Source organism: Manis pentadactyla, chromosome 19 (assembly GCF_030020395.1).
Source record: "Manis pentadactyla isolate mManPen7 chromosome 19, mManPen7.hap1, whole genome shotgun sequence".
Taxonomy (NCBI): Eukaryota; Metazoa; Chordata; class Mammalia; order Pholidota; family Manidae; genus Manis; species Manis pentadactyla.
This window is the reverse complement of record NC_080037.1, coordinates 9976303-10043364: the sequence shown is the minus strand read 5'-3', so window position 1 is coordinate 10043364 and position 67062 is coordinate 9976303. Positions and strand designations below refer to the sequence as shown.

At 54.1% G+C, this 67062-nt stretch overlaps 1 protein-coding gene and 1 long non-coding RNA gene across 6 annotated transcripts; one reads left to right on the top strand and one right to left on the bottom strand.

Moving 5' to 3' along the window:
- Positions 1-11686: 11686 nt before the first annotated feature.
- Positions 11687-22524, top strand: RHBG (Rh family B glycoprotein). Of its 3 annotated transcripts, XM_036922534.2 has the most exons (11): positions 11822-11932; positions 12087-12180; positions 17080-17266; positions 17753-17903; positions 18017-18164; positions 19640-19806; positions 20087-20224; positions 20343-20476; positions 21019-21140; positions 22116-22189; positions 22359-22524. In XM_036922534.2, the coding sequence occupies exons 3-11, from the start codon at positions 17100-17102 to the stop codon at positions 22425-22427; spliced, it is 1170 nt and encodes a 389-aa protein (XP_036778429.2). In that variant the 5' UTR covers positions 11822-11932; positions 12087-12180; positions 17080-17099; the 3' UTR covers positions 22428-22524. The 3 variants fall into 3 exon arrangements, with proteins under 3 accessions (XP_036778427.2, XP_036778428.2, XP_036778429.2); XM_036922532.2 differs by lacking the exon at positions 12087-12180 and having other exon boundaries at positions 11687-11932; XM_036922533.2 differs by lacking the exons at positions 12087-12180; positions 21019-21140 and having other exon boundaries at positions 11687-11932.
- A 14825-nt stretch (positions 22525-37349) lies between these two features.
- Positions 37350-61069, bottom strand: LOC118930708 (uncharacterized). 3 transcript variants are annotated; one of them, XR_005032152.2, is made up of 5 exons: positions 60665-61069; positions 60220-60386; positions 57650-57723; positions 39620-39758; positions 37350-37669 (listed from the first exon to the last, which is right to left on the bottom strand). It is a non-coding gene; the product is annotated as an uncharacterized LOC118930708 (long non-coding RNA). The 3 variants fall into 3 exon arrangements; XR_005032151.2 differs by having other exon boundaries at positions 39620-39737; positions 60665-61065; XR_008994940.1 differs by lacking the exons at positions 57650-57723; positions 60220-60386; positions 60665-61069 and adding an exon at positions 52649-52873 and having other exon boundaries at positions 39620-39737.
- Positions 61070-67062: the final 5993 nt, after the last annotated feature.

Genomic DNA, 67062 nt, shown 5'->3' with positions numbered 1-67062 from the left:
ACAGATTACCACAGTCTTCTTAAACTGCTTTATAGTATTTCATTGCAGAACATCACAGAATCTAAGTAGTTCCCTATTACTGGACATTTATATTGTCTCCAGTTTTTCACTATTATAGAAAAATGCCACAAGAAGCATCCTTGATTTGTAGGTAGGGGTGCTTGTGACTAGGGGTCAATGCAGTAATGGAACGTTTATTTTGGAAATGAGATGTTTTACAGCAACACCGGGTTCTCTATGATGAGATAATCCTTAAAATGAGAATGTTTGTTGCTCTTTTTTCTTCTGTCACTCATTTACTGGGCACCTCTCATGTGCCAGGCACTAATCTTGGAACTGGGGATAAAACAAGGAACAAAACAGACAGAATCTCTGCCTGTGGAGTTTTCATTTTGGTGCAGAAGACTGACTATATAAAAACAGCATGTCGGATGGCATTAAGAACCATTTAAGAAAAATAGCATAGTCTTAAAATGGGGCCAGAGACTCCTGAAGGTCCCTAAAACCCTTTTAAGGGATCCATGAGGAAAGAACAATTTTCCTAATAATACTAAGACATAATTTGCCTTCACTGTCATTCTCTCATGAGCATACGATGGATTTTTCCAGAGGCTTCATGGAATGCAGTATCACAACTAACTGGATCAGATGCAGGTATGAGGATCCAGGTATTTTCTGTTAAACCAGATGTAAACAAGATCTGTGCAAATATAAAATAATGCTCTAATTTTGTTTGGGATAATACAGTTATTTTTTATTAAAAAATATTAACATGTCATGGATTGCTATTGTTTTAAGTGAATATGTTAATCTTTTTAAATGTTCTAATTTCTAATAGGGTAAATATGGGGAAATATAACCCACACAAGCAAAAGCTGAAGTTTTAAGAGTGTAAAGGGGTCCTGAGACCAAAAAGTATGAAAACCGTTGGTGTAGTCTAGTTGGAGGACGGGAAAGACTAAGGCAGGCAGGGGAATCCTTACTGACCAGGTAGCATTTGAATACAGACCTGAAGGTAGAAAGGGCATGAGCCATGTGGGAGTAGAACATTTTAGGCCAAGGGAACAGAAAGTGCAAAGTCTATTGGGTGGGGGGGGTGCCTGGAGTTCTGGAAGAACAAAGGGGTCAAGATAGTTGCAATGGTCTGACTGCCAGGATGAGTGGAAGGAGATGAGATCAGGGGCGGTGAGGATCCCAGAGGTGCAGAGCAGTGCGGGATATTTTAAAGACTCAGGCTTTGAAATGGGAAACCATTGGAGCATTGAAGGGTTGTGCGGAAGAGTGATGTGATCAGGAATACTTTTGGGCAGGATGATTCTAAATGCTATGTTGAGAATAGGTTGCACAGAGGCCAAGGAAGGCAGAGGAGGAGGCTCTTTTAATAATCTAGGCAAGAGGTGGTGGTGGCTTGGACCAGGGGGTAGCCATGGAGGTAGTGAGAAATGTTTGAAGTCTGAATATATTTTGAAGGTAGAGTGCTCAGGATTTGGTGATGGATGGATATGATGTGTGAGAGAAAGAGAAGTCAAGAGTGACTCTAGATTTTTGACCTGAACACCTGGAATGATAGAGTTTTCATTTAGGAGATGGGGAAGCTGGGGGGAGGAGTCACGGTGGGAGGTACACAGCTGCTAGGGCATGACTGTGTTAGGTTTGTGACGCCTGGTAGACATTTAAGTGGAAATGACCATCAGGCAGTTAGATAACATGGCCTGAATTCAGTGGGGAGCTCTGGGGAGGAGATAAAAATTTGGTAGACACGAGTATATTGATGACACTGAAAGCCACAAAGCTGGAGCTCCCCTAGGGAATGAGGCGATGGAGGAGAATGGACTGAGCTCTGGGCACCGCGATGCTGAGTTCCGCGGAGAAAGAGCCCTCGCAGACCCTCCTCTCCCAGCTTTCATTGGAAAGTGCCCAACAAAAGCATGTTCAAGAATAAAAGAGCCAGTTCACCTTCCCTTCACTGTTAGGGATATAATTTGATCACTGAAGAAAAAAGGTAATTATTTTCTCAACATTTCCACCATTAATTTCTTTCCCATAACTTCTTTGTCTGGTTTTCCAATCTTTCTTCTTCCAGGCCCCTGGCCAGCCAGCCAAGCCCTATGCCACTCCTGTCTGAACTCCGTGCAGATTCCTCCCTCGGGCCACGTCTGCCACGCAAAGGGAGCAACTGGGTGTGATGCTCAAGGCTCTGCCCCCAGGAGGATTTCCCTTCACTGTTGTCCTTTAGGGCGAATAGCACTAGCAGGTGCAAGAGGCACAGCACAGAGGATTTACAGATTAGGTGCCTGGTACAACATGCTCCAATGCCTTTGGGACACCCTCGTAGCATAACATAAGGCCAGAACACCTCTCGGAGGGAATGGCAAAGAGGGGTGTGGAAGAGGAAGATGGTCAGTGTACCTGGGCTGAGATTTCATCAATTACTGTTCTTCCTTCTTACCTGAATGTGGATCTTAGAGGTTTTAGATTTTGCCATCCCTTCCTCTCCAAGCCTCTCTAACTGCTCTGAGGCTGAGAAAAAGGCCTGGAGAAAAATGTCTGAGAGGAGCCTGGGCCCCTCCTCTGCTACACCGCAGTGGTGCGGTGGGGCTCAGCGGATGGAAACCTTGGGGTCCCTACAGCCTTCTCACCTCAGCCAGAGCCTCCAGCAGGGCTAGGTTCCAAACTAACCTCCCCCCCCACTGCCAACACCAAATAAGCCTTCTCCTTTGGACTTTCGCTGATAGATGGGTTTGGTTTTCCCATCCCATTATGGCTTTTTGAATGAAACACTGAATGAAACAGTAGCCCAGGGCCTGGTGCCTTCTGCTCAAGCCCGCGTTGCCACTGCTGTCTTCCCTGGCAGAACCAGGCCAACTCTAGCCTAGGGCAGGTTCCTCCCTCTGTGCACTGAAGCCCAACTCCTGGTGGTGGGACGCAAACAAAAGGGGATAGCAAGGTCCCACCGGTGCGACCTCATAAAGCAGACAGTAGGGCCCCAAACACCCAGGTGGTAGATTTCCCGAGACCGGCAGGTGACCGATTCGCCAGATTCAGGAACCACTGTTTCCTGCCCAACTGAACACTTGCTGAAAAAGTCTGAAGATGGGAAGTCTTTGGTTTGGGTCATTCATGAGGTGAGCACTGTAACGGAGTGAAGTCATTCTGTGATCTGAGGTTTGACTGGCTTGTCGTCTATGCAGGGTAAGCCATAAACACAGATCCTGGTAAAGAGGGTCATGATTATGGCCCTTTGTTTCCCTGAGGTTCTGATTCTCTTAGAGCAAGAGAAGCCCTTAACTAACGTTCCTCAAATATTGGCGTGCATCAGAATCTTCCAGAAGGCTTGTTACAGTGCAGACCGCTGGGCCACACTCCCAGAGTCTCTGATTCAGCAGGTCTGGGCAGCGCCTGAGAACTCTTCTAACAAGCTCCCAGGTAGGGGAGCTGATGTTGTTGGTCTAGATCGCTCATCTTCAGCTCTGGCTACCATTGAAGTTGTCTGAGAAGCTTAAAAAAAAAACAAAAAATGGTGCTGGGGCTCCACCTAAACCCAGTAAATCAAAATCTCTGGGGATGGGGTCAAGCACTGGTATTTTTGCAAAGTTCTTTGCCCAACCCAGGTGGTTCCAATGGACAGTCAGGGTTGAGGACACCGATCTAGAGTCCCGGCCAGGCCAGCACAATTCATTTGGTGGAGTGGGTGATGCCATGTGGGCTCTGTCAGAATCATCTGCTGAACCTTCTCAACACTGCCATCATGGTTCTGGTGAGTGTGCCTTAGCCCCCTACCCCTCTGGGTCCGTGCTCCTCCTGCAGGAGTCACCCGGCCTCTAGCCCAGCCTCAGGGAAGGCCAGTCCCCTCCCAGGACAGCAGGTCTAGGTGCTAGAAGGCTGTTCTTGTACCTAACCCCGGGTCTGCCTCCCACAGCTTTCTCCAAGCCCACACTAAGCCAATTCCATGGTGAGACAGATTCCAGTTGTGCCCCAACCCCCCCATCTAAGACCTCCATTCTCCAGATAAAGCAGTTCCAGTCCTCTTGACACCCTCCTGTGGTCTACATCTGAACCTCTCCCTGTGTTTATTTTATTGCCCATCTGCAATGTGGCACTTTTAATAAAATCTGGAGCTTTGCCTGTGTCCAGAGCTTGGAAAAATGGACTTTGGAAGGAGAGACTCAGAAGCCTGGGGGGTTCCCTGGGCACACCCCAGGGGGCATCATCCCCGAGCCACTCTGTCCCCAGCCCATCTTCCCCCTCCCAGAACACAGGAGCTGGGTTTTTTTTTCACCTTCTGACATTTGCAAATCTCTTGGCAGGACTCAGTGCGCAGTGGAATGAATTTAAAATTAATATGTTTCACATTAATAAAAAACCAGGGTTGTTTTTTACCCTGTCCTAACAGTTTTTTCCATTGCCATATAACCAATGCATAAAGAATAGTGCCTGGCACGTAGGTGGCTCTCAATAGATATTTGCTGCATAGTTAAATGGCTAATAAAATGAAATACTGAGATAAATATTTTCTGAATGAATTAAATGGGGAGTATAATATTGTAATATTGTATGCATCTTGATCTGGCTGAGCAGAAATGGAGGTGAAGAACATACTGACAGCCAGCCAGGGAGCACAGCCTCCCAAGGGTGCAAGGTGCACCCTTTCCCCTCTGTCGTCCATGGGGGTGATGTGGGGCAGGCCCCCTCCCGCCGCAAGCCCAGGTGAAGGAGTTGGCATTGGGGCAGGGAGGGGACAAGCGCACTAACTTCTGTCTGCCACCAGGTGGCTGATGCCTCCGGGCCGGAGGGCCCAGCCAGCCAGCGGCTGAATGAAGCCCGGAGGGAGGGGCAGGTGGTGGGGTGGGGAGGAGATCTGGATAGGACTCCCAGCAACGCTGGGGACCAATACCTGGGTGAAGTCCAAGTTCTGTCCCCTTTCAGGTAAGTATTTAATTTAGGAATTGGGAGTGGGGACCATGCCAGGCCCAGCAGAGCACCTTCAGTGCTCTAGTCCAGAGAAGCGGGCGGAGGTATAAATCCCAAGAGGGCATCGCCCTCTGATTTGGGGAGAAAGCAGCAAGGGGCCCAAGGGCAGGGACTCAAAACTGAGGGCTTTGAAGGCAGAGTCCTGTTTTACTAGGAGAAAGGGCATGCAGGCCACAGCTCGAACTTGAGTCTGGGAAGCACATCCCTCAGCCTGCTGGGAGAAACAGGCTGCGTTTGGAAGGTTCTTCTCAGTTCCCTGTGGCAGACGGACCTGCTGCGGTCTTGGGGCAGAAGAGGCTTGGCAGCTAGAGATGCGAGTGGTGGGAAGGGGTGTGTGTCTGAGCAGTGAAGAAGGGGGAGAAGGCGGCCCTGCTCTCTGCCCTGTGCCTGGACTGTGTGGGCTCCTCATTATCTGGAGGAGTGAGAGGTCAAAGGGACGTTCCAGGCTGATCATGGAAGGACAGGAAACCTGGTTTGCATTCTTCAAACTGCTTCATTCATTCATTCCATGGCATTCACTGAGCATCTACTGTTATCTGGCATTGTGCTAGGCAATAGATGAAGGTAAATTAGACAGGGCCCCTGTCCTTGAGTGGCTCACAGTCTACCCAGAAAGACATATAAACAGTTCATTGCAATAATAAATAATAATAAAGTAGTAATAGCTCTGTTTATTGATTATTCCATGCCAGGTAATTCATACACGGCATCTTAGACTCACAGCTACCTGGTCAACCCAGTATCCCCTTTCTCACAAGTAGAGAAATTGAGGTTTAGAGAGATTAAACAGTTCAAGGTCATTCAGGGTGTTGGGGCAGAGCTAGGATTCAAATCCAGATCTGTCCAGCTCCCAAACCATGCTCTGTGCACTCTCCCATAAGGCAGCCTCAGCCTGGGTTGGGGTAGAAGGAGTGGGCTTCAGGAAGATCCGGGGGGTGGAGGGAACTTGGGGAAGTCCTGGGCGGGGGCACGGAGGCAGCGCAGGCCAGGTGCCCTGTGTTCCAGGACAGCGATCCGCTTCACTTGTATAGGGACAGTCTGGACCCTCAGCCCCGGGGCCCTGGGTCTCCCTGGCAATGGGTTCACCCACATCTTTGGAAGTCTTTCCCCTGGAACGGGCACAGCCGGGACCGTGCCCCTCCTTTCTCTCTCAGAGGTGAACCAGCTGCTTCCTAGGCTTTCTCTCCTCCCAGAGCCAAGAGGGGCTCATCGGTCCTCAAAATGTCTTTCTATTTAGGGGTCACTTTCCTCTTTAGCTGCTTGTGCATGTGCTTCAAGGAATAGACTATTTGCTGAGGATTTTCAATTGCCCTACATCTTCCTACACGGTGTAAGCATCCTTTAGGATGTTTGGGGAAGCTGTGGGAGATTAAGGCCACGGCTACCTTATTCCCAAATTCACCACTAGATTTAAAGATTTTAGGCCCTTAGCTCACGCTGCCATATGTAAACTGCTCAGAATGTTTTCCTGTAACACGTCTGCTGACGAGTCTTCATTACTCTCATCTATATGTAGGTTCATGAACAATGGTTTTGAAGAATTCTAGCATTTCACCAGCTCAAAAGAATTTCTGGGCTATTCTGTGCGTGACAGCAAAGAACACGGCCACCAATACACTGCACTGTCCTTTTTGTTTGAATTCCTTTTTGTTTTTCGTTTAATTTTTTCTGAAGGATTTCAGGACCAGTTGTATTAGCCTGTGAACTAGTTGCTAAAACATCTCCTGTTATGAAAAAGGGACCGAAATCCCTTTGCCCCCACCCGCCTCCATCTAGTGTCCCATTTCGCTGTTACTGTTACCCGAGGCAGGCGCCTCACATGCTTTTGTTCAGTTTCTCCTTCTGTCCTCCCATTCTCTCTGAACCCCCTTGCCTGAGGCTTTGGTCACCAACAGCCCACTCTGACCTCGTGTGTCAGGGTCTCCAGACCCCCCACCTTGTCAAATCCAGTGGGCAGGTCCCAACTCCTTATGCTCTAAGGGACTGGTCACCCCTTCTTGAAATACTTGTTTCCCATGCGCCACCCCTCCTGCTGTCTTGCTGTCTTGCTGTCCTGCTGTCCTGCTGTCTCACAGGCTTCTCCTCTCTTCCTGATCTCCAATGTCAGGGTGCCCCCTTTCCTCTTCTCTATCTCTCCTCTCTCTGTCTCATCACTAAATGACAGGTCTGCACTGACGACTGCCCCATTTCTGTCCCCAGCCCAGATCTCTCTCCTGAACTCAGTGCTCCTGTGTCCGACTGCGTATCTGACATCTCTATGTGAGCATCTGCTGGACATTGCAAACTGTGCATCTCGAAGTGGAGCTCCGGTGAGCCCCGGGCCCCTCCTCTCTCGGTGCTCCCCAGCTTGGCGGTTGGCATCACCATTCCACCAGTGGCTCAGGTGGGCACCGTCCTTGACTCCCGTCTTAGCTTGGGCTTCTGTAACAAAACACCACAGACTGGGGAGCCTAAATAGAGAAGTCTGGAAGCTGAAAGTGTGAGATCAAAGTACCAGCATGGTCTGGTTCTGGTGAGGACTCTCTTCCTGGCCCGCAGACAGCCGCCTTCTTTGATTTGAGATCACTGACTTCTAACAACCCTTTTTTTCAATGTCCTATCATTTTTATTTCATAGATGCAGAAAGCTCAACAAACTAAAGTCGTCTGATTCTGACAATCTTTTATGTGGACACTAACATGGTGAAGCCCTGGAGAGAAAAGGCCATTGTTGGGTTTTGCCATGCCATGTATGTAATACAGCAATATTTTGCACAGGGCTGCAGCAGCTGTGGTTTCCAGGAGAAATTGAGGTCTGGGATTTCTCCAGGGCATGGATGGGCTCTGTAGTTAGTATAGCCTCTTTTCTATTTTCATACCAGAGTGGTAAGACAAAAAGGAATCCCCTTCCTCCATCCCAGGTGTGAAATTAGGCCAGATCTCAGCGTAAACATCACTTCCTCTGGGAAGCCTTCCTTGGGTAAGGGCCCAAAGGACCTGTCCGCATTGCGGCTCTCTGCAGTATGATCGCCTGCCTACTCATTTACATCCCCCCAGATGGAGCCCCTCCACTGTCCCCCACCCAGGGCAGGGGCTGTATCTTGTTCCCTTGGATCTTTAGCACCTAGCACAGTGCCTGACTCACAGGAGGTGCTCAATATATGTTTATTGGAGGAAGGAAGGCTCAGTATTTTCCCCAGTACCCTCTATTCAAGAGTTGTTATGTCACTGGGGTTGCTGGTCTGGTGGCCCTTCCGGAAGTGCTTGTCCTAGGTCCCTGGCCCTTGTTTGTCACCCCCTCCAGCTGATGAAAGGAGAATGCATGGAGACTGTGTCTGCCTCCTCCATCTGTTTCTGTCCTCAGAGACGTCACGTGCTCCTTAATGTGTTGGAGTCATTGACCCATTTGTCCTCTCTGATCGGCCAATCAGAACAATATAATCACCACATGGGCTGAATGCATACAAGGATCTCAGCACTCTACATCAGTTATTTGGAATCCTCATTACAATTCCAAAGGGAAGGTTGGGACTCCTACAGATGAGGAAACTGAGACTCAAAGAGGGCTCAGCAACTTGCCCGAGGTCACCAGCACAGATGTGGCGAAGGAACAAAGAAGGATCCTAATGACTCTGGGGCTTTGCTACTTTTCTTTTGTGTTCCCCTCAACACTGGGATAACTCTGTGGAATTAAAGGGGCCAAGTGGCTTTGGGGATTCCTGAATCAACAGAGCAGGGAGGAGGGAAGAGGTGACCCCAGTGGAAGGCAGCTCCGAGCAACCCCGAGTTATTCAGTAACCCGAGTCCTGGTCCCCATGGACAGCCTGACCAGGCTGGGCCAGAGCAGGCAGCAGACACCAGTTCCCCCCAGCCACCCTTCAGGCACCCAGCTGGTCACAGCTGGAAACTGAAGATGGGTGGTCAAAGATCAGGCATAACCCAGGCCAGGCGAGACAGGAGCTGGTGACAAGGTCAGGGCACTTCAGAGGAAGTCTGGGGTACAGGGAGGAGTGAGAGATGAAGCCCCCCATTCCATCAGAGGTTCCAGGGCCAGAGGAGGCAGGAGGGAGGGCCGAGGGCCCTGATATCACTTGGTGGTGGAAGAAAACATAGACTGAGCCTCTCCATAATGGGTGGTGGACCAGGGAGTACTCATAGGCAGAGAGCTGCCGGGAGAGCCCGCCCTCAGGAGGGGAGGACTCTCAGCATCTTGCTCTCTGCTGGACTGGGGGTGATACCAGCTGGTACCCACTAGTTGTTAAAATATCAAGATCCTCCCATACAAGTTGAGAAATAGCTGCTCCCCAAGGTCTCTCCAGAGGCTGGCCCAGCTGTCCTGGCCCTTCCAGAGGGCCCTCTCTAGATCTCTCCACAATCCAGCAAACAAAGGTTTAACACCTGCCAGGGCTGGGGGCCTCTGACCAAACCCTGGTACACACGTTGACTTGAACCTCAGGGCATAGCTCCAGAACCTGGCACTAAATGACTAGTTGTTGAATGAATGAATGAGCAACAGAGGAGAGGAAAATCCAAGATCCAGAGGAATTCGAGAGACAAGAGGTGAGACGGAAATGGAGGAGGCTGGAATTGGTGAGGTGCAAGGGGGCTCCCAGAATATGCTGGGAAGACCCAGCCACTCTCCCTTGCTCTCCCTGATTTGCTGCCTTTGAAGGTTCTTCCCCTCAGAGGGCCTGTCCAGACCCTTCCTGGACAACTCAGAGAAACCCCCACTCCCAAACAGGGCTCAGGAAGAGGGCTGTGTCTCTGGGGCGGAAGGCTGGACCTGCGAGGATACCCCAGATGCTGCTGATCCAAGAATCATTATCCAAAGGCTGCTGACCAGACATATTCCCCTCCCCACGCCAACCCCCCACAGAAGAAGCCAGAAAACAGCCTTCCTGCTGACCAAGTAGTGACAGACAGCCTCTGGGCCAGGAGCCAGGGGCCACCGAGGGCCAGAGAGCCTGCCTGGCCCGCTGGAAGCCGTGCTACCCAGGGCTGGCCCCCACCCTCGTGCACCTGCCTGACTGGGCACTTGGGTCTGGAGGCTGGATACCTAGAATCCAACTGTCCCAGAGCCCCTGCTGGGCTGGAGGCCCAAGCCCATGAAGGGAGGTGAGGAGGAGGTGAACTGGAGGAAGGGCAGAAAAGGAAGCAAGGAGGAGGGTCAGGGACTCCACTGCCACCCCTGCCCTTGCCCGTTCCTAGGAGGAGCCCACCCTGCATCTGCTCTGAGCAGTGGCTGGCCCCTGTGAGCCTAGGCCACATACCCTAGGAGTGGCAGCTTTTCCTCCAGGCAGAGGTCTCAGACGTCTTTGCAAATGCCCATAATCCCCTCCCACACAACAGTTCCTCAGACAAGTGGGACTAGTCTGGGCAGCAGTGTAGACAAAGGGCCTCCCCTCCCACCGGCCCCGCTGAGACTGGACTCCAGCTTTTCTTCTTTGAAGCCCCTGCATCAGAATGAATAGTGAGGTTCCTGCACCTGTTCAGAGGCCTCCGGTGGCCCAGGGTCCACTGGGGAGAGGCCATGGGCCTCAGCACAGCCTTCAAGGCCTCTCTAGACTACCTCCACCCCCAGCCTCAGTTCCTGAGCACAATGGACACTCACACAGCCAGCCTTCTGTTTATGCTGGTCCTCTTCTTGAAACGACCCCTCTTCATTCTTCACTTGCCCAATTCCTAGGTTGTCCTTCTAGACTGCCTGCAGACGTTACCTCCCAGGAAGCGATTCTCCATCACCGTCCCTCCCTGACTCCACTCCTGGGGGCTCTGCAGCCTCTCCTCCTGGTCCCCCACAGGTTCTGTACTTTCCAGGGTCACACATTTATTCCGGTGGTAATTAATTTCCCTCTAAGTGTCTCCCAACTGGACAGTGGCTCCTGGAGGGAAGAGTCACGTGGTTCATCTCCCAGGTCCGCTCACAGTAAGTGCTCAGTAAACACCTCCTCTCTGTTGGGTCTACCAGGCCCTCAGTGGACGTAAATCTTGCTGGTGTAACAGGCGCCCCTTGACTAAGAAGACCCTCCTTGCATCTAGCTTCCTTCCATCTGCTGGGGCGGCCCAGGCGCTCTCGGAGCCACGCCGGCCATGGCAGCGTTGCCCGCCCCGCCTGCGTTCTGTGGAGGGGTACAGATGGCCGGCTAGGAGGCTGGGGAGGCCTGCAGCGGGGTTAGGAGCTCTGCTGCTGAGGCTCAGGTGTCCCCAGCCGGGTTAATCATCAATGCCTCAAGAGCCGTCTCTTTATCTCGGTTCTCCATCTCGCTTTTTCAGTTGGGAAAAGATCGAGTAACCCCTCGGCTCTCTCTCGTTATTGACCCCGGAGGGGTCAGGCCAGGGCCTCGAAGGGCCGCAGATCACCTGGGGACCCTGTTTGAGGGGGCGGGAGCCCTCCTTTCTCCCCCACTGCGTCCCGGAGGTGTGGCCCAGCGGAGCAGAGCACAGGGAGCCCTTCCAGAGTCGCTTCCAAGCGCCTGTCCCCACCGGACGGCGCCAAGGTCAGCTGGGCCAAGGCAGAAGGAGCTGGGAGGCCCCCGCGCCCCCAGTCCGTGCCCCCCCAGGCTCTGGCCCAGTCCTCTCGGCCCCTCCTCCCACCTCCCCGGACTCGGGCCCGGAGCTGCAGGGGGCTCCGCCCAGGTGGGCGGGGACTTCCCGGGAGGTGGGGCCTGGCTCCGGTGGGCGGGCCTGGCTCCGGTGAAACCGGCCCGGCCCGCCCCGGGAGTGTCTACCCCGCGCGGCGCGCCCGGAGCCGGAGCTGGAGCCGGAGCTGGAGCCGGAGCCTCGCGGCCTCTGTCCCATGGCCGAGTCCGCCCGCCGCGCCGTGGGCAGGCGGCTTCAGCTGCCCTTGCTGTGCCTCCTCCTCCAGGGCGCCACCGCAATCCTCTTTGCGGTCTTTGTTCGCTACAACCATGAAACCGACGCTGCCCTCTGGCACTGGGGCAACCGCAGTAACTCGGACAATGAATTTTACTTTCGCTACCCAAGTGAGTGTGGGTGAGGGTGCGCGGGGAGCATAGATCCCAGGCTCCTCGGTGTCTTGGGAGGGGGCACGTGGATGCCCAGATCTACCCCTACCTAGGCGGGCACCCCTCTTGCTCTGAGGTGAGCCCCAGATTTATAATAACATCCTTTCACTAGTGTCCACCATGAACCAGCTATGCTGAAGGCTGCACATGCATTATCTCCTTTAGTCTATGAAGCAGGCAAAGATGGGGAAACAGGCTCAGAGAGGGTAAGCGGCTGGTTCATGGTCACACTGTCAGCACTTAGGGAGCTGGGGTTGGAGCCCCGATCTGAAGCTCCAGATTCAACTTGTCCCTTGTCTCCCCTCCCAGTTGGCCTAATTGGGCTTTGCTGGGCTGTTTGAACAGAGACTTTGTCTTTCCTACGGCCTCTGCCCTGACCACAGGAAAGAGGATCCTTCTGGCAGGGCAGGTAGGAAGTGGGGTGCAGGAGATGGTAATGGCAGGTATTGAAGGCATCCTGGGACTTCTTCCCCAGTCCCCCAAAGCTGGCACTTCCAGAGCCAGAGAGAGAATGATGCCTTTACCTATCTGCCCACCGCAGAACAGCAGCCACCAGCCAGAGGAGGAGGCACGACAAGATCATTAGCCCATTTCACAGGGGAGGAAGCTGAGGCTCTGAGGTGCTGTGACTTGCTGCTGATCACCCATCGTGTGAGTGGCAGAACTAGTAGCTGGAACTAGGTCACAGGTACACTAAGCACCACAGCTCACCTGCCTGCTGAGAAGGGCCAGGAAGGGGGAGGTTAACCCATTGGCCCTGCTGTGGATGAGGCCCCTCTCACAAGGGTGGAGTCCTTAGTGATTCACCATCCTTGGTGACGAATCTCCTAGAATTCATCACAAAGCTTTGCAGGGCTTCTCCAAGCCTCAGTTTTCCGTATCTGGGCAATGGGGAGAAGGATGCCTCAGCTTGAAGGACTGTGGTTCAGAGAGTGAGAGTCTCCATAAAAACAAGTCCCAGGCTGCTATTACCCTACTTCCTGTATGCAGAGCCTGTGGCTGGCCCCACCAGACCCTCTCCCAGCCCACCCCAACAAAACGAAGCTCACAATGCTGAGGATAGAGAGGGCGAGGTGGAGGCTTGGAACTGGGCATGAAGCACAAGACCCCCAGTCATCCTAGGCCTCCCCATATTTCACCCTTGCCCTGACTGGACAAGGTGAGCCATGGAAGCTGGGGTCAAAGCCAGAGCACCGTGCTGGGATGGCCGATGCTTAGGGTCATGCGTTTGTCCAGAGAGCTTGGGATCTGGGAGGGAGTATTCACAGACTGAAAGGAGTAGGCTCTTGTTCAGGGGTCTGGCCTGGCTGCTTGCTACGCACCCCCATTTGTTTCTCTCACAAACCTCACTCAAGGTCTCCGAGCTCTGCTTATTTCAAAGTCCTCCCTGAAACCTCCCAGCCTCTTGTCCCCTGATGCAATGGCGGGCTCTCCTGGACACACAGGTTTCTGCCCCTGGCTTGCAGTAAGAGAAGTAAAAGCGGGAACCCTCCTGCTTTGTCTGCTCTAGGCTTCTATTCCTGCGGACTTGGGACCCTGGTATGGGGAAGGTTGGGGAGGAGGGAGCTATTAAGTCCCTGGTGCCCGGGGCTTTGATGAGCCGGCACCACCTGTACCTGTGTCTGGGGGAAAGGGGGCAGAGCCAGAGGGGCGTGCAGCCCTTTGATTCGGGAGATGAAAGAAAGTTCTGCACCTGTTGAGCTATGGGACTAGCCAATGCCAAGGGCATGGCTGCTCTGAGGGTCTGGTATCTCCATAGGAAGGGCCCTCAGAGCCCATCTGGTCCACTTCCTCAGAGCCAGAGAGGTTATGTAACTGCCCAAGATCACACAGCAAGTTAGCCAGGCTAGAACCAGGTCTTTTAACTCCCTATCTATAGTCTTACCCTCACATTGCAAAAGTCCTATTCCATGAAGCAAGTAACGGGAAATAAAAAAGAAAGAAAAAGACTAGGGTTGCAGGGACACAGAAGCAAACATGAGAAAAGGGTTCTTAGAAAAAAAATGTGGCCTTTCTAAAAAATTAAAGTATCACTGATATACAATCTTACAAAGGTTTCACATGAACAATATTGTGGTTTCAACATTCACCCATATTATCAATTCCTCCCCCTCCCTCCCTGCCCCCCCACCACTGGAGGCACTGTCCGTCAGCACAGTAAGATGCTATAGAGTCATGACTCGTCTCCTCCGTGCTGTACTGCCTTCCCCGTGCCCCCCTTGTACTGTGAGTGCTGATTATAGTGCCCCTAATCCCCTTCTCCCTCCCTCTCCCCTTCCCTTTGGTAACCGCTAGTCCCTTCTTCCAGTCCGTGAGTCTGCTGCTGTTTTGTTCCTTCAGTTTTCCTTTGTTGTTATACTAAAATGTGGCCCTTTTTTGCACACCTCCGAGCCCTTACTTGCAGGGAGAGGGATTTAGGGGAATCAGGATCTTCTTGGAAGAGGTGGGGGAAGAGGGATGTGAGTGGGACCAGGGGAATACAGCCCCACCTGCCCTCTTAAAGATGTGGGGTGTCGGGAGGGTAGAGTGTGCTGGGGGAGATGGCCTCCCCAGTTCATTGCTCCCTTTTCCCTGCTCCTCAGTTTATAGCCCCTCTTTACAGATGAGCTATCTTGGGCCCAGAGAGGTTAAGTGGCTTGTACAAGGTCACACAGTCAGAAGGGGTTACAACTGGAATTCATATCCAGCCCCCAGATGCTAAAGCCCCAGCTTCCACTGTTCCTCATCTCACAGCCCCACCACGTTCAGGCTGCATCTGGTGGGGTTGGAGAGGGGCAGTGAGGGAAGGAGGGCGAGCAACAGCTGGGTCTAGAGGGCTCTTATCTTCTCTCCGACCAAAGGTGCGTTTGGTGGGGTGTGGGCAGGATAGGAGGCAGGCTCCTTCCTGCTCCCATGGGGATACGCCTAAGGGAATGTTGAGGGGTCATCTTATCCATCCCCCTGACTATGGAGAAAGACTGTGTGGAATGTTCCCCAGTGAAAGAGATTTCTTGATGCTTAGACTCCAGTTGAAAGGCCAAAGCACTGAGTTTTGATTCCAAACAAACCCGGGGTGGGAGATGTAAATATTATTGCCATTGAGACAAGTTCTGGAGTAGGTCAGCATGTAATGGGCACAGAGCCCTGCCACCAGCCCTCTTTCTTATCTTGCTATCTTTGGGCAAAAGAACAGACATGGCATCCCCTTTACTGTTTGCACAAGGAGAAAAGAAATCAGGCAGTGAGGCCTGAAAGAACTTAGGCTGAGGGTTGAGTTCTAAGTGATGCCTCTCCTCTTCTGTTGGGTTTTAAGATCTGGGAGGGAAGAGCAATCTGTGTGATGTGGAGAGTGGGCAGGGCTGGAGAATTGGCACGGTGTTGGGGACATTTAGCGAGGCCAGTGGGACTCCAGACCCTCACTCCCCTCGGCTGCTCGGACTGGCAGCTCAGCTGCAGACCTCCAGTTCCAGCACACACCCAGCCCTCTGCCAGGGGCTCGCAAACTCCTTCCTATCAGCCCACATACAGCACAAAGAAGGAGAAAACTTTGCTTCTCTGCAAGTTCCTGATTGTATCCTGAAGTTCAATAATACATTTTTGGCTTGTTAGTGCTTCTTTAGATTACACAAAAGAAGTGACTGTGCTTTTGTTTTTCTTTATGATCTGCCTCTTTCCATGAGAGATTTGAGGTCATTTACAACAAAACCGTATATAAGAAAAGAAAAGCAGAGAAACAGAACACAAGTAACCAACACTGTAGTGGCCTCTAGTTTAGATTCCAGTGTAGCTCTGAGCTTCCAGGCAGTGAAGAAAAAAGGGAAATAGGATTAGCTGTGTGTTCTCATCAGAATGGAGGAAGCCTCACATATGTGAGTCTTTGGTTCTTTGATGTCTGTCTTCCACACTCCATGAGGGCAGGGACGGTGGCTGCCTGATGCACAAGTGTTTAGTAAACATCTGTCACATGAATGCAGGAAAACAGACTGAGTCCCCAGGAGAAGTGACATCTCCTAGCATGAAGTTCTAAGCAAAATTTCTCACATGGAGCTATAAAAGGGAGCTATATTAGGGTCATGGCTGCCCTGTTTCTCAATAACACATGTATACTGCCTGGCTTCTAATAGCACTCAAATTCTTCTTCCCTAATGTTTCTCAATTAAAGCCAAAGATACAGCATGGAATCAAACATGTACTTAATTCCAAGCAAAGAAAAAGAACCAGACACACTGGCCCAACATCACAGTAGGTTGTGTTTCAAACCCTGTGTACAAGTAGATGGGGGCAGGGGTACAGAACAAATACTGCTGCAAATTATTTGTACTTATCTCATTTTCAATATTCCTGTTTAGCATTTTTATTAGCTTAGTATTTTATGCACACTGGTACAGAATAGAAAGCAAACGGAAAAGGCCCCAAATCTCCCTGCCCAGAAGCCCCCTTGACACTTAAAATAATGCAAGTACTTCATCTATAGAATTAAGAGTCAAGCTATAGAAAGGAACAAATGAAAAAGTAAAATCCTGCTTCCCAGAGTCGCCATACAGCCTAACTCCAGGGGCATCGCGTGCACTGGAGTTGTGAAGTGAAGCCCCTGCTTCAGTTCCTTTTCCCTGAAGTGATCTCCACGAACAATTTTAGGCTATTTTGCAAATCAGTTCATAAAACTTTGAAGTCTTCCAAATGGAGAGGTATAGATTCTGAAATATGAGGCATGGCGGTTAGACATCAAGAAGGACTTTCCAGCAGAAAGGCTAACATTGATGGCAAAGGCAGTGTTGAGCATGGCTGGGCAGGGACTGCAGCCCAGGAAAGAGCATGGGTGGGCCTTGCCCAAGTCAGTGGTAAGGGACCTAGCGGAGGGCAAATGAGTGGAGCAGAGAAGAGAGCGGAAGGCCTGACACCCTTGCTCTGACATGGCGACAGCAGGGACTGTGTGCGTCCTGCTGCTGCAGGCTGGTGAGCTCCACACAGGTGGCCCAGGCTGGGAGGCCCTGCCGTGCCCCGGCAGTTTCAGCAGCACCGCTCCAGCCTGAAGGCGGCTGTGGCTGGTGTGAGCTGGGGGCGCTGGCAGGGTGGCCCACTGGTGGATGGGTGGTGGCAGAGCAGCCCCCTGTCGCCCCCTGCAGGCTTCCAGGACGTGCACACCATGGTCTTCATCGGCTTCGGCTTCCTCATGGCCTTCCTGCAGCGATACGGCTTCAGCAGCGTAGGCTTCACCTTCCTCCTGGCAGCCTTCGCCCTGCAGTGGGCCACACTCGTCCAGGGCTTCTTTCACTCCTTTCACGGTGGCCACATCCACGTTGGCGTGGAGAGGTGGGCAGCAGCGGCCTCCCTGGCTCCCCCAGGATCTAGGCCCCCATCCAAGCGCCCCAGCTCAAGCCCCGTCCCTCAGGTCTGCTCGCTGACCAGGTTTCTGACTCATCAGTTAATGTATCTCAGGTGCCCTGACTCTTCTCGCTGCCTGACTTCTTCTCCCGTCCCCGGCCCACACGCCAGCTACACTGCCCCATTTGGCCCCTTACTATCCGAAGGTGTTGGGAGGATAGACGGCTTCGTGGGGAACGACAGGGTTCAGAGGAACTCTTGGTTGGAGATCTGAGTCTTCCACCCGTGGTGAGCTTTGTTCGCCAAGTCACAGACCTCCATAAGGCAGTTTCCTCTCTACAGAAAAGGCGAGGCGGTCCCTCCCCGCCTACCAGGGAAGAGCTTAGACACGTAGGCTCATTGCCTCTGACCTGGCCACCCCTCAGAGCTGCCCTGGTTTCCAGCCCCTGCCCCCTCCCATCTGCCCCCCCACAGCATGATCAACGCCGACTTCTGTGCTGCGGCCGTGCTTATCTCCTTCGGGGCCATACTGGGCAAGACGGGGCCGGCTCAGCTACTGCTCATGGCTCTGCTGGAGGTGGTGCTGTTTGGCACCAACGAGTTCCTGCTCCTTAGTCTCCTGGGGGTGAGTCTGGATGGGGAGGAGGCTGGCCAGGGCCAGGCCCTCAGCAGGGAGAGCACGGGGTGGGGGGCTGTGGAGGTGGGGGCTGCCCCTCCACCCCCGCTCTGCCTCCACAGGTGAGGGATGCAGGAGGCTCCATGACTATCCACACCTTCGGTGCCTACTTCGGGCTGGTCCTCTCACGGGTCCTCTACAGGCCCCGGCTGGAAAAAAGCAAGCATCGCCAGGGTTCCGTCTACCATTCAGACCTCTTTGCGATGATTGGTGAGGCCTGCCGAGGCGGAGTGGGGTGGGGCCGGTTCCAGGTGCCCCTAATGTTGGGCCGGGGAAGACCATCTCCAGGCAAGGGGTCAGGGCGCTGCTGCCGTCCTGGGGGTTCTGGCTGGGAGCTCCCTTCCAGGTTGGGATCTTCTGTGAGAGTCCTGAGATCTGTGCTCCTGGTTCTCAACAGTTTTATGACAGGTTCTTAGAACCCAGCCCCGGGGGAAGCACCTGCCCAGAGCTCCAGTTCCAGCAGTGCTTCTAAATCCAAGTCTAACCACACCAATCTCTGTTTAAAACCTCCAGGGCTGCCGCCCAACCCCAACCACCTGTTGGAAACCAGATTCCTCAGTGTGGCACACCCGCCCTGCAGGGTCTTGGCCGATACCCTGGCCCCCCACTCACTCTCGGCTCCAGCCACACTCCTCTCCCCTGCTCTTACCTCCAGGCCTGGGCCCCTGGTGCTGCACCGTCCCCAGCAGCTGTTTCTCCTAAGCACATACCTCTGCCTTGGCCTCCGGCTCTTTTCTCCACCTTTGCACACTGTCAGAAAGGAAGTGGATATTTTAATTTTTCGTGGACAGTATTAGTGAATAGTGCCTGTGGGTACATTAAAAAGTCTGGTTTTGTATTCCTTGCTTACCACAGGGTTTGTTAGGAAATAGAGCGTGTGGGACCCCAGGTCAGCTGAGGCCTCCTTCTTGCTTTTGAGACCTGGATAAATTTGGCTACAAGTCCAAAGCTTTCTCCAAGATTTCCACGCTTTCCCAGGAGGCATGCATTTGCAGGTCTCGCCTGCTTCCCAGCTCCTTCCAGACCGGAAGCCTAGCCTCTTCCTTTGTTCCTCCCCAAACCCTCCCCTCAGAGGACACACCTGCCAGCATGGTAGATTTTACTGCAGAGAGCAGGGTGTAGGCAGGAGTTACCTGTGAGGTCACAAACTTGGGAACCTCACACGGGCAGGCAGAACCTATGAAGCTCCCAGTTCTTACCCCAAAATGCACAGGCCCTGCCCATCCGGGGCTCAGCAGACAGAGGCCTCTCCCACACATTGTAGGGTCTGAACTCTCCAGGAGGCAGCTGAGGTTATAAAACAAAATATTTTCCTGTTTCATATATCAAGTACCCAGCTTAGTGCCTGACATGCAGTGTCCTTTGCCTTTTTTTTCTTTTCTTTTCTGATACTTAAAAAAACGCTGAACCCTCTAATGATTTTCAATCGAGAAGCCCCCTATAGTGCCGGCACCCTTTGGTAGTACCGTTTGCTGAACGTTTAGTACCTGCTAGGCCGTGGGCTGGGCACTTCATATGCATCACCTCACTCTGTCCTCACTTGAGGAGGTAGGTACTCATGTCCCCACTTTACAGGTGAGGCAACCGAGGCAGCTGAGAGCAGGTGATTTTACACCTTGCACAGCTCGTACCTGGGCGGGGAACCATTTATTTCCTCTCACGCTGCCCGTCTGCCTGCCATTTAGGGACCATCTTCCTGTGGATCTTCTGGCCTAGTTTCAACTCTGCACCCACCACGCTGGGGGACGGACAGCATCGGACAGCCCTCACCACGTACTACTCCCTGAGCGCGAGCACCCTCAGCACCTTCGCTGTGTCAGCCCTTGTCGGGGGGGATGGGCGGCTGGACATGGTATGAGGAGGAGGCCTTAGGGAGGCAGAGGGATGCATGGGAGGGGGAGGAGAAGTCTGAGACCCTGCCAGGGCGGTTTTCCAGGGGAGCAGGTAAGGGCACAGGCACTGGGGGCTGTCTGCCTTGGTGCGGTCAGAGCGTGAGACCATATGCAGTAGACAGCTAGAGGGTAGTGGGTGCGGGACCTTCCAGAAGTCGTCGGTGCCCCTGCGGGGGATGGGCTGGCCCGGTGCAGGGGTGATGAAACCGCCCACTGCCTCGCTCTTCTGTGCTGTCTTAGGTCCACATCCAGAATGCGGCTCTGGCTGGAGGGGTTGTGGTGGGGACATCCGGTGAAATGATGCTGACACCCTTTGGGGCTCTGGCAGCTGGCTTCCTGGCTGGGACTGTCTCCACGTTGGGGTACAAGTTCTTCACGGTACTGGTGCCTCTTGGGCCCTGGGCAGAACAGGGAAGCCTCGGCGCCCCATCCCATCTCTCCAATAGGCCTGGGAGGGGGGGCAACCGACACTCATTATTGGTGTCCTGTCCTCCAGCCTGTCCTTGAGTCAAAATTCAAAGTCCAAGACACATGTGGAGTCCACAACCTCCATGGGATGCCTGGGGTCCTGGGAGCCCTCCTTGGGGTCCTCGTAGCCGGGCTGGCCACCCATGAGACTTACGGAGATGGGTGAGTCCCCCACCCCCTCACTCTGAAGTCATTATTGCCCAGGAGTGACCTCCCTCATCTCTTCCCTTTGTAGATCAAAACCAAAAGCAGTGCCCATTTACATTTATTGGTTCATTCATTTATTCATCCACATTCTGGGAGCTGAAGAAACGTGTGAATAAGACCAACTGGAGGACTCTTTCTGGTTCTCAGTTAAGGGCAGCAGGAGGGTCATTGAACAAATGATTGCAATAGTGTTGTTACTAAAAGGTCAGCAAGAGAAAATGACCCTTAGGATGGATTTTTGCATACTAGGGCTCAGAGGAGGCGGTAACCAAAAGCGACCCTTAAACTGAGCCTTGAAAGGTGTGTGGATGTCTGCTGGCACACGAGGGTGGGACAGGGTTGCAGTCTTTGAGTTTGATGGGAGCAAAGCCCAGAGGTGAGACAGCCTCGTGGGCTCCCCTGAGCCCTCTGGCTGCTGCAGGACGCAGTGCGGTGCACTGAGGCACCGGCCTGGCTCCAGCCCCATCCCGGTCCCCCAGCAACCTCTCCTCCTGCAGCCTGGAGAGCGTGTTTCCGCTCATAGCAGATGGCCAGCGCAGTGCCACGTCTCAGGCCATGCACCAGCTCTTTGGGCTGTTCGTCACACTGATGATTGCCTCTGTGGGCGGGGGTCTTGGAGGTGAGTGACCTTGGCTAGGGGTAGGGGGCTGGCAGGAGCCCCAGGGAGGGCAGAAGACAGAGGGGTTCTCGGGTGGAAGGGCCACTGGATCTCATCTCACTGACATTCATCAATTCATGGATGCTTATTGGGCGCCTACTTTGCGGCAGGTGCAGGTTGGAGTTGTAGAGTTCAGGGTTAACCTCCTTGAGGGGAAGACGAGTAAGTGGGTATTGCTCCCACCTGTGCCAGGGGAAGGTGGCGAGCCAGCTAGGAGCTGAGTTGGCTCCCTTTTCGTGGGTCTGCGGCCTCCCTGTGCTGCTCCCTCTACCCACTAGAGGGCAGCCCAACCTCAGGCTGATGCTGACCCAGCTGAGGGGCAGGGAGGGGCAGGGAGAAAAGGGGCCTGCCCGTCTGCCGCTGGACTGGCCCAGAGCCTTCCCGAGACTGACAGCGCCCGGATGCTGGGGCAGGCAGTCCCTTCTGATGTCTGGCCTTAGTCCTTTGGCCTTCAAGATAAAACCTCTGATTCAGTATCCCCACCCTCCTGTTCTCACCTGCGATTTTTATTCTCAAACAAGGTTCAATTCATTCACTCATGCAACGACTTCTTTATCCAATAAACACTTTCCTCACCCCTCGTGATAGGAGGTCACAGAAAGCTCAGCAGCTCTGGTTCATAACAGAATCACAACTTGGTCCACTACCAACTGTGCCAATTTGAGTGCTTACCTTCTCTGAGCCTTGGTTTCCTTCCTAAGAATACAGGGAGATCATATTCACAGTGCAGGGTTGCCATTATTTCCCAAGAAAGCAATGCTTGTTGAGCACTTTGCACAGGGCCTGGCCTCTACTAGGTGTTGGACAAATACAGCTGTGATTTGCCTGCTCCAGGCATCACGTTGACTCAGCCCCTCTGCACCTTGGGCACTGGGTGGCAGCCTCCCCCACAGGGCAGCAAAAAGCCTCCCCCATCACCCCCACCCACCCCACCAGGGCTCCTGCTGAGGCTGCCCTTCCTGGATGCCCCCACAGACTCTCAGTGCTACGAGGACCAGATTTACTGGGAGGTAAGTCATACCTGTGGCCCCTCAGACCCACAGGGCCCTGTCGCCATCTGACTTTCCTTCCCTGCCTCACCTCTCACAACTCAGCCTGCCTCTTTCCTTTTGTGCCTGCCCATCCTCCTCAGCCCCCTGGGGCTTCCCGTTCACCTGCTCCCTCACCCCTGCCTTCCAGGTGCCGGGGGAGCATGAGGATGAAGCGCAGGGACCTCTGAGGACAGAGGAACCAGACACACAGGCCTAACTTGCTTCCAGCCCTTGAGACGACGCTCTCCTTTATGACGACCACCAGTGACTGGCTACCGTCCCTCCTGCTGCAAGAAATAAATCTTGGGCCAGAAGGAGCCTCCTCTGCACAGGCAGCATTGGGGGGGAGCAGGAGAAGACCTCAGTCTGGGGGGAACCTCTCAGCAGCACCCCCAGCACCACTGCCCCTGAGGTATCCCAGTGATTGCCCAGCCCCTGGTCCAACGTCACACAGGGACAGTGAAGTCAGAGCCAGGGTGATAAACTCCGCTGTCGCCACCCTGACTCCTTTTTTTGTGCACTGGGGATTTGGGAAGTTCCTCTCATCCTGAACTCACAGTGTTAGAATCTTGGGGTGGGAAGGGACCGTGGTGGTGAAAACAGCCCACCTCCCTGGGTCCATGGACTCCCTCTAGGAGTCATTGTTCCACTAAGCAGGTGCCCACCCTGGGTTTGCCTGCCTCCAGAGACAGGGAGCTCATTCTCTTCCAGAAAGTCTGTTTCTGTTGTAGGACAGCTGGGGCTGCTGGGGAGTTCTTCCTATTGCAGAACGACTGCCACGCTGACCTTAATGTCCGTGGTCTCTGAGCGGAGTAGGAAGAGGGTCCCTGTCGGGTCTAAAAGGGGCATAAGGAGTCCCTCGCCACTAACTCCTCAGACGGTGGAAGCAGCCAGCAACCAGCACCACCTCCTGAAGCTCTGGGGTCTGAGGAGTGGGGAGTGGGAAGGGCGAAGAGGGCAGCCGCGTGGAGTGGGGAAGGCGGGCGGGGCCTCCAGCCACCCGGAGCCATCCTACCACCAGAGGGCGCTCCAGACCCGGCAAAGGAAGATGCGGCCTTCGGGCCTCCCCGGCCTCTAGCAGGCCTGGAAGTCCTTCCTTCTTACAGCCTCGCGCCTTCCTGTCTGCTTTAGCACGGGTCCTCACCATTCCCGACAGGAGACGCTTCTGAGCGTCCCCGCATGTCAGGCGGCGCTCTGGCTTCCAGACCTCTCGCCCGGTGGAAAATCCATCCCTTCGGGAGACCGGAGCTCCTTTCCCACCCCTGAAGTACTGGGGCCCCCTTCTGCCCTCTCCTGCCCTTTCCCGAGGCTTCTGGCAGGAGTTGAGCATCACCACAGACCTGTCCCTCAAGACCAAGACCCATTCAGATCTAGGAACCCAAGGAGGAATGGAAGGGCTTGGGGGGGCCGGCCCTGAGACCTGGGCAAAGGTGCCCACCTTGGGCTGCACCCTCACTGTAGCTGGAGGGACTGAGTTTGGCTCGATGCGGAGGCTAAGTCCGGAGTTGAGGAGAAGGGGGAACAGGAGGGCTGTGGAGGGACAAGCCTCCAAGGGAACCATCCCTGGTCGTATGGCCCAGCAATGCTCCCACCCCTTCGGCTCCCTCCTCCCTTGCCAGCCTCCCCTGACCATTGCGGGTTGGGGTAGGTGTGTGCAGGGAGACCCCTGTGCTGAGACAGAAGGCTGACCCTGAGATTGCAAAAAGGCTCCCTGTTACCATCAGCCCCTGTCGGGAGGAAGGGAGGGAGTTGGGGAGAGCTGAGGTCCATCCCCCATTCTGCCCTGCGGGGCCTCAGCTCCCAGTCCTGAACTCAGTCCCAGCTGACCTGCACTGCCCCTGAGCTCCCCAAGCAGCCCTCAGAGATCTGAAAGACTTTCAGGAAAGGGGAGACACAAGGAGGGGATGAGACCCTCCCTGCCCTAGATCATTCTGGGGGGGGGCCAACTATGAGTATTCATTTATTCGTGCCACCAACATTATTCATGAGTATTCATTATTCATTTTTCAACCTGATCCTTTCCCTCTTTGTCTGGTTCCTTCTTGACCACAACCGTATCTCCAGACTTGGAAAAAATGGGCTGCTCCCAGGCTGGTCACTGCTCCCGGTCAACCCAGGAAGGTTTCCTGGAGCAGGGGCAACTGAGCCTTCTCTAGGGGGGGGCAATTGCCCAGTCAGCTTCCAAGGGAGGAAAGGCGACAGGTCCCAGCATGGCCCACCATTGATCCCTGAGAAAGGAGGGACAGGGCAGGGGCTGCCCCATGGGAGATGGCCCTGCATCTCCTGTAGCCAGACAGGTCCAAGCTCCACCCCTCCCAGGGAGCCTCCCGTGGCCTGGGAGGGGCTGCTGAACCCTGCTCCAAGATCCAGCACCCTGCCTCTGTGGCTCAGGGGCCTCTGCCCAGGGCTCAACTCTCCTAAATCAGGCCCTTGTTTTTTGTTCTGCATTTCCTCCTTTCTCTCCCCAACTTTGTCTCTGGTGTCCAGCACAGCAGAGGGCCCTCCACAAATCGCTCCATTTAGTTGGCCTGAGCTGCCATTTGAAATGTGGGTATGAGAGTGATCGTCCCATCACAGCTTTCAGGCAGAGAACTCAGCAGGCAGGAAAGACAGGTATCCTGGGAGCCCCTGGGCCAAGCTGAGCCCGAGCCCCACCCCCATCGTCCCTATAGCCCCTAGCTCAGCACCATCGGTCCCCCCACACGGTGGCCCATCCATTCAGGCTGGGTCAACAGGGTGACAATGAGAAGGTCAAGGAGATGGCGGGGACAGGGGCCAAGGGGGCTCCTGCCTCACCCCTTGGGGACAATGAGGCCTCTGCCCCTCAGGGACAGCCCCTCTGATCACCACCATTATCGCTCTCAATACAGGACAATCAGACACTTGTCCACTCATGAACTCTGTCTGTCCAGCCCCAATGCTTGAGCTCTGGGGACAGTGATGGACGAGGACACGGGGCCTCTGCTCCCCTCCCAGGGCCCCACTGATGGGGGAGATAGTATAGAAGCCAGCAGAACCAGAGGCATTGAGGGAAGGGTTTTGGAAGTGGCCACTGCTCTGGTTTGGCACAAGTGTGTGCGGGCAACAGCTGGATGGGAGGCCCAAGGTCCCCCAGGGGCCTCGGGGGGCCTCGGGGGGCCTCGGGGCGCTTCTGGGCCTGTGTGACCGGGGTTCCCTTGGCCGGGAGCTGGGAGCTCTGACCTCTGAAGGACCCTGCCCTACGGACCGGGCAGCCTGGGAAAGGCCTGAGTTCCCTCCTATTGGGATTCACATCACGGGCGCGCGGCGGCCCCAGCTCGGGAAGGAATTAGACACGGCGTGGGTGTCCTTAGTGGGGGGCGGCGGCCGTCCCGGGGCAAACTCGGCAACCACGTCCCCCCACCTCACCCCGATATCTCTCCCCCACCCGCCGCCTCCCGGCCCTGCGCGCCCCGGCCCCTTTGTCTGGCCCTCCTGCCCGCTCCCAGCCGCGGCCACCGCGCCACCCGCGTGCCCCGGCCCGTGCGCCCGCCGCCGCCGCCGCCGAGGGGAACAATGCGGGCCAATGTGTCCGGGCGGGCGGGCCGGCTATGCAAATGTCCAACGGCCTGTGAGAATCCCCCTCCGCCACCGCGCCGGCCTCCACCGCCTGAAAGGGGAGGCGGTCACTGCATAGGGATGAGCTGTCGCCCCGGAGCGCGCCTGGGACAGAGCGCCATTGTCTGCGCACTGTCTGAGCCCCAGCCGAGATCGCAGGCCTGGGGAGGAAGGCAGAGGGTGGCCCACACCGGGCCCTGGTGCCGAGGAGGAGTGGTCACCTGTGTCCGCCATACCTGCTCCTCTCCCCAAAGATCCTTGATTTGGGGTCAGACCGTGGTAGGCCCCCAGCTACGCCCCTCAGCTCACTAGCTGGGTGGCCTGCGCGAGTCAGTTCATTTCTCTGAGCCTCTGTCTCTGGCACTTCCCACTCTTCCTACCTGTTAACCCCACCCGCCACCTTCATCCACGCTTCACATGACATTGACCCAGGGGCGCTCATGGGTGTCTCTGGAGCCAATTCCGTTCCCTGCCCTGCGGGAAATACTCATGGCTTCCTAAAGCAGGCGCTGGACACCCTGACCTGTGAGCCCCAGGCGCAGGCCTGGCCTTCCATCCTGCTGCCCTCTGTTGTCCACTCTTACTGGGAGAAAGGATAGCCAAGGCAGGACTGAAATAAACTCCAGTGATGTGTGTTGGGGGGTGGGTGTCACATAAGGCCCCTCCCACAAGTGAAGGAGTCACAGCCCTTTACCCCCAGCCCAGAAGCTTGTGTCCATCTAACAGATGGTACTGGTTGCACACTGGATTAAAATACCCGGACAGTGGACCAGAGAGCTCTGTGCTGGGAGGAGAGTCCGGTCCAGCTGGCGACTCGGCCCCTCGCTCTTGGGCGCTTATAGGCTGAACCCCATTAAACAAGCGTGGTACTCAACAAGGTGCATCTCCTAAGCTCCCGTGAAGACTCGTGATCAAGGGCTGATGCCACTCAGGTGAGACTGTTTTGGCACTGGTGCTTGGGCCCTTGAAACTGTGATGCTTCCAAGATTCAAAGGTTTTCAGAGTAAAATCCATCTGGCCAACACTGAATGAGAACTGTCCCAGGAAGTCCAGGTCTTCAGTCCCAGTAAGGCAGGAGAGGGTGGCATGCGGGGAGGAGAGAGAGGGTGTTAGTGGGGCCGGTGGCCTTCCTGGAGGCAGGGGTCCTAACGCTGCCTCAGTAGTCTGTTCATTTCTGGTTTGGCCCAGCCCTCCACCTAAGGTGGAGCTCTTCCCTTCTGCCCCCCTGGCATCTCTGAGGATCCAGGTGCAATGTGCATGGCAACCCCATTCTGGGGAGGTAAAGGTGGGGTGGGGGCAATAGAGCCTGGCTTCCTAGGATAACATGTGGAAGACTATTAGATTAGAGGGAAGTTGGGGTCAAGGGACCAGGGTTGGGTTCTGAGGCATTTCATGGTGCCAGGGAAGCAGCCAGAGCTCTGCACAACCCCTTCCCCTTCTTTGGATGGAGGTCATCCTGCAGCTTCTCACCCAGCTGCTGTCTTGACCAGGTCACTTGTCCAACCCGGAATCCCTCCAGAACATTCTGACCTGGGGCTGCCCAGCGTCATGGAAACTCCTCCAGAGATCCCCAAAAGCCACCTTTGAAAGAAGCCGAAACTGTGTCCTCACATGTCTCCGAAATGGCGAGAGCCTCCCCTGCCTGAGCCCAGGGCACACCTTCCCTCCAACAGCTCTCCTTCTCCGAGGGCATTGCAGGTGGCACCTTGTTTGGGGCAGTCCCCAGAAGATGGTTGACTGGAGCTCCCTGCCCTGAAGGGGGCCCCTCTCTTTGGCCTGGATTTCAGGGGCTCTCGGGGCCTGCTCTGGCTAGTCTTTGGGTCCCTAAGCTGTACGCAAGCAGGCCCAGCTTGGCTCGGAGGCTGAGAGAGGAAGTGGGCTTTATGTGCCTGGCATCATCTGGATTCTTAAACTTGCTTTTCCCACCCTGCTCTTCTTGGCAGGAGAGCCCTCAGCTGGAGAAGCTGCCCCCACCCCCACCCCCCACCCCAACCCCAGTGTCCCCTCCTTCCCAGCTCAACACTATCCATCTCCGTCTCCCCAGAGCAAGGAATGTGGCTTCAGGACACTGTGGGGCTTGTTCCCAATCCCCTTCTAGCTCATTTCACCCAGGCCTTTACAAACTCGCCTTCATCCCACGGGCCGCTGTCTGGGTTCTGGCTCTGAAGGTACAGACAGAGGTCTCCCCTCCTCCCCACAATTCCTCACGCTTCATTTTGTCCCAACACCATCTGAGGAGGCTGCGCTGTGGGGAGTCAAGGGACCCTGGTGTAGGAGCCGGTGGGGGGCAGGGTCCCCCTTCTTCCCATCTCCCATCATCCTCTGCTGCAGCCAAACCCAGCACTATACACCGTGAATACAAGCCATCCATCCTGCACCCGCCCTTCCTGTCCACGCCCCGCAAACCTCGATTATTGGTGGAATTAGCACCAGGCTTCTTGATGGCAGTTGCTAATTAAGACCATTAATAAACGCGATTATTAATGCTGTAGCGGGCTGCAGCCGCCAGCATCTATCACCCGCACCACTGCCAAGGTGCTGGCTCTGGAATGGCTTTTGCCTGCCTCTATTTCGGGAAAGCGTTGCTGAATTTCACCGCCTGCCCCACCTGGCCTGAGGCCCTTCAAGGCAAGGGCAAGTGGATACCGAGGTTTGGAGGGGTTTAGCCGAGGCCTCCAGAGAAGGGAGGGACAACCTGCACTCCAGGGAGCCCCCAAACTGGACCCACGAAGCCAGTACGTGTGTGCATGTGAGACCTGCTATGCCATGTCTGCCTCCCCTGGTGGTGCAGGGTGGGCCGGGATGGACTGCATGGAGACTAGGGGGAGCTTGGGTGTGCACCCTAATGCTCTCCTCTGTGCTCCAGTGACCCATAGTTCTCCGTGCCCTTGAGTCCCCATTTGCCTTGAGCACAGTGAGATCGTATTTGAATCCCTCCTGTGATAAGGAGATCGCTTCAGTGAGACAGTGAAATATTCTCTGTGGAAGTGGAAGGTGCATCTGAGTGGAACATGCATCGCAATTACTGAATACCTGCCGGGTGCCAGGCCTCGGGGAGATGCTCATGAATAAAACAGTCCTCCCTTCCAGGGCCTGTCTCTAATCCCTCCAGACCGTATGAGGTCGGCCTCCTCTGTGGACCCCTTTGCCCCCTGTTCCATCTCAGCCCGCCTCACAGTGCAGTAGCAAGTTGTTTACCTGCTCGTCCCAAAGGGCCCCTGGCCTGCCCGGGGACAGTGGCTGGGTGCTGCTGATCGGACTTTGTTGAGACAGCCTTTCCTGCCTCTCTCTCTCTCTTCCCTGACCCCCAGCCTCAGGTTACCCAGAGCAGGATGGGTGACAAGGAGCACTTTGGCCCAGTTTGCCCCAGCTGGACACAGTCAGGGGCAGGAGAGCCTAGTGAGGCCTCAGCTAGAACTTGGAGGATGTGGAAGGCAGCCAGCCAGGCAGGGCTGGACCCCTGAGGGGCCTTCCAGGGCACCGGTCTGCTCCCCACAGGCCCCTCTGGCCCAGCCCGGCCTCTGCAGCTCGTCCCCATCCACTCTTGCCCAGCGAAGTGGTCCGTGGTGGCCCAGGGTTGCTGGGGAAGGGGCCTCTCCCACACACCTGCTTTCCCCCATTCTTCTCAGCTTGGACTTCAATGTCTTGACTTTCTCCTGCAGCTTTTGAAAGAGGGATCCTCCAGGACTTTAGTCGGCCCCAACCCAGGGAAAAGAGGAGGAAGAAAAAGTCCTGAAAACTAAATCCCGACAACAACCTTAAAGTAGGAGAGATTGGTTGGAAGGCTTTTAATCCCTTAATCCTTCTCAGATGGGCCTCGAGACGCTAATGATTTCCCTAATTATTCCCTCCCATTTTCCCATCACTCTGTAAGGGCTTTCGAGAGGAGTGAGATTCCGAGTGAGCCGGTACAGGATGAATGGCAGGCCCACCTCCCCCAAATCAAACCCGGAACCCGGGCATTTAGAGGGGTGGGGGAAGGGCCAGGAGGGCTCCAGCTGAGGGGGGCTCAGGATTCCCTGCCACTGACACCCGTGCGCAAGGCGGGCCTGGGACAATGGGGCAGTCAGGCACTGCCTGAGAGGGCCAGGTGTGAGGCTGGGGTCCCCTCAGTGTGAATGGCCCATTATCCTGCCTAGAGGATGGGAGTTGAGGGTCTCTTTGTGCCCCCAGGAAAGGCCCCTCTGGGTGATAAGCACCCTGGGAGGAGGCAGAGGTGGTGATAAGCGTCTTTCAAGGGGACCAGGCCTCCTGAGAGAACAGTTGGCCATTCAGGCTTTCGACCCTTCACTGTCCATGGGAGGGTGGAGGAGGGGTAGGCCAGCAAACATGGGGCTCTGGCCTCCCCCCAAGCACTGTCGCTTGTTTGAGCTCAGCATGGGGGTAGCTCTCTGTAGGAAACCACCCCCAAACTCTCTTCCCACCCCCCACCGAGTTTTGGGCACCCTGGGGCTTTGTTTCGCTTCTACCAAGTCCCTGAGTTTCTCTGGGCCAGACCTGCCTGAGAGCACAGCTGGCCCCCTGCCCCCCTTCTCCACTTCTGTGAAAACCCCGCAGGGACTCTCATACCACTCCTGCAAGCTCCCTGTGGGACAAGGGCACCAGCCCCACTTCGCAGATGGAAAACTGAGGTTCGGAGCAGTTAAGAGACCTGTGTGAGGGGTCGCAGCCAGTCAGAGCAAAGCTGAGATTAGAGTCTGATCTTCCACACACCAGGCAAAGGGCTTTTGCACTTGCTGCCCCTCTGCCTGGAATGCTTGCCCCCAAATGACCAGCTGGCTGGCTGCCTGCCTCCTTCGGTCTTTGCTCAGATTACGCCGTCCATGAAAGGAGATGTCCGGGATTTGCTTCAAAACATCACAGGAGGTGGGAGAGAGTAGGCGGAATTGCGGATGAAACGAGATTGGCAATTGTTGGCGCTAGAGGATATGGACAGGTGGGGGATTGTCATACTATTCTGTTTATTTTTGTATCTATTTGAAACTTTTCACAAGAAAAAGTTGAACAAAATTTGGCCTTCCCTCAGCACCTTGTTTTAAATTGCAATTCACCACCTGACCCCAGCCTCTCCCCTGTTCTATCTTTTTCTCCAGATCATTTATCACCATCTGACCCTCTACGTAATTCACTTATATATTTGCTTGGATTCTTCTCCATCTCCCACACTAGCCTCATGAGGCCAGAGGTCTTGGGGTCTGTGTGTGCAGGCTGGCACCCTGGCACATGGAGCAGCGCCTGGCACTGAAGGTGCTCAGTACAGAGTAGCAGAGGCCCTGGTGGCCTAGGTTTGTATCTGAAGGCTCATGCCTGAGCTGCCTTGCAGCAGAGAAAGGGTGGCCTGTCCACTTGGGTTTCTGACCTGTGGGGTCCTTCAGCACCTGGAGCCACAGCCGGAGGGTCCTTCCCAGCATCCCCCAGCCTGGGCTAAGCCCCTAAGTGTCCCATTATGCACCATTCACTTCTCACTTTGTCGGGCCATCCGCAGCCGCTGCGCCCTTTTGTCAGTGGGCCTGGGAGTGTGAGGGGCTATTACGACAGGGCCTCATTATTCCCAGCCAGAGCAATAATGAGGAGTCCCCTCCCCAGGCTAGCACATTTTGCAGGGTCCCTCCCATTTAATAACTATAATAACAGCCACCATTTATGAGCCCTTGCTTCGTGCCCATGCTGCGCCAAGCACTTTACATACATCGTCTCATTTAATTCCCCCACCAGCTCTGGCAAATAGCTACTGTTCACATCCCCATTTTTCAGATGAGAATGCTAAGACTGCATTATTAGAGCTCCTTTATCCAGCCATACAGGGACAGGAGTGTCAGGGACGCACCGTGACACAGATGGGATGGACACTGATGTGCAGAGAGGGAAAGCGGCCTGGGGGAGAAACACAGCAGCTTGGTGGGGCTGCGGCTGGAGCCGGGCAGCAGGATTCCCTCAAGCGTGGGCCAGCGGCTGTCACCTGGGCTGTCCAGGCCAGCTTCCTGCGCACACTCAGCTGATGTAGGCTAGCCCATCAGTCTCCCCCCACAGGGGGGAGATCCTGCATCAGGGAACATCAGTGACTTGCCCACGTGCCCAGGGCCAGTTGGCTAGAGGCAGGCCAACCCTGACAGGCTCTTGGAGGACGGGGGCAGAATGTGGGGCGCAGTGACCAGGCTGGCTGGCCTGCGGGAACAGGAGCAGGGTGAGGCAAGGGAGAGGTAGAGAGAAGGAACTGAAATTCCACTCCTTCCTCTGTGTGAAGAGCTGCAGGGCATTGCCCATGCTCTGGCCTTGGGGGTTAAACACGGTCCTTCTCCAGCTTTTAAAAAAAAGATGCAATAATTTATATTCAAATTTATTTCTGAATAAGTAATTGCTTCACTTTAAAGGCCCAAAACTTTAGAGGCACCAAAGGGGATTCTATACAGAAAGAAGTTTGCCTCCTGCGTCTACCACCCAGATCCCTTCGCAGGGACAACTGACGTCTCTGGTTTCTCATGTATCTTCTCAGAGCTACACTGTCTCCGGCCTTTTAGTTATAAAAGTAAACACCAGCCCCACACCAGAGCACTTATTCATTCCCTACACCCCAGCCTGGCTCTGGGTGTTCTGAGATAATCCTCAAGGCTTAGGGAGACCAAGGCACGAGGAGACAGGAAAACCTCTCAGAGGGCAGAGAACGAGTGGGCGGCACGGCTTTCCAAGGAGAAGGACAGCATGTGCAAAGGCTTGACAGCGTCACACCCGACGTGTATTCAAGTCTCTAGTGAGAGGCAGGAGAAACGGCTGCACAAACTGGGGGGGCCGGACTCCCACAGCCCCGGGTCTCTGGGCTGCAACTCGTATGCTCTTGACCCTCAGCCTTCGGGATGTCAGAGTCTAGAGAAGGTTTGTCCACCTGTCCCTTCCTAGAAGAAAGGAAGGGTCTGACAGGAGCCGCCCCTGGTCAGTGGGACCCCTGGCGTCTGCTCAGCAAGGGGCTGGGCCCTGCCCTAGAGACAAGTGCCTCCCCCTCCGTCACGTCCTGGGAGTGAGACTGACTTTACCGTGGTTGTAAGGTTAAATAGGTTGATAGAGTGTTTAGTGCGATGCTTGGCACAGAGTACATTGTCAGCTGATGCTGGCTGTTGTCATTGTTCCAAGGACGCAGAACCATCCCCTGCTCCCATGGCCCTTTCTCTAAGGGAACCTAAGCAGCCTCTTTGCTCACTCTGGCCCAAAATAATTCTTCTCCAGGACTCCTCTAACTCCATTACGCTGCAGCCTTCGTCCTAGTTTCTTAGAGAGGACGGTAGGCGCAACCCTCGGGGCACGTGACCCTGTCAGCTGGGGTGTTCAAAGTGAAGAAAAGACATCCCCTCCTGGCCCCTCGACTCCGCCTCTTCTCACACCACCTCCTTTAAAGGAACCACCCCCACTCATTACCAAGCCTAGGCAGCCGGGCCCTGGCTGAAGGCAGCAATTAGATCGTTAGCACCAGCACCAGCCCACCTGCTCGGAGTCCCTCAAATGGTTTAATTATAACCCCTTAATCTTCCTCAGATGGCCAGGCTGGCTCTAGGGCTTTTGCCCCGACCAGCCCCTTCCTTCCCTTTCTTCCCCCAATTAAGGGGTCTTCTCGGCAGACAGCCCCTTCCCTAACTACAGGCCTCCCAGCCTGGGTAGAGCAACGTCTTGTGCTCTGTCTCCCTCTCTATGGAAAGTGGCCCCCGATGGGGGTGCCAGTCCCCCTGCAGCTCCTGACGTGTAGCTCAGGCCCCTCTGGCTGTGCGCCTCCTGCCTGGGCGCAAGCTGAGATGCCTGGGCCCTTCCTGTCTCTCTTGGTTTCCTCTTGTCCTGGTCTCTCTCTGTTCTCTGTCATCTTCAAGGGCGGGCAGGGTGTCCCTGGTGGCAGCCCTGTAGTGGCCTCCAGCTGACCTCAGCAGAGGGAGGCCTTGCCCTCCAGCCCCTCATGCCTGCTCAGGCCTTGGGCACCCTCAAGCCACATCGGGGCTGCAGAACACTGGGCCAACCCCTATCCCTGAGCTTTGAGCAGGGCAGAGACAGGGGGAGGGACAAGATGACCCAGCATGTGGCCCTGTCTGAAGCTGAGCCTGGATGAAACTCTTTCCTGGGAAAGTTCTGTCACTAATTGACTTGCAAATGCCTTGTTTGTCCCCAGATTCATAATTAGTGCGAAGGATTTCGAGGGCCCCATCCTGGAGGGGTTTGTTTTGGGGGCAGGCTGTTCCTCTCCCCTCTCTGAGGTCGGCTAGGCTGGGGGTGGGCAGAGCAGGGCACCGGTGCCCAGCTGCCGTCAGCGTTCCCACGGCTCTGGTGCCAGCATGTGAAAGGCGAGGTGCGGGGGGCACAGGGGCTGGGGCTCCCCGCCATCCTTCAGCCGGGACCAGGGCCAAAGCCCTGAGGCTCCAGGAAACGACAGAGCTGGGGAGTGGGCAGTGGCAGCGGGTGGGGACCCGCTGGCACCCCCAGGAAGGAAAGCCCAGCCGGTGTTGGGGGCTGGCACTGGCCAAGCCTCCGGCATGATGAATGGGCCAACAAGAGGCCTCTCTTCCCCACGGCTTCCCCACAAAGGCCTTGGCCACACAGTTGGATGTGGGGGGCCGCGGGCCATGGGAGGAAGAGGAGAGACTATTCTCAAAGACACCCCCACTCCCAGCCTCTGCACTCCCAGGAAGGAGCCTTGGGCTGGGGGCCCAGTGCCCTGGGTTCAGGCCCAGCTTGGACTTGGTTCTGCTGAGTGAGGAGAGCAACCCTCCCAATCTCTCCGGACCTCACTGTCCTCCACGTATTTTCCCAGCATCCTTCCCAATACTGATGTGCCCCTCCTGGTTTCTGCCTACCCAGCCACCCCCAACAGCGCCACCCTGCCCTCCAATCCCAGGTCTCAGCCCTCTGCAGGCCCTATCTGGGTGGGGACCCAGCCATGCCTCCCCTCAGGGTGTATGAGCACCCCTCACCTAGACTCCGCCTCCAAACCCCTACTGCCCTTCACCTCCCCTCAGGTCAGGAGCTGTCTCTGCTTGCCAGGAAAGGGTAGGAAGGCTCTGAGCTGTGGCTGCGCGCCATGGAGTTGGGCAGGCCAGGGCCCTGCCGTTTGCACACTGCGTGTCCCGGCCATTGTCTGTCAGCCTGTCTGGGCCTCACCTGTGAAAGGCCCCACAGGATTATCGCCAGGCTCCAATGAGACCGTGAGTGGAAGGCGCTCTGTGCAGGACCTGGCACAGAGTAGATGCTCAGTCGAAGTTCTTTGTCTTCCTGCCGTCCCTCTCAAAGTTTTCAGTCAGTCTGCCTGTGTTTCCCTGTGACTGAGATGTTCTTTCACTGTCCACACCCACCTTTTTTTGCCTGAGTCTCCCAGCAGCCCCAGTATGTTCCTCATTTTACTTCTAGTCCCTTTCCCAGAACTGGCCATTTTCCTTTGGTAAGTCCTTCCTGAAGTCTCACCTTCTATCGCAGGTTGCCCCTTGCTCCCCTCCATCCCCCAGGGCTGGCCTCTTCCCAGGCTGCCCTGCAGCTGGGGCCCTGAGGGGAGGGGGCGGGGTGGGCTCTATGGTAACCCTGAGAAGAGAATGCCCTCTCCCCTCATCTGCATACAGACGGTCTCATTTGCATACAGACAGGCCTCATCTGCATATGCTCAGTGGGACTCTGAGAGCACATTCCGAAGTGTCCCTCCTGGACCATCCCACCCCAGTCCTGGCATCCCTGTCGAGGGAGGGGGCCCACCAGGGGGCCCACCCCACCCCTCTGCCCTTGTCTGTGTCTGGGTCTTTCTGTTTCCAAAAGGCAGCCCACCCTCCAGAGCTCCTCTCCCACCTGCTGTCGCTGGTGCCCTGCTTCCTTTCCGGTGCTCAGAGAAATCCTCCTCCCACCTGCTCGCGCCTGCCCCAACTCCTTCACCAGGAGCCTCCCTTCCAAGCCAGGAGGCCGCTAGTGGAGGCCCAGGGCTGGCCGCAGTCACCTGTTGCCTCTTTGCACCCAGAGGGTAAGGAGGCCCTGAAGACTGACACGCAGGCTCAGTCCAATCAAAAGCGGAGGCAGGTGGAGGGCAGACCTGGGCAACTTCCTTCATGCTGACCCCAGGCCAGACCCTGTCTCCACTCACCCCTCCTCCCAGAACTGACCTCCCAAGCCTAACGTGGGTCCCAGCAGCCTGGCAGTGGGAAGCCCCCAGAGGGCTGAGAACTTCAGGAGCACTGGCCCAGCCTGGTAAGCCAGGCTCAGCCCCTTAAATATGCCAGATTGTGACGCAAATAGAGCTGCCTCTTCCCTGCTGCTTTGGCTCTATCAGCCCCGGAGACCCCGTCTTTGCAGTGGCTGCTTGGCCTGTAGGTTGGGGGAGCCTTCTGATGTGCCTCCACCATGCTGAGGACTCTGGACACAGCCCTTCTCCTCTCTGGCCCGTTTCCGCGGTGAGGTGAGGAGCTGGGCTGGACCAGTGGCTCTAATGTGTTCCCTCCTCCTGGAAAGTGTCCAGATGCCTAGCCAGCACTTTGGCTGTAATTTCAACAGAGGTGAAGATCCCCTGAAGTTTGTGTTGACCTCAGGCTAGAAGTCCTGGCCTAGTGGAGTTAAAAATGCTGTGGTCTGCGTTTAAATAGCAGGTGCAGTGTAGACATACGTGTTTGGACACGTATGGAGTATCTTGGGGAGGATGAAGTTACCAGTGGTTGTCTCTTGGGGGAGGAGGTAAGTGCTGGGAATAGGGGTGGGAAGGAGATGTACTTTCCCTTTTGTGCTTTTAGAACTGTAGCATGTGTATTATTTAAGTCTTTTTATTTATAGAAAAATTCTGGGATTCAAACTATAGTTTCATGGATGGGTTGTGATTAGACGAGAGGAAGGACTTACGAGGGTGGTGGAGGTCTCCAAAGGTGCTGGCAGTCTGGACTCTGCTTACATTTTCCATTGTCAGGGACCTATCTTTTGGGGGAACATGTTGGGTACAGGTGTGTTATGGGGAAAATGGGGTCACGAAATGTCCCAGCTCCTCATGCTGTGGTTCCCTTGGCCCTTGGGTTCCCACCCAGTGCATGTTGGAAAGTCCTTCCTGCAGTCTACCTGAATCCCTCGATTCCTTGAATATGAATAGGCATATTCATTCCCTTTTTTCTCTGAAGGTGGACAGGGAGGACAGACGCAGGAATAGGTAGCCCCGCGGGGCAGGGGTGCCAACCCAGGAGGATATTTCTGAGGAAGAGTCACTTCCAGGGAGACAGAGGGCTGCCCAGTGACTTTCCACACAGGCACTCCAGGGGTGCAAACCCACCTTCTGCCATTCTCTTGGTTCTTGGGATGGCACCCGGGGGCTCCTCAGCTGGCAGCGTCAGCCCATGGCTCTAAGTGGGGACTGACCCGATCACGGACGGCCTTCCCAGGAACCGCAGGTGGCTGAGCGGAGCCAAGAAGGGGCACGCCCCACCGCACCCCGCGGGTGGCAGTTCTGCCCCAGTGAGGCCCACCTTCTGTTGCAGTGGCGGCTCCTCTAGCACTGGTCTCTTGGAGGGAGTCCAGCCTTGCCCTCTTCTGGTTCAGTCCCTCCCCTCCCAACCCTGCCCAGGCACAGAACCACCACTGCTCATTGTTCAGAAGTCTTTATTAGACATGAGACGGGACGTCCATCTCCGAGGAATTTCTGCTCAGCTGACACAGGAGAAACTGGGCTGGGCCTGGATGGACAGCTCGTGGACATGGGAGCCGTGGTGGAGCAAAGCTCTAGGTCCTGGTGTAAGGGGCCGCCCAGGCTGGTGGCCAGGGCCTCCCTGCTTCCAGCCTGCTCAAACGCTTCTTGAGGAGCCGGTCAACTTGCTGGAGTTTAGCCTCATCTTTCAGTCAATCCAGGAAGGCTTCTCAGAGGGAAGCCAGGCCGACTGGGTGAAGCAGGTTCTTCTTTTTGGTCTGAAAAGAAAACAGTGTCAAGAGTGAAAAAGATTCTCTTTGGATGGAAACAGAGGGAGGCAGAGGACAATGTCCAGTGGCCCTGGAAGGGCCTCCCCTCCACCAGGAAAGGTGAGGGGCTGGGGAAGGCCCCGTAACAAAGGGCTGAGTCTAGGCATCTCTTCTAAATGTTCTACCCAGGGCAAGGGGGCGAGGAAGGCCCAGGGTGGGAACTCAGAGGCTGAGCAGGTGACAGATTAGGCGGTGGCCCAGGGGACTTTCTTCAGGAGGGTGGGGAGCACTGCGGTGACTTCTACGCCCCTGTGGCCCCTTCCCCAGTCCTGTCTTCAATCTGCAAGGGCTGTTCTAGCATCCCTCAGACTTCACCCCTGCACCTGAGAAGGAGCACCTTCTCCCTCCCACAAGAACGCACTAAGGAGCTGCCCTGCCTTCTAGGTCCTCTCCTCTCAGTCCCCGCAGTTGGGCTGGGGACCTGTTCTGTGGGCAGTCCGCACAGGGAGACAGCGTGTGCTTCGAGACCCATGAAGCCCCATTTGAAACCCAGTCCACCTGACGAGTCCTGTGACTGGGCAGCTTACATGTCCCTTTGTGGGGCTCTGATTCCCCCTTTGTAAAGTGGGGACAGTATCACCCAGTCATCAGGATGCTGAAAGATTAGCTGAGATAATGGCTAAGGAAGGGCTGAAAGAAGTAGGTGCTGCATCAAGGTCAGTTCCTTCCTTCCTGGGGTGGAGTGAAGCTGGGCCTCAGAAAGAATAAAATTAGGGGCTACACAGAAGCCCAGCTGTGGGCAGCGTTCCTATTCTGCCCCATCCAGAGCTGGGAGCCAACAGCTGTGAGAGCCCCCAAAGTTCACCTCACCCAACTTCTCCAAGGGCTTTAAAATCTGAAAAGAAAATTTCAGAAAGAGGGGATCTGAGCCGCACCCCTGCGTCGCTGGGCCCTGCTCAGATCACCTTCCCCCCTCAGGCTTCCTGGACCGACCTTCCTCCTCCCTGCCCCCCCCGACCCCCAGCCCTGCCTTCACAGGCCCCTGACCTGGACCTGGACCTACCATGGAGGGGTGGGGGTGGGAAGTCCGCCTCGCCCGCCGTACTGGAAACCCACAAAGCTAAGGACTCGGCCTCCCGCAAACCTGGGCTCAAGTCCCGTGTCTCCGACACCCCCTGGCCTTCTTCCCAGGCTGGGGGCGCTCCTAGAGGCCCTGAGGTGAACCCGCTGTTCCTCGTGCCCCCCTGAGTCTGTCAGCCCCCCTCTCCCGTTCCTTGTTACAGATCCTCAGCCTGCCTGGATTTGCAGGGCCCACGGAAGAGCCTCGTGTCTGTGAAGGCCTGCGGAGGGGTGCTGGGGCGAGCTCAGGGCGGGACTCGCCCCAGGGTGGGAGCGGAGGAGTCCAGACGGGCCTGTTACAGAGCAGGCATCTCTGGGCACCTTCTAGCGATGGTACTGGCCTGGCCGGGGGCTGGGCAGAGGGTGGGGCGGGGAGCAGTGATGTGAATCATTCCCAGCCACCCCCGCCAGCCCCCCTTCCTCAGCTGAGAAGGGCTTTTTCTCTCCACCTGCCCCTCAGCAAAGCAGGCTCCTGCTCAGTGCCGCTTACTGATGGGACGGGACCCTCCGCGGCGCTGGGAGAGGAGGGACTGCTTTCCTGAGGGGACCCCACCAGAGCTTGGGGAACTATCACTCTCCGGTGCTCTGGGGCTCCTGCCTCTTTCTTTGGGTGAGGACGGGGTAAGGAAGGGCAATTTCAAAGCATTCTGTGACACTGAACTGCTCAGGGTGTGGCTCAGATCCCCTTCTCTAAACAAAAGGTTTTGGACTCGGGTCCCCAAGTCTTTAAGGGGCACGGAGACCTCACCAAACTAGGAAACGAGTCTGTTTCCCACCCCAGCAGCTGGGGCCCGGAGGCTCCATAAGGTGGCGGAAGCTGGGTGGCAGTTTCTTCCTTACCTCTCAGATTAGCCATGTCAAACCAAGGTTAAAAGAACTGGTGCTTCAGCCGCGCAGATCTGGACTAGACATTGGAAAGGACTTCCCAAGACAAGAATGAGCAAGATCATGGAATTTCCTGGTTGGAGAGAGGAAGAGTCTGTCAAAGAAACGGGAAACTGGGTGGAGACCTCTTAAATATTATCTCATTAATGGTTCCTTGACCATATTAAATAACACACAGGGAGTATTTAGCACAGAGCCTGACATATGGTAAGCCTCTATTTTGGCTATTTCTGGAAGTCCTATATCAACATGAGTCTTTCTTGGGTGGATATCAGGGAAAGGGCTGAATCCCTGGAGACCTACCTCCCTTCCTTCAGGAATCCCATGGCAAAGTGCAGCCAGAACACAGTGCCAAGCACAAGATGGCAGCCAGCTGCCACGGCTACAGCAGAAGGAGGTGTCTGGTTGGTCGTGGAGGCGGCCCTGGGAAGCCAGCGGGTGCCAGATGGACAAGCCCAGCAGAAGGTAGCCCCAGCTGGGTGAAGCTCGTGCCCCCGTGCCCTGGGCTCTCCTTCCATATGCCAGCCTCAGCCCGGTCCTCCTGCCAGGCCCGAAGGCCCCAGCGCTGTCTGCGGGGGAGGCTGCCAAGACCATTCCTCCTCCCGACCCTTGTTGTCCAACGAGGGATGACCACTCACAGACAAAAGACCCTCCTGCTTGAAGTCTCCTTGGCCTGTGGGCCAAGACAGCTAAATAAGTCTGAATTTAACTCACTCCTGAAAATGCTAAGGAGCCATAAAATCGGGGACTTGAGAAGGTCCGAAGCAGCAGGGCTTGGGGATGCAGTCGGTATGTCCAGCGGCAGGTCGCAATGTCTGGCCAGCTCTCCTCTGGAAAACATCGAGATGAGGGCTGCAGGAGGGCAAGCAGAGCGGGTCAGGCCAATGTGGGGAAGGAGAGCTTCGCTCCACCCCTCCTCCGCCCAGGATTGCTGGACAGCATTTGCACAGGGCCAGCGGGAAGTTCTTCCTGAGGATAAAAGTAGTTGTGGTCACGAGTACCACCTGCTTGTTAAAAAAGAGTGCCTCCCACACCAGCCTCAGCAAGACGCTTGCCTGCTTGAGCTGAGCTGCAGCCAGTCCACAGGGCCCAGCCACGCCGCTCAGACAGGCTTCCATCATGGACTGTTCAGTCCCTTCGTTCTTCTCCCCAGCCATCCAGGCCCTCATGTCCAAAGCCTGGAAGTCTTCCCTGATTGTCCCCAGCTATCTGCAATGAACCCTCTAACTCTGTCCCTCAGCATTTAGAATTAACACTGGACATCGGCACACAGCTCTACAAAACACTCCCATTCACACACTGACCCATTTGCTCCTCAGGATAACCATGCAAGGAAGTTAGGGTCCAAAGACATTAAGTGACTGGCTGTGACTGGCTTGAGGTCCCCAGCTAGTAAGGGAGGGACATGAGAATTTGTATCCTGACCAGCCTATCGGATTCCAGAATCAGAAATGAAAACGTCCTTCTGTTGTTGTCCTTCCTGTGGACAGAGTCCCTGTCAAACCTGTGAGCAGCCTGCAAGCTGAGGTTGTGTCCTACTGCTTTCGGTGCTCCAAACCCGGACACGCATGAGAAGGGACAGAGTGCACAGCAGGGGCAGGAAGTGGGGGAGAAGGTCTGTCCACACTGATGATCATAGCAAGGGACACTGAGGCCAGGCCAGGAGGGAAACCTCCCCTTGGGAGGACACACAAGGTGTGGAGTGTGAGGTGGCCTCAGGACTCCTTTGTGGCTGTGATTGGTCTTGTCCTCCCAACACAGCCCTCGCCGGAGGGCAGCCCAGTGCCAACTCCAGCAGTCCTGCGCTGGGAAGAGGAGAGGTGCAGGGGGGCGTCAGCCCCAGCAGCACTGTAACTATAGGAGGGCAGGTACAGGTCGGGGAAGGGAGGCTGGGCAGGCCTGGCAGGATTGGTTACAGCTAGGAAGACATGGTGAGTGGGCAGGGGCAGGGTCTTGGTGTGCGGGGCCTGTGCGGCCTGAGTGGATCGTGGAGAGGAGCCCATCCTGGGAATGGCTGCACCATGGCTTTGCTATGACACCCCGGCCAGGTCTCAGCTTCTATTTCCTTCCCAGACCTGGTTAGAGCTTGAGGCCCCCCCCAGCCCTCCCTGCCTCCAGCCCCCTTCTACCCCCCCCAATGGGCCCTGGGAGTTAAGCCTCCTCACCTGACAGGGTCACTTCCATGGCCACTCACAGAGAGCTCTTTGTGTGGGGGCTGGGCCCAGAGGAGGGGTGGTAGCCGGCACCCGCACTTCCACTCAGTCCCAGGAGCGGCCACTTCCTCTCCTTAGCTGTCTTTCCAGCCCTCAACCCCCTTTCTCTAGGAAGAATCTCCTCAGAGATTTGGCCTACCCTGGGAGACCCCTTCACTACTTCCCTTATTCCCTCTTTCAGTAAGTTTCCAGGACTGAATGAACCCCCTTTTCGGTTCTTCACTCCGTCCGCAGTAGCCCATCTCCTGTCCTGACCTCAGGACACTTCTCGTGCTGGGGACCAACTTTGGCTTCTGCCTGCACCGTGTGTGTGCACGCATGCATGTGTGCATGTGTAGGGGTTGGTGGGGGTGATTCTAGATGGGGCGAGCCAGAGGCCCTTCCTCACATAGCTCCCAGGCCTTTCATGTTCCTTCACTTGCAGAAAAAAGAGCCAGTTAGGTGTCTGGTTGGGTTCTGGGCTCAGTGGGCAGCTATACGTGGGTGTCCTCGGCCCTCCTGGGAGTGGTTATGTGCTACTCTGCAGCCATACCTTGCACCTCGCTGAAGCTATCAGCTAACTTCCCAGTAACCCCATCAAATCCAGCCTCCTTGGTGGTGCACATAAGGCTCTTAATAGCCAACTTCTGCCTCTGTTTCCCATCTATTCCCAGCCCAGAGTCCCTGTGATGAACACTCTAGCCCCCTAACACACCGTGACCTTTCCCACCACCTTGCCCTCACAGGTAAACCTCCTGTTTACCTCTTAGCACTTTCATTCCCTTTATCTTTTATTACTCATCTTCTGGCACCCTCCAGGCCTTCCTTAATTCCCCTAAGGTGTCCCACGGCCCCCTCCCCTGTGCTCCCACAGCACTTTGTGCAGGTCTTCAGGACTCCAGTCTTCGCACTGTCTTGTAATTATTTGTGTGTCTGTCTCCCCTACTGACTGCTAGCTCCTCAAGCAGCTTTGCGTGCCACCTTCTTCACCAGAGCACCTGGCTCACAGGAGGCACTCAATAAATGCCTGTCCAATGAATGAGGAGGCAGGGGTAAGGAAAGGAATGGATGGATAGGAGAGGAGCTACAAAGGCGCAGGGGATAGGTTCCGATGTGACTGATCTGGATAAGAGAGAAGGAAGAGGGCAAATCTAGGCCAATTCTCACGATCTGCACCTGAGGGCCTAGGAGTTTAATGACACCACTGGCAGAGAGATGGAAGCAGGATCATGGGGCAAGACTTGGAATGCAATGCCGAGCGAGTGAGCATCCGAATGCCCTTCTTATGTCTGGGGAATGGCTCATCATGAGTTTTGGAGGGTGCTTGTACTTATAGACCCAACAGGGACCAAAAGCACAGGTCCTTTCCCTACCCTCCTTGCAGCTATGGCCTGGGCATGTGATCAAGTTAGCCAATCAGGTGCATCACTCCAGTCTCTCATCTGGGAGCTAATAGCAGGACCATAGGTACTAGTTAGGGTGCAAAGTAGAAGAGGTCAAGACTAGAGAAATGAGTGAGCATTTATAACTCCAGAAGATGGTTTAAGTGATAAAAGTGAATGAGAGTGCCTAGGAAGAAAAAAAGCATTACTAGCAGTTCTCTGGCTGGAGAACTGGTTGACCCAGAGGACTGAGAGAATAGAGCCCAGAAGGAACACACAGGGATATAACAGGAGGGCTGGAGACCAAAGGAGAGGACAGAGAGGATGTCAGTATGAAATGCTCCATAGAAGTTGCCAGGCCTGAGCAAAAGCCATTGGGTCTGGCTGAGGAGGCTGTGAGTGGCCCAAGAAGGCACCGTTTCCCCACAGGTAGGAAGACGGAAGCCAGACTGCCAGGCAGAGGGGAGAAGACTTGGAGCTCCCTGCACCCCGGCAAACAGCGGCTCTTCAGACAGCCCAGAGCCCCTTCAACTGGCAGACGACCCTCTCTGCCCACACCGCGCCCTTTCCCTCCTCCTGCTAATAGTCCCAGCTCTTACTTTTCCAAGTATCTTTTACGTTACCCCCGGTCCTCTGACAACTGCTGCTCAGGAGTGACCTAGAACCGAACCCGGCGCAGAGGCCTCGCCACTGTCCCTGTTCCTGTGGGGACGCTTGGATCTCCTCTGGAGGTGCCATTGCTCCCCTCTCTCCTTCCTTTTCTCCCCATCCTCCCCTCTCAGTCCCAGTAGGAAGACTCAACCATGCTCCTGGTCAAGCAGCAAGGCCGTCCTGTGGTCTCACCTCGTCCTCGTCCGCGTCCCCGGGCCGGCGCTGGCTGCCAGCCACACCTGCCCGCGGCGGCCATTTTGTGGGCGCCCGCTACCTAAGATGGCGGCCCCCTGTCCCTCTGCCTCCCTTCCCACAGCCTTGCCGCTACCCCTGCCTCTTTCTCTCTGAAGCCTGAGCCCAGCAAGGTGGGGGGCCAGGCTGGGCAGCCAAGGCCAGAGGAAGGAAGACAAAAAAGGACAGAAAAGCCGGCCCCTTGGCATCTCTCTTTGGCATCTGAGTCCAGCTCAGGGGGGGAGGGCAGAGGAAAGAAAGAAAGTAGTGTGTTTTTATTTCTGCCCTCTTCCTGCTACCTCTTCCCCCACTCCCAAACACACTTTTATGAAAACAAAATCTCTCTCCCCTTTTCTCTCTTCTGCAACCCTCCTCCCCTTTTTTCCTGGCTCCTACCATGAGCCTCCTGGAATGCAAATGAGTTGTGTTATGCAAATGTATGCAAATCAGGTTTAACGAGCGGAAGGAGGGGGCAGAATGCCTAATGAGTAATGGCGGGAGGGTGCAGATGGAGGGTGGCAGGAATGACCCTCGCCTCTTCTCTGTTCCTACAGCCTGGAGGCTTGCTGGGGGTAGTCTGGGTGTCCCTTCTGGGAAAGAAGGTCAAGGCCTCGTTTCAGCTGAGAAAGCCCAGGATGGCCTTGCCGATAGGTGAGGGGCAGGAGCGCTCAGAGGGAGAGGGGGCTGAGTACAAGGGATTCGTGCTCACTTGCACGTCGTTGCCCAGAGACTAGATGCACCAGCCTCCTTGTCCCTGTGGCTGCAGATGGCAGAATCTTAGCTCCAATGCTGAAAAGAAGGTGATGCTTATACATGCCATAGCTTGTGCATCAAAAAGGAGGATTCCCAAGGGAAGATTTTCAACCAGACCCAGGTTCTTCCTAGGGGTGGGGGTGAAATCTGTCTCTCTTTGTGCTTTGGAAGGTGGGGGTTGGGGTGGTTGCTATGGCAACATAGCATGCAACACCCACCTCCCCAACATCCAGCCCCAGAGGACCTAGGAGTTGGTGGGGGGGTAATGGATTGACACCCCCTGGTGCCCCCACCACCTGGCACTGCCAGCCGGAGATGGCGGCATCAAATCCTAGAGAGAATGGCTCCTTTGTTTCTAGGCTCACGGTGTTGGGGGAGCAGGCCTGGGCACACAGAAGGGCCTTTCCCAGGCCCCATTCCAGTTTGCGTGACTCTTGCCGGCCTCTGGAGACTCCTTGTGGCCATCCGCTGGCCTCTATACCAGGGCAGATGGTTGCCCTCTCGCCTTTTCTCTCATGGGCTTGCCAGCTACTGCGAAGTATGCCTTCCCCCGTGGTTCTCCCTGAGGCCTTCCCTCCAAACCTCCTCAGAGAAAGCAGTCAGTTCCATCTCCTCCTGGCCTGTGTGGACACCTCACATGCCCAGACATGCATTCTACCCTTTTTTGTATGAGGGCAACCTCTGAACTCTCCCTGCCAGCATTAGGCCTGCTCGACTCAACTTGACAGGGAGAGTCCTGAAGGAGGCATCAGGCTCCTAAAGGCAGGGCCAGGCTAGAATCAGGAGCCTGCATCTTGGCATTTCCGCTAATCAGCTGAGTGGCGTTGATCAACCCTTTCCACTCTCTTGGGATAAAACGAGGGACATAGGGCTGGTGCTTTCGAAGACTCATTCAGCTCTACCTGACCAGTGCACTCTTACATGAGCTTAGGTTAAATCCTTCCTGAAATCGAGCCCTCATCCTTCCTATTGCTGAAGCATCCCCTCTCATTCAGACTCCTCAAGGACAAACCCAAATTCCTGGAGACTGAATGCTAACTGCCCTCAGCCTTTTTCTCTCTCTTAGACTCCACAGCTGCCTGCAAACAACTCCCACAGATTTAAAAAAATCTATAGAGTTTTGGTATGTGACCGCTCAGACAGGAGGACCCCTCCTCCAAACCTTCCCAAAGAGGGTGTTCAGCACAGACATCTCACGCACCGCCTGGGAGCTGTCCGTGGTGCTGGACGCGGCTCTGGCGAATGTGTGGAGCAGAGTGGGCGGGAGGGTGGTGGGGCACCCACCCGCCCCAGGTGAGAAGCTAAAGGGAAGAGAAGAAGCAGAAACATTTGGGAACAGAAGGAAAGGGGCATATGTATTCTTCAAGGAAGCTTCTCCTCTCTGAAGTTCTCCAAATTGTCATACTACTTTGGTGGCAGAAGAACAAGAGTCAATGAAACTCCAAATCTCACACACCTTCATCCCTAATGAGTTGTGTCTTGGATTAGTTCAGTTCTCATCTGGATCCTATTTGGAAATCCACAGAGAGATGGAGTTATAGTTCTCCCCTTGGGGAAGAGCTCAGGTTGCAGTAGTTGATAAGGTAACAAACAGCTTTCTAAATTCCGTCCTAAATTCTAAGGCTCCTAACAAGGAATTTAGTAATAAAAATGAGGAAGACATGCAGGTGAAGATACACAATCTGCCTGATAATATTATAGATATCAGGAGCTTGGAAGGAAAGGTAGAGAAGATTGGAAAGGGTGTGTGTGTGTGTGTGTGTGTGTGTGTGTGTGTGTGTGTGTGTGTGTGTGTGTGTGTGTGTGTATGTTCCCTAGGCAGAGAGATCAGCCTGTATCAGTGGTTCCTTAACCGTAGCCACACTGAGGGAGCTTTTAAATGATACTGATGCCTAGGCTTTATTCCCAGATACTCTGATATCATCTGACTTCATTGTTCCGGGGCTGGGCCCAAAGATCAGTATTTTTTTTAACAGCTCCCCAGGTGATTTTTAGTGCATAACCAAGTTAAAAATCACTGGCCTGGAAGAAAAAGTGCAGGGGCTAAGCCCGATCAGCTGGAGGAAGAGGCAAAGCCAGAGCCCCTGAAGAAGGGACTACTAGATTAGAGAAGGACAAGCATGTGACTCCCTTCTGCTAGGAACTCTTGATGGCCCCAGGCCTGACCTGCAGACCGACTCAGGTGTTGGGCTTGTCTCTTCAGTGCTGTGGAAGCTCAAACCACCCCAAACCAGTGAGATGAACTGCTGTCTCCCCACCTTAGTCCCTTGTGCAGAGACAGGGAATGGGTGCAAAGACCCTGAGGGCAAGCTGCTCCCCTTCACCCAGAAGGTCCCCAGGGAGGCAGCTGTGGAAGGTAAACAGCAACAATGGTCTCTTTCAGTGTCCAGATTCCAACCCTTCAGTCCAATTAGCAGACACAGCAAACAGCAATTCAGCTGCCTTCAGCTGCTGTCATAACAAACTCAGAGCAGCCTTAATGGGGGGATTAGGGCAGGAGGAGGAGGGGTGTCACTCTGAGTCCTGTGAGAGCCTGGGTGGCAAGGAAGGGTTCCCCTTTTCTCTCCCCTCTTATCTAAATATGCACCCACTCACCTTTCTCTTTTGTAACCCTGTTTCTCATTCTCCTCAAAGCTCTAAGAATGTTTTTATAGTTTTGTCTATTCTTTCCCTCCAGTGATTTTAACCTAAACTTATCTGTGGCCTAGGGAAGTTGGCTTACCCTGCCTCTCAATGAGACAGTGCCATAATAACCCTGTCCCCATCCCACCAAGAATTCTGAGGTCTCAGTAGCAAAAGGAGGGAGGTAGAAAGGTCAATCTGTCCTCATAACACTGGAGTGGGAAGGAGGTGAAGAAATAGATATCAGTATTCCAACTCCCAAACCTTGGGCAGTGCAGATTTCAAGAAGAACTTGAAGACGTAGAAGAATGCAGGGGGGCCTGGGCTTCTCTGGCGGATTACTAATTTGGGAATCAAGTTGGTGATTGGAGAAGTGGGTGGCTGGGAGGCAAGAGTAGAGAAAACAGCCCTTCTTAAAATCACTCAGTATGAAGAAAAATCTGCATGCTGATAGGCAGGTCTCTATTTGGTTTGTTAATTATACCCACTACCTAACTGGTCCTTTAATGTAATGAACTGTGTCTTTAGTAGCCTAATGGAATAAACTTAGAATTATTGTTTACACGTCTTACTTCTCTAACTACAGTTTACCAGTTGTAAGTACTTTTACCAATAAGTGGTAAGCTCCATTAAGGAGAAACAAAACAATGACCATTCTGCCATGTGGACTCCAGCCTCTTCCCTTAACAAGCTTCCCCAAGGCCTCTTCTGCCTCTCCCCAGGCTTCAGACTGCCTCCCCAGGTCCCCAGGAGTTCCTTCTCCACTCCAAAGCTGGAAAAGGAGGAACTTCCTCAAGTTGTAGTGATTGGAGAATGAATCAAAGAGCTGTCCTTTTTGCATTCTGAGATCAATCCTATGCTTTCAAACAATCACTCCAAACTGCAGCCTTTCGCCTTCTGCAATCTGGGAAGTACTTTTCACCCATACATATCATAACATGTGGGCTTTCACGCAGAATTTTTCATTTGCTCTGTAACAATCCTGAGGGCATAAATTCTTATCCCCATTATACTCACGTATGAGCTGAGGCTCAGAGATCTACACAGCTGGTGAATGATGGTGCCTAAGCATACACCTTGGTTCTGTCACATTTGTTCTATTTCTTTCCCTCCCCAGGCCCTCCGGTTATGACGATTCTTACCACTTCAGGGACCTTTCAACAAGATCCTTTCAATGTCTAGAATAGGGAAAAATTTGTCCCAGGAGGAAGATGTGAGCGATAACACAAAAGTTGAGTCAGATATTTAGGAGAACATTGCCTTTGAGGTCCTGGACTCAGAATTCAATAGGAGGGTACTGGGATGAACGGCTGAGAAGGCAAATGGGTAAAGAAACTAGCTTAGAATTTGGCTTCCAGTAGAAATAGGTAGATATTGCAAATTCTGAAGAATAGAACTAAAAATTCTTGGACACCGACAGAAGTGTGATGCTAGAAAGGAAGAGATTCCCTAACTGGTAACTGGTGAAGCTCTTCTGAACCCCTTTCAGCTCAGCCTCCCTGCACGCCCCATTCGATTAGTCCTCCTATTGGGTTTAGCTGGAGGAGGTGCTATTTGGCTTGGGGAGGTGGGAGGCAGGACTCAGTGGTGTCACTGTGATGTCCACATTTAATAAAATTAAAGTCCCAGAGAGTCTGTTCTTCTAGTGGATGTATACCTATACATAGCCAGGTATCTCCAATCTCGCAACCGAGCCTCCTGCCCACCATTCATCATCACATCCAACCTTACACCAGGTCACACACCAACTCAGTTTCTCCCCTCATAAGCAGGCACACAGCTCACAACCGCCACCCATCATTCTCCTAACAGCCTCACCCCACACCCACACACCATATGTGCACATAAGGACACTTACCCCACATCCCTCCTGGCCTCTATTCCCCCTTTCCACCGAGTTGCTTATTTTGTAAGAAGTAAGCCCTCAACCCACTAGTTCCCTCAGGCCCTCTATTCTCCTTTGGAAATCCTGCGATCAAATGTGCTAAGGGGATACAATAATAACATAAACCCACTGTAGCTAATTATATAGATTATAAGTATTATGTGGATGAGTCTCAGCAGATCTGAAACACACATTTTTAACCAGCTACATGAAAAGTTAAAATAGAAAAAAAATGTCTATTTTTCTTGGTGCTTCTCCTCCTCACATCCCAACTCTCCAGCCCATGCTCACAACCAGGCCTTGCATCTCTTGGGTGGAATTCCCTCTTCCTTGATGCACCGATTCCCTCCCTTCTCAGCTCATGCCCATCTCAGTCTCCCCACCAGGCCCTCTCTAGTCCTTCCCTCAGGCAAGTGTAGAATAGTGGGGAAAGCATTGGGTTTGAAACCACTTAGTGATATCAGCAATGCATTTGAACCTGTGGTTCCTCATCTGTAAAATGGGGTTAATAACAGCTGCCTCACAGTGTTGGGTCAAAGAAAGGCACATAAGCAGAGCACTGTTACCGGGAAGTATGGTGTGATAAGGACCAATTATTAGTCCCTGCTCTCAACCTGCTCCCTCAATCCTGAATCCTATCTCCAACTCACCCCCTTCCCCAAACACAAATTCCAAACAGCTGAAAGAACAAGCGCTGTTCATCTTTCCTTCCTCCAAACCTCTGAAGGAAGAACATGTGTACTCCAGGCTCTCTGATGCCCAGTTGTTGTAGTTTGGATTCCCCAATATTTCTCCCAAATAATATATAGTTGAATCATACTCTTCTAGCTATAAATCAGTTCCTGGGAGGAAATTTTAAGTTTACGCAGGAAACTGGAGTCAGCACAAGGTCATTCTGTCCGTTCTCCTACCTTCTTTCCTTACTCCTCACTGCCCCGCCCTGTGTTCTGGAATGCCAGGTGGAAGAGGCAGGATATGGGGAGGTAATAAACACGCAGTGGTTTACTTCCAGCTTTGCTTAGATTGCTTTCATTCTCCTGAGTGGTACTAGACCATCCTCCTCACCACTGCACCTAAGCACTCTTTTGCTTAAAATATTTAGGTCAGGCCAGATAAATGAATTATTTTAGGAATGGCTCTGATCTCTCTAATTCTTTGCTTCCTCTGGGTAGCATAAATACTAAGATACAAATTCCTTTGTGTTTGAGCTCCTTGAGGCCATTTGCTCTTGGAGATGATTTCCAAGAGAGCGAGGACGGGTTGGGAAGGCAGGGTGTCCTGAAAGACCCCAACTCAATCCCTTTGGGTCAGTGAAGACAAAGCTGGCAAGAGGAGCTTTTCAAGACATCAGACTCGAGTCCTGGTGGGGAAGAAGGAAAGAATATGGAAACAAGCGAGCTGAGAAATACTCTGCAGTCCATTGCCCCAGAACCCAGTCTGGGCAGAAAGGTTCCCTGGCCACCCTGTCCTCTTTTTGAGCAACACCCCTCCCGAAGTACTCCCAGCCCTATCTTGGCTCTCTCCGCTTTGCCAATCTCAGCTCTCAACCAAGCCGGATAGACCCATATGGCCTCGGGGAGCTATTCAAAGCACAGACCAGTGACTTCCCGCAAAGCCTCCCACCCCAGCAATAGCTGTGAATTGCCTGCGGGAAGCTGTTCACCAGCGCCCACGGGAGAGACCTGGGCCAGGAGCCCCAGGCACTGTCCCAAATAACCCTGCAACGAGATTTCAGCAGATCTCTCCCTCGGAGCAGCTTCCCCGGCAGTGACCCAATCCGCAGAGTGCCAGAAAAGGCCTCACCCTGAGAGGTCACCACAACGCCCCTTTCTTGCTTTCCCCAGGCCAACTGTGCGGGGGAAGATACTGCACGTGGCTACAGTGAACGGGACGGTGACTCCTACCTGCGCGGACCGCGGTGGGGGAAGTGGCCGCGACCCGTGCGGTCTCGGGCCCGTGGGCCGCCAGGTCGTCTCGCCTCCACGGCCCGTCGGTCCTCGTGCCTCTAGCCCCTCGCTTAGGCCTCCCCGCCTGCCCGTGCGGTCAGCTTTTCTGGGGCCCCTCTGCGCAGTGTATGGGGTTATTTTTACTTTCGGTTATCTAGCTTTATGAAGACTCCACACCACTCATACAGCTAGATAACCAAAGATAACAACCAACCCCGCCTCCTGGCTGCCGCCGCCGCTTCCGCGCGGCCTCCCGGCCGCTGCCGCCGCCGCCTCCCGGCCGCCCACCGGTGGGGGTTGGGAACGGGGTACACGGGTGGAGGTGGGCGACGGAGAGAGACACGGAGTCCAGGACAGAAAAAGACTGAGATACAGGGATACATATACGACAGAGACCAAAAAAAGGCGTGGAAAGGATGCGACAGCCGGTAGCATCGAAGTCCGGGGCTCGCTCCCGGACCCCAAAAGCTCCCGATACCCCGTTTCCCGCTCCCTATTCAAGCCAGAAGCGGGAGTTCCGCTGGCCCCGGGGAGGGGGGACTCGCAGGCTTTTCGTGCCAGCCGGGAAGACCGCAGGGACCGAGGCGGAGGCCTCCCCGGCCTCTCAGGGTCTCCGCTGCCCTCCTTTGGAAGATGCAGGGCGCGTCCTATAGCCTGAGCCTTGGCTTTCAGCGGAGCCAGAGCTCCGCGTGGGGATCGCGGGGGAAGGCGCGGAGCTGGCCCCACCACATCTCCCAACTCGCCAGGGCAGTGGAAGCGAAGGGGAGCTCGTGCAGGGGAAAGGGGTGGATCCAAGCTGCCGACTAAAAGGGGGAGAGGGCAGCGAAATCCTGGGGGTAGAACCCCGGGGGCGTCCCGGTAGGAAACAGGGAAATCCCGGCAACCCAAAGAGGGAGGGAAGTCGGTCGGGGTGGCGGGGTGGGAGGCGACCCAAAGACTCCCAAGCGAGTCTCTCAAGGAGAGAATAGAAGAGCAAAGGCCCTACCCGGGAAGGCTCCGGGAGAGCAGCCACGATATGGCGAGGGTATTGGAAAGCGGAGCGCAGGCTGGGCAGTGGGCTGAGCCCGAGGCCCCACAGGACCCCCAGAGAAACAGCTTTGTGCAAAGAGGTCCAGAAATCACCCAGGGCTGTGAAAATGGCCAGGGGTCCGAGGCGAGAGAGATGCCCTAGGGTTTGGCGGGGGTTTGGATCAGAAACGGGAATCATCAAGGAGGTCCCAGGAGCCCGGAGGACGGTTGGGGCTCAGCTGGCCCCTTGCGGTGGACGCACTGGCACGCTGGATTCCGAGGCGCTCACCCACCTCGTGCCCCGAGCCACTTACATCGAGCCCAGGGTGCCCATCCGAGCTCTCCGCGCGGTCCTCCCAGCACGTTCCCGTCTACGGAGCGCCAAGGCCCTGGGTCTGGAATGCCAGGGCTTAGCGGGCGCCGGGGCGGAGGTGCCCACCGGGATCTCAGCCTCCGCGGAGCCTAGGCGAGCAGGGCAGAGGGAGGGCTTCACCTTCTAGCTCCCGCCTCAGCCTCTGCCGCTGCTCTGGCCTGGCGCGCTCCGGCTCCGGACTTTTCATTCATCCTTTCACGCTCCCTCCCCAGACCAGCGTCTGATTGGCTCCGTCTAGTCTGACGTCACCGCCTCGTTTCCCCCCCCGCCGGCCTCGCCCCTCCCCCTTCGCGGGTTTAGCCCGGTAGCGCTATTGGGGCGCCCCTCCCACCGGAGAAGGTCTGGGGGAGGAACTACTACGCCTGTGTGCCGATCCTGCCTCACCCAGAGGCAGGCCTCCCATCCAATCCATTGCCATTTGTGGTTTTGATCTACAACCTCACTCTTTTTGTAGGTCCTGCATTTCCATTTGACCCTAGGTATATTGCACCAGGTCTAGGGCTCAAAGATGGGAAAAGCAGCAGATAACTGGAATCTCTACCCCTACCTGCCTCCTTTCATCAGAATATTCTTGTGCTTCTCCGGTACTGATCCCTCTCAGACTGAGATCCTAATCTTTTAGGACGGCAGGATCTCTATTAATGGTTTTTCAACCCAAAACAATGAGGGAAAGATTTTGGAAGTTAGGGGCTCCTACTGGGAAACGCGGGTCTGAGAGAAGCTGGGCCTCTTTTTTCGCCGTAACGGGAATATCTCTTGAACCTGTTCGCGCACAAAGTTCCAGAAGGGGGAGGCTGAAGAATTCCAGTCCGCATTAACCGGTGCAACACCTGCACATCTGACGGTGGCCAAGGAGACCCTCGCGAGAGCCTTCTCTCCCTTACCCCACCCGGTGCGCCTCCAACCTCGAACCCTGCGCTCCTACCCCGGTTCGGTCCCCGAGTGTCTGGAGAGACGCGGTCCCGGGAAGGATCACTGTCCTGCAAGGTTTCAGGTTCCAGGCTTTCCCGACCCGTCTCTATCTGGTCGGGGAATCATAGCCGAATAACGCCGGGTCCTAATCCGGGGCCTCAACCACCGCCCGCAGGCAGGATCCGAATTTTCGCTGCCTGGAGGAATCTTTGAGAAGGAGCTCCGGGCCCCTACCTGAGCCGCTGTGCCTGTCAGGGAAAAGTTGGAATACCCATTCCGAGTTACCAAACCCATCCACCCACCCTACTCTCTACCACTTTTCTAAAAAAAAAAAAATTCCTACGACTTAGACATCTGGAGCCAGTCGGTCGGCCTCATATGGGCCGGCTCTGTCAGCAGAGGTCCTCCAACACTGGCCAACGGGTGCCCTCCGGGGGATCCCGGGTTGGGCCATCCTGCCGGCCAATTTGTTTTATCCACCTCTAAACAATCTAGGACAAAGCCCCAAGCCTGAATGCTGTTCACCTTGGTTAGATGCAAATCCATGACCAGTGGGTTTCATTTGATGCTCCCCTCAAAGACTGAAGACTGAACAATCGCTGCATAATTGTGATGTGGGGGATAATTTGACATAGGATAAAGCCGGGGTCCAGTGTTTTCCTACCAGAAGAGCAGCTTGGAACTGAAGCAGACAGCCTGACGCCCCCAGGTCTCAGGGTATTCTCAGGGCTGTGCTTGTCAGAGGCTTTCCCTCTGCTAGCCTTCACAGGGTCTCAGGGCCCTTTCCCAAGGGAAAGGCTTTCTAGAGGCTTCCACAGTGTCCATTCTTCACACTGCCAGAACTGGGAGCCCACCAGTCAATGGTGGGAGAAAAGGAAAGAGACAGTGTCCACTCCCTATTTTGTTTTCTCCTGCCCCCTTCCAGCTGGGAAAGGAGCTCCAGGACAGCTGCAGAAAAGCAGAACCTTCCCCAAACACTTTCACAGATAGACCTACTCTACTGTCATGCTGTTAAATGCATTCCCTAAACGTATGCTCCATACCAGGCCCCAGAGAAATTCTAGGCCCCTTCCAGCCTTTTCTATTCATGCCTACACACCTCTTCAAATATTTCTCAGTACACCACCTTACCCCCTTTTATAGGATAACCAACATTCTCTAGACATTCCAGCAATCCTAAATAGGGCCTACACCTCTCCATACCATACAGCCAAATTGACAAAAATTGCCCCATCTGCCCTCCTACAAGATCCCTTAAAAGCACCTTAAGAAAAAAAAAAAAAAGCACCTTAAGTGACCCTTTGTTGCCCTCCTTCCTCTCCTCACACACAACCCAGGAGGCTGGGGTCAGCTTCTGGCAAAGAGCTGGCTGTCCTGCTAGCTAACCCTCTCCTGTTTCTTCTCTGTCACCAGTCTCCAACCAGCCCTCTGTGGGGCCCCAACTTATCTCCACAACCCCTCACCCTGGCCTGGACCATTCAGACAGCACAGGAAAAGGCAGCTGAGATCAGCACGAAACTTCTTCTCTAATAGCCACTGCTATATTTTTGTTGGGAAAGGGGAGGACAGGTTTCTTTGCCCAACAGAGACCACCCCCTCCCCCTGCATTGGCCAAATTGACTCAATTGGACTTCCTCAAACCAAGGTCAGGATAGAAATGGGTATGGATCGAAATTTCCACAGACAGCTAAAGAGTGGGGACCCCCTGCCTCTAACTGGCTTTGGCTTCTACAGACGTGCCTCATCCTAGACAGAGAGTCCGAATTTAAGGAGGCCCCCACAAAAGAATAGAGATTAGTTGAAGCTGTTCTGGCACTGTCTACATGGAGCCCTCCTCTGTCCAGATTCCTGATAAAGTAATTTTTTTGTTTTTGTCTGGGGGAACTTGACAAACTGATCTCCCCTAGTGCTCCTGCTCAGAAGGTGAGAGGGCTAAGTCTTCACTCCAATGGAGAAGGAGCTATAAGCCATGAAAGAAGCAGAAAACTCCCCACCATCGTGTTAACAGGGATTAATTTGTATACCAAGCCACATTGCTCTAGTTTCAAAAAAGAAACTATGAGGACAGCAAATGAGACAGCCCCTCAAGAGCAGAGGCAATTCCATTCATATTAGAGTCTGTGGTATTTAACACTACCTAAAAGTAGGTGCCCAGGAACAAATGAATTAATAAGGCATGTGGGTACCTGGGAGTGTGTCTGCAAGCCTGAGTTTGCCATCATGTGGTTTGAGTGCATTATGGATGGAGAGGGGGGATATTGACAAAATGTGTGTCCTGTGGGATCTGTGTATGTGTGTGGGGAGGGAATGGGGGAAGGAGTTTTGTCTATCCCGTTATGTTTTAGTGATTATTCAGCAGTTCCTTTGATCAGAGGACACCATTATACTATCTAGAATTGGATACATGAAACTGAGAGGCTAACAGCTGGCACAAAATGGGTGTATTAGGTCCCCCTTGAGCTTGGCCCACCACCTCAGTCTTCCTAGGAAGGCCTCAGTTGGAGCAGTCCCCTCCTTCTAGCACAGAGCACACTCTGCTGCAGTGTAGAGCAGTGGCTTGCGGAGCCCACCCCAAGTCCTTCCAGGGAAATTCTGGGGCACTGTGGGGAGAGCACAACAAATCCCTGGTACTGATCTGAGTCTCTAAGTGTCTCAATTAGCTCAGGAGCCTACATTCTTTGCCAGAGCCTGTCCCCACCCCCACCCCTACAGTCCTGATGCCCACCCTTTGTCCGTGTGCCTGGAGAGGCTCATATACAGAAAAACATGGCTTGAATTATGCTCTCTGGATGCAGCCTTTGGACAGATCCTTATAATTTGGGTCCTAAAATAATTTGGTATTAAGCCACTATCTTGAAATATTCCTAATTAAATAAAAAGTGTATATTTTCTTTGTTTCGGTTATCAGGTTAATTTGCTTTGAAGATACAGATGAAAACTGCATTTGGAGGAGGGTAGGTTCAGGTATTTATTTGTCTTATAAGTGCATTGTTATAATGAATATTATCATACATTATTCTTTTGCTATAGAATATTTGCATTGTCTATGGTATAAAGACAAATAAAAGCAAGAATTGGCAGTTTAAAAAAAAATGCCAAAGCTGTGAAAAAAAATATAAATATCTCCAGTGGGGCAGATAAGGTTAGAGGGCAAGGGGACATATCTGGAAGATTTCATCCCTGGGGATGACACCCTCCTCTCCCCATGAGAGCGGATTTTTCTCCTGCTGAGAGGCCAGCCTGAGCATCCTCAGGCCTGTGTAAGCACTACCTCCCCTGCCTGCTCCCAGTTCTGTCCTTGAACCCACATGCTGCTCCCTTGCCTGAGGGTTCCATGGGACCTGGGAGGTGAGAACAAGGTGACAGAGATGGTAGAGGGTGGGCCATCAGCAAATGGTCTCCTTGAGGGGCAAAAGCCTGCACATGTAAGGGGGCTGTGCATGTACGCACTCACACACACACACACACACACACACACACACACACACACACACACACACACACATTCCTATCAGCTGAGGTGAATGCAATGACATATCCACAGATACTCCCAGTAGGACCATCTCCTGGTGTTTACAGGCAGACTCCCTGGTGCACACAGGGCTCCCTAGGTCCCCACTCGCCACAACCCACTCCTCTCCTTTCTCACTTCTGTCACCCATGAACAGATAGTCTGCTTCTTCTGTACCCAACCACCTCCCCCAAGGGCAACTGGCCTCCCTCTCTGCCCTCAGGAGCCTCTGAGAGATGGGAAAACAGTTCCCTGAATCCTCAATGCCTCCCCATCTCACATAGAACTGAGCACAGGATGGCCTTTCTTTCCTAAGCCACCTTGTTCCATTCCCACTGTCAATGGCTATACAGGACTTAAGTGCAATTGGAGCAGACCAAAATCAGTGCCCGAAAGCCAGAAGAGATAGGGAGTGGGAGAGAGGGGTGTAGGGAACAGGAGAAAACACGAGTGATGAAGGGCCAGCTTTCTTTCTCCTCCCCTACCCATACCACCATTGAAAACAAACAAAATAAATACCCCAAAAGCCAAAGGTGGCCAATTACGATGACACCAGAAACAAATGAGGCTGCTTCTTCTTGGATGCTCAGCTCCTGTCAAAGAGGAGAATGCCAAGGTTAAAGTCCTGTTAGTGGCACCAATCTTCTCTCCAAATGTTCCCAGTCTCCCTCCCACTCTCTCATGGACTCCTTTTCTCCTTGTCTCATGTTTTTAGGAGCTAGGCAATGTAGGTTGCCCTCTTCAACCGCCTGAGCTCAAGGCTGCACAGGGAGATGGCTGAAAGAGAAAAGCCTAGCCATCCAGGGAGGGCAGAGCCCCTGGCCAGAGCCTCTCCAGCTCTATCCTGCCTGGACAACTCTATCCCAGCCCCATCCTCACAACCTCCCTCCACATTCATCCAAAACCTCAGGGCCCAGAGGTTTGAACTGGGCCTGTGGAGATGCAGCAGCCCTTCTGGCTTAAGCCTAAAGCAGTCCCCTAACCAATGGGCACTACTCTTCACAGATTCCTGCTGCTCATGGTCGACCAGAAAGCATGCTCAGGATTGAATGAAAAATCTGGGGTCAGGGATGTATTTTCATCCATCTATATCTAACTTCATTGTAAACTGTCAAGTGCCATGCATTTAGGATATTGTCAATCACATTATGTCTCTAGCTTTCTCCCTTCCCATCTCTGTCATTATCTACCTACCTATCATCAATCCATGCACATCTCTGAGGATCCATAAAGACATATCCTGTAGCAATCAATTTTCTCCCTCTCTTCCTCTCCTTCTCTTTCTCACATATACAAAAGGAGTGAATACAAAGCAGTTGGGTTTTTAAAATTTTAATATTAGATATGGAACCCAAGTCTCAATATCTTATAGTCTCACCTCAGTATTTTGCTTTCAGGCTAAATTATTATTTGGGGGAATGACATGTATACAATAAGTGACCCAGCTCCTAAAATACTAAGAGGAATGTTGTGTGTGTGTGTGTGTGTGTGTGTGTATGTCTTTGTGGGTAAGTTGGTGAATCCTTCTACCTCAAGCCAATTCCAAAATTAATTCTTCTTCTTCGCTCTTTTTTTTTTTTAAGTCAAGAAGATAAACCTACTTAAATGAAGAGGAAATCAGAAAAAGGAGAGCTGGGAGCAGGGAGAAGCCTTAAGTCCAATCCTGTTTTCTAGGAGGGGTGTTTTGCACCTCCCCTCCCCACTTCTAACACCTACAAATACCCCCTTAACTCCCAGCCTCACTCTGCCAGCCCATCCATTTCCTAAAGGGATGTCTCAGTATGAAATTGTTATCTTCATACCAAAGAGGGAATGACCCCCCAACAACTTTTGGAAAATAGACACAAGGACAGTTGAGGAGCCTCTGTCTCCTTCCACCCTAATCAAAAGAGTTGTATGGTCCCTGGGGCAATTGTACATCTCCTTGCTGATCTCTGACTTGTACCCCTCAATACACACACACACACACACACATACACACACACACACACACACAGTGCCCAGGGGAACACAGTGACAAGGACCACACCCCAGGAGGCATGGAACATGTGTGTGCATGTTTGGTGGCTGACATCCCCAGCCTTTCCCAGAAATCTGGCCTCTGGGGTACCAGAGATAGTCCACTGGCCTACAGTGTCCAGTACCCCACAAGCCCTAGCCTGTCTCCCTGAAAGCACCATGTGGGTGGGGACTAAGGGGGAGAAAAGTGTCTTTTTTTATAACCCCTGGTCCTTTTTAAAAAACAGGAAATTTAAAAATCAGATGGGTGTGATGAGGGCTGGAGTAGAGTTCTGTTCCCTTCTAGAACCTAAGCATCTGCCCCCAACACCTCCCTAGCCTTTAAGCTCCCCTCAGCCCCTTTCCCACCTGCCAGCTCATGGGAAAAGCAGCAGGAAGCAGAATAAAATTAATTTAGATTCTATAAAATGCTTAAGATTTTTTTTCTAATTCCGGTCTCTATCTTTTTGGAAATGTGGCTCCTTTCCCCCCTACCTCTGCCATTCAGACTTTGTCTTCCCCTAAAACCTGAAGTCTCTGAGGCAGAGAGGAATAAGAGCCAGAGTGAGGAAAGAAGCTCAGCAGCCCAAATACAGAACCATTTTTTGTCTTTCCTCCCATCTCCATACAACCTCCCTTCCTGCCTCTCCTGGTGCAGGCATTAAGATGTTGGCTGTGTCTGGTGGAAAGAAGGGAGGGGCAGATTAATAGGATCAGTAGCTCTGTGACCCTAAAGCCCCCTGAATCCCATTGACAAACTTAGTGAGCTGTCTCCCGGTTGGCCAGGGAAGGAGGGGAACCTAGATGCACTCTGGGGCAGCTGGGCAGGGCTGCTGCCTCAGCTTGCCACCATAGATGCCCAGGAAAGGTGAGGGCCCACTCTGCCAACCATTCCTCCACACACACGCCTCCTCCGTTTTTGGGCATCCCCTAGATCTAATCTGCCTTTCCTTTCTGTGATTATTGCACCCACCTCCATTAGCCGGTGGGCAAAGTAGGAAGGTGACGGTGCCCTGACTGAATGTAGGGGATCCCTTCCCACCCCAGCCCAGGTGTCTGATGGGGCAGGACCCTCCCAGATGGCCACTTACCTGGCTTATGGAGGAGAAACTGCTTGGGTGGCCCCTGCCGCTGAACTGCCTCTCTCCCCGGCTCCTAGCCTCTTGTGGAGCAGAGGATGCAGCTCCGGTGACGTAGCATCTCTCTATCCATTCAGGAATTTCGCTTGCCTCTCTCTTTCTTTCTCTTGTTGCTCTCCCTGGAAAGGCAGCCAAATGGGGGTGCTGCCCTTGTCTCGAGACACTGCCACCACCAAAACAGCAGCCCACTCTGATGAAGCCCCCTCCTTTCTTCTAAAGGGGCTTTGTAACCTCCACTCTTTCCCACCTGCTCCTACTGCCTTTGCTGACCTGAGGCAGGAATAAGGGGCTCAGGGAAGCTATTGTTCCTCCAGGCCACCCTCATCCCCAAAAGAAGCAAGAGAAAGGGTGTGACAGAAATACCCCTGTGCCCAGTCTTCTTCCAGTTCCAGCTCACCTTGGAACCTGAGAGCACGGTCAGCTGATGTGTGTGTCCGGCGCGAGGAGTGGAGTTGATAAGGAGTGATAGAAAGAGGACAGTTTGTCACTGGAGGTTCACGGTGTTCTGGTCCCCCTTCCCAAACCTCCCCCACAACTCCCTGACCCTGTCAGCTCAAGTAAGCACAAATCCAGATCTTAGTTGTACAGGAGAAAGTGACAATTGGAAGATGAAGGCTGAGAGCTGGAGGGGGGACAAGGTGGGGGTGGTGAAGGCCAGCCCTTGAAAGTCTAGACAAGGAGGAGGGGTGCGACCATGGATTCAAAGTGGGAGATAAATTATCTTGTTCTTGGTGGAGGGAGAGCGATTTGGTGGTTGGTTTCCAGGGCTGGGGTCCCGATATTTGGTGGGAGCTGGGGCCCAGCATGGTACAATGGTTGGGTCTCTTTTCTCTCTCACCCCCACCCCCAGCCCCTCCCGTTTTCTCCCTCCCACTCTTCCTGGCCTGCATGGGAACTCAGTCTGAGCTCGACGTGACAGACAGCAGGCCTGCATGCTAATGAAGTTTGTCTCAAGTTCATTGTCAAAGCCCCCCCTTCACCAAGATCCCCTCCCCTCCCCTCTCATATACAAATCTCCCTCCAACTTTTGTCCCACAGACCTGGAGGCCACTTGAGTCTCTGCGGCTCCCCTCTCTCACCCTCCCCCACTGCTTTCAGGCTCCCCTCTGCTCACCACCTCACTTGGGGCGGGGGCGCTCTTCTCCCTGGTGCCTTTCCAGCCACCTTCTGGACTGGCCATCCCTAGGCTCTGAAAGAGGGATTCTGAGGGCTACGGTCAGAGGCTATATAGACCTGGTTCTTCTCTCCCCACCCCAAAGTAGGGAGACTTTGGGGAGGTGGGAAAAGGCAATGGACTGTCCCCACTCACGGTTCCCTGCCCCCCCCAGTTTTCACCCGTCCCAGCCCAGTCCCTTCACTCCAGCCTTGGCTTCCCCTCCCCTCAATCCTCCCATTATGATTATTTTGCTCTCCCCTTGATTACATCTGCTTCACTAGCTCAGAAATAAAGATCCTTTGAGACTAATTTTGCACCCCCCACCCCAGTTCCCCACCCCTTCCCTCCTCCTTCCCTCTAGACCAGGGCTCCCTTTAGCTCCTTTCTCACCGGCTGGAGGACATTGAGTTCCTTGTCTAGGGAGCTGGGGGGTTGATGGGAGGGGGTGCCAGTGGAATGGAGGGGGGTCTCTCCAACTCTGGGACGTGTCCAGCAATCCAAACCTGTCCTTCCTTTGTTCCTACAAATCTCGTCATACTGTCACCACCCTCTGGAGTCTGCCTTTCCCCCAGTAACCAGGGGGTAGGGGAGGGAGGGGAGGAGGACCCTGAACTCACTCCACCCTTCGATTCCAGGGAAAGGAGGGAGGGGGAGAAGAGGGAGAAAAAAAATGTAATCCCCCCCTCATTAGCCAGAAAGGAAGCAAAAGGGGATAATTATAATTAAAAGCAGACAGCTGTGGATTGCGTCTTTTATGTTCCTCGAAGCTTCCTCCCCACTTCTGCCACCATCACCCAAAAATCTGCACAACTCTGTGGGCATCTTCCCCAGGTTTCCTGAGAGTGGGGAGCATGCCGAGCGTGGGGGCAGATTTGGGGAAGGGGTCTCCACGTCCCCTCCCAAGATAGCATTTTCTTATACATCCCAACAGGCCTAGGGTCTGGATGTGTCCTCTTCGTATGTACCCCAATGTGTGGGCCTGTAGGAGGTGGGGGCGTTCAGATGATAGTAGCTAATTCAGTAATTTTGGGAAATCTTTGATTTTCCTAAAAATGGTAATGGCTTATTCATAATAATACCAATAAATTAAATGTAAAATTAAATATAACCAAGAAAATTTTCTCATTCAGGCATCTCTTTCTTCCTCCCTCGGAGTTGCCTCAAAACACAGGAGCGGCTGAAAGCCAGAAGTCCTAGGATCTGTAGAGGAGTTCATTATAACAAAGAGAAGCTCACAGATTCAGAGTACACATAAATGCACACATATACATACGTATACATTATAATTTTGGGGGTGGTGCTCCTAGGCTTAGCTTTGCTATCCTATGTATTTATAGAACTTGATCACAGGCCAGAACAGCAGGGTAATTATAGCATTATTAGCATATATGCAAATCAGGTAAGCTATATATGCTGAATGGAAGCAAATTATTATTTATTTCTCTCCCCCCTCTCCTTCCCTTGTATCAGCTCTGGCTCCTCGGAGCTGCACACCAGCAATTATCTGACATTATAAGAGGGGGTTGTAGCCCTGGAGGAGGGGGGCTGAGAGGAGTAGGACAGGCGGGTTTCATCTCATTTTACTCAGTGTTATTCTGGGAAGAGTGGGGAGGGGCTCAGTGAGAAAGAAGCCTTTGAATTAACAAAAGGAGGGGGGTGAGCATGGAAAGACAGAGACCTGAGAACAGAGACAGATGAAGCCAGAAAAGCTGTGAAGCAATGACGGTGATGGAGAGCGGCAAATCCACAGTTTGAGGGTGTAGAGAAGCCAGAGATAGTCACAAACTCACACAGAGAGAGGCACAAAGAATTCAGGTCTGGAGAGAAAGCAAGGATCTGTTTCCCTAGAGCAGGGAGGGTTGAGCTCTCCAGTTCACTGGGGCTGGGGCAGCATGGGACCAGGCCTTGCCCATCCACACCCCACATTATCAAGTCCTTTGCCCTCTTTCTATGACCTATTAAATGGTCAGGGGATCCAAGCAGAGGCTTTTAGCTCATCCTTTATTTCAACCACCACATGATAAGCACAAATCACGTGGACAAAGTCCGACTCTCCACTCTCCCTTCTCCCACCACGCCCGAGCTGCCCCTCCTCTTCCCTATGGGGTTGTGCTATCCTAGTCGGCTAACAAGTCTTGTGCTTGTTCAGTCTCTGGTTCTCTAGCTAGATCTCCACAGGGTGCTCAGTCTCTAAGGAGTCAGTCACATCACTGCCTCCCTTTTCCTACTCTAGCCTTCCCTTACTCAGATGTATTTACACCAGATCTGTGATTTGGAAGCAGGACCATGACAGTTTTTGTTACTTTTCCTTCATATTGCTTCCAGGCCTTGCCCTGCAGTTGGGCGCCTCTTCCCCTGCCTGGCTGTTTGGGATTCTGCTGGCCCTTGGCAGCCACGGACCAGGGCTGGGATTTCAGAGCCTTGTCTACATCCTTATTCCACTCCTCCAACCCCTAGGTAGATTAAGGGAGTTTCTCTGGCCCCAAAGCCCTTTCTATGTTCCTAGAGATACTTGCATCTCCGTCAAATTTCAAATGTCTCCAGGTCAGCTGCAGGGGGACTATTAGCTATCTCTGTCTCAAAAAAATCTGTGCCCACCTAAGGCAAACTTCAAAGAAGGCAATACAGGGGGAGGAGGGATTACCAAAACTGGCAGGGCGCAAGGCCCAAAACGCCTGCTCACATGTGCCACAGTGGAGAAGGGGAAGGGCCCTTGAGAGAAATGGATACAGAGACAGAACATAGCCAAAAGACTGAAAGCAAGCAATTTCAAGGCTGTATGTAGTTTTTTACACACACATAAAAATGTGCTGTCACTTAAATGTATACAGACCAAAGATGGGTAGGCTTTCTCATCAATGACCTCCACATTTATGATGTGCATTTGTATTATAACTGCTCCCGACTGGATCTGGCTGTGTTTCTTTGTGGTCATATAACACAGGATAGTAAAAGAGCTAGAGAGGCAGTGAGAGAGAGAAAGACAAAACCAACCAGATATAGAAACTGAGAGAGAGAGAAACACAGTGACAGATCTACAAGAGCGAAAGCCAGAAGAGTGGAGAGGCACTAGCAACCCAGCCAAGGAGAGGGCTGACCCACAGAGTGCGAGCCAACCCGCTCCAGGGGCCAAGCTTGCCATTCTCTACCCCATGTTAGAGTCCTGGGATGTGGCCCTCATTTCTGCCTGTTTCTTCTCCAGGTTCAGCCTGGAAACAGCCAAGTAGATTTGCAGCATCCCTTTGCACACATCTGGAGTTGTGTGGGCAATCAACCAACCCCCTTCCAGGGCTGCCCCATACAGACCCATCTTGAAGTCTGGTATTCTACTTGGGACTCACCGGCATTTCTCTTTTGAACTATGCACGTTCCTACCTCTTCTGTGGCTCTCCTATACAATAACTGAGCTCCAAACCTATTCAGCACTGTGTGCATACATACATATCTCTTCTTTTCTTCCCTACAAAATTAATGTCCCTGGCAATCCAGGTACATCTGTGACCGTACATTGCCTGCCTCCTGCGCGGTGTGGTTGTTGGGAGCTGTCTGTCTGAGGAGCAGGTCTGTGTACGACATGAACAGGTTTGTGTTTTCACCCAGACGGTCTGTGTTTGACACCTGCCTGCACTCAGGCTCCACCACCCGACAGGCATGTCTGACCACCACTTGCACTGCTCTGACCAAGGGCACCTTCCAGACCCAAGACTTCTGGGGCTTGGTCCAAATAGTCTTTTACCCCAGAGATTCAGATCACCCCCCCACACCCTGCAAAGCTTCCCAATCTCCCCTTTTGGGGCCTTGATAATATATCAGATATCTATGGTTCTCCCACAAACCAGCCTTTCACCACAGAGCTCCTACAGCACCAAACAATCATGTCTGCCCTGGAAAGGAGAGCAGACCTGGACACCCAGGCTCAGGCGAGTGTGCCAGCTTGATTACAATGCGGTAAGGAGCTAGAGAGAGATTTCCTACTTTCCACCTCCTAGGTGTATACTGGTACCTGTATTTGTATCTGTATATATATGTTACTTTTAATACTAGAACCAAATACATCTCCTCCGCTCATTTTCACAAAAATAATGGTCTCTATGCAGGCATCTGGCCAAACACCAGCGCTGTGTGTGATCCATGTGGCATGGCATATATCCTGGCACACACACCGCATGCCCGCTTTTCCTCTAAGAGTGCATTTTCTTGGTGCAGTGCTGGCTTCTGTCTGCTTCACAGAGGGCTCTCTAGGTATGATGCTCATTTCTGGGGCTCAGCCTCTCGGATTTGGGCTAGATCCCTCAGCTAAACAAGCAGCCAGTGTTCCCCACCTTTGGAGCCCCTACAACCTTAGTCCAGGCAGAGGTACTGAACTCTCGTGTGGCTGTGTACATGGCTACTGCTGTGCCTGCTGGTGAGACCAGGCAGGTTTCCCTTCCACTGCCCAGTGTTCCTGAGGGTCACCACTGTGATGGTCTGAGTTAGCCCTGAAATACCCCTGAGCTGCTAAGTGTGTGCAAGTAGGTTTCTTGTATCTCTGTGTCATGTGTGTTTGCAGCGTGTAATCATGTGTGTGCTGGTTGGTGTATGTGTACTATGATCATGTATATGTCCATTATGTCTACGCTCTGTGAGGGTTGTGTATGTGTATGTTTGGGGCTGTGCGTGACAATTGTTGATCTCGGTGTTTGTGGCCGGATTTGGCTGTGAGGCTCAGTGTGCCTGTGTGGTCCGTGGACGATGTCTGCGGGCCGAGTCCCACTGTGGGGGGGCCTGTGGCTTGTGTGTGTGAGTTGCGGGTCTGTCCCTCTGTCTGTCCCCTGGGCCAGGCCAAAGCCAGCCCGGAGCGCGCCGCGCCGCTGCCTGGTCGGCGCTCTGGCGGGCGGCTGCGGCTCGGGCTCCCGCTTCCGACAAAGTCCCAGCTCCGCTGCGGCCGATGGCGCACCGAGGGGCTCCGGGAGGCGAGGCGCGGAGCCTCCGGCTCTTCCCGGGGGCGGGCGGCGCCGACGCTGCCCCTCCGAGAGCCCATGGCCGCAGGCGCGCGGAGAGGAAACGAAAGCACGAGAAGAGCCGAGGCGAGAAGGCTGCAGGGAAATAGAGACTCGGAGACGTGGGAAAAGGGAAAACTAAATCCATTTGGACATATAGAAAACGTGGGAACAAAAGGGATAAAGTGACTCTAAATGAAGTACAAGGACACTTACAAAGATACTGCATTTGTTAGACTAAATGACAGAAAAGGCAAGAAAACAGAATGTAAAAGAAAAGGCTGCCAGGCGCCCAAGGGGAAGGGGCTCCTAGACGGGGCGACGCGGCGTTTGCGCTTCGGGAGCCGGGCGGCTGCGCCGGGCGAGCCCAGATGCCGAGTCTCCGCCGCCGCCCGCTCCTCGACCCGGGTCGGGCGAAAAGCCCCGCCGGAGGGTCTGCCAGCTTCCACCCACCACCGGCAGCAGCGGGACACACGGAGGGCCACCGGCCCCCACCCCCGCCGCTGAACCCCTCCCCGGGGGAAACACAACCAAGGGTGACCCTCGGAGCCACCGCCTCTCAGGGTCAGGACCCCCCAGGGTTCGGGCGCTTGGCCGCGAGGCCCGGGGTCCACCGGGTCTCTAGGTTCGCTGCGCACAGCGGAGCCTTGCGGAAGCCCT

Excerpts from the sequence above, each read along its gene's own strand:
- RHBG (XM_036922532.2), top strand. The coding sequence starts at position 11,746 with ATGGCCGAGTCCGCCCGCCGCGCCGTGGGCAGGCGGCTTCAGCTGCCC. Across the intron at positions 11,933-17,079 it reads ATTTTACTTTCGCTACCCAA|GCTTCCAGGACGTGCACACC; the intron begins GTGAGTGTGGGT and ends CGCCCCCTGCAG. Across the intron at positions 20,225-20,342 it reads TGGGGTACAAGTTCTTCACG|CCTGTCCTTGAGTCAAAATT; the intron begins GTACTGGTGCCT and ends CCTGTCCTCCAG.